The 72,089-nt window shown below is 45.6% G+C and overlaps 1 protein-coding gene across 2 annotated transcripts; it reads right to left on the bottom strand.

Annotated features, from left to right (window-relative positions):
- Positions 1 to 18,512: 18,512 nt before the first annotated feature.
- On the bottom strand, positions 18,513 to 41,454 carry LOC132577457 (zinc finger protein 330). 2 transcript variants are annotated; one of them, XM_060247246.1, is made up of 10 exons: positions 41,355 to 41,454; positions 35,520 to 35,645; positions 34,302 to 34,321; positions 34,140 to 34,210; positions 33,083 to 33,162; positions 28,501 to 28,627; positions 27,674 to 27,778; positions 22,619 to 22,665; positions 20,511 to 20,628; positions 18,513 to 19,588 (listed from the first exon to the last, which is right to left on the bottom strand). In XM_060247246.1, the coding sequence occupies exons 2-10, from the start codon at positions 35,637 to 35,639 to the stop codon at positions 19,308 to 19,310; spliced, it is 969 nt and encodes a 322-aa protein (XP_060103229.1). In that variant the 5' UTR covers positions 35,640 to 35,645; positions 41,355 to 41,454; the 3' UTR covers positions 18,513 to 19,307. The 2 variants fall into 2 exon arrangements, with proteins under 2 accessions (XP_060103229.1, XP_060103230.1); XM_060247247.1 differs by having other exon boundaries at positions 41,359 to 41,446.
- Positions 41,455 to 72,089: the final 30,635 nt, after the last annotated feature.

The following is a 72,089-nucleotide window of genomic DNA, read 5'->3' as shown; positions in this document are numbered from 1 at the left end:
ATTCAAGGCATTTTAGCTTCACAGTGGAAAAGGGACAAGGGTGTGGAAATTGACATGAATCGTTTGATGTCAACAGACGGTTCAGGATTATCAGATGACTCTTAGGAACCAAAGGAGGTTGAGGACCTTTGCTAGATCATCAGGGCCAGTGCTTTTCCTGGCAGAAAGACAGAATGACAAACACATCTCAGCGACTTAAAGCTTTGAGAGTGACCGAAGATCAAGAACCGGTTACAGTGATCCAGGAAGCTCTAAAGCTCCTCTCTACGTACTACGGCTCGTTCTCTGTCAGAGAACACCGACAGTTTGAAGACTACTTGTCTCAACTCTAAGGAGTGAAACTGAGCTGGAGCCAAGAGGAATTGTCAAGTTTATCTGTCCCCGTCACCGAGGAGGAAGTCATTCAGGCGCTCGCTGTTGGTAAACGGTCATCTGTGCCAGGTCCAGATGGGCTGTCTTATGGTTTTTATAGACACTTTAAAGATTTATTAGTTCTTTTATTAATAGATTTATACAATACTATGTGGACACAACAGCTTGTAGGGAAAAGTTTTTTGCAAGGCCTCATGTCACTTATTTATAAAGGAGGTGATGCTACTTTGATTGCCAATTGGAGACCAATCACAGTCACTAATGTAGATTACAGGATTTTAATGAGGGTTTTGAATACTCAATTGAAGGCTGTGGTGCACAAACTGATTGCTCCAGGTCAGACGAGTGGAGTCCAGGGTCGGAAAATTCCCATATTATTTGTGCTTTTAGAGAAGCCTTTGAAATAGTGAGACAGGAAGGCAAGCACCAGCTACTGCTCCAGATAGACCAAAGTAAGGCTTTTGATAGGATTTCCCATCAGTTCCTTCTGGTCCTTCTTCGTTATTGTGGCATACCGGACTCTTTGGTTGGTTTTATTAGTTTGTTATATAAGGGATCGACAGTACAGCCTTATGTGGAGGGTTTTTGGGGCCCCCAATTTCTTATTGGAAGAGGCCTTAGGGCTGTCCCTTGAGTCCTCTGTTGTATATTTTGAGTTTAGAACCCTTGTTACGGTGTATTAGGAATGATACTTTAATCAAGGGTTTAATCTCAAAACGCTTTCCTAATTTTTGTTTGGTGACTTTGGCACATGCAGATGACTCTTATACCTGGATGGAAGACCTATCAGACTTACAAAGGATGAAGCACCATCTATTGGAATACGAAACAGTCTCAGGGGCAAAGATTAATAGGGAGAAGAGTCATATCTACTTTTTAAATGGAAAAAGGGGCTCAATTTCAACCAAGCCATTAAAATTTGAGAGTGAGGACTCGACGGGAGAAGAGGTCATTAGTACTGACTATGTTAAAATACTAGGGATTAAGTTCTTTCTATCTCAAGAAGGGTGGGAAGAAAACTGGACACAGTGGGCAGGAGTGACAGTTTTGTTAGATAGGTGGAAAGGTTGGAAATTATCAACGTTGCAAAAAGTTAAATACTTTAATACTTATTGTGTTCCGGCGGGGAATTATTTAGCGGGTGTTTTTGTTCCGCCAGAAAATACTGTTAAGGTAGTGATGACAAAGCTCTCAAAATGGTTATTTGGCTTTCCCTTGGCTCGCATTGTATCTTATAGGAAGCAAAGAGATGGAGGCCTCGGTCTGTCACAAATTCATTTATGGTTTCTTGCTAATTTTATTTCTGTTAACTGGGGGACATGGAGGGAAATGCATAATGGAGAAGGGGGCAAAACACAAGATATGCGGGTATGGGAAACTTTTACCACCAGAAGGTTGGACACCCGTTGGGGCCAAGAGTGGTGGGAAAGGGAAAAGCAATGTCCTCGGTTAACAGTGACAGTGACTCACCCCTTTCCAAGGTTTTTGTGTGAGGTAATAAGAGCAATTCAGAAATACAAGGTGAAAGCGGTATGGGTAAAGAGTCTCTGTAAGGGACAAAAGGGATAGACTGGCCAACTTTATTGGGAGATCATGAATCACTTGCTCCTCCAGTGATATGATGAAGGGAGAATGTTAAAAATTAATCTCTCTAATTACCTAAGGTTTCAATCCTTCCCCATCCCTACGTTTCAAGATAAGACGATTCCTTTCTATTTTAGAGATCTGCAATGGCGGGCCTTTCACCAGGTTATTAAAGTGGGCTCTACCAATTTTGGGATTTCACAAGAAAAGAAAAACTGTCCTCGGATGTTATGTCAGCATTTTGTCAACACTATTGGCATCAACGTTTCTGTAGGTGATGTGCCATATGACACCTATTGTCAGTTGGCTAAAGTGGAAATGGTAGCTCATGCGGTTTCCCAATTTTGGCGGTGAGGGGCAAATGGGTGGGGGTGGCAAAGATTCTGAAATGGCCCTTTCTGTTATGGCAAACATGGGAAACAGTAGTTTCTGGTTTAGAGTCTGGCAATTGGTTTGGTCAACCGGGTGAGAGATGGTCCCACGAAGGTGGAGGTAAATGCTTTTGGCCTTCGGGAAAGATTTTCCAAAGCTAAAACTCCATGGTCCATCATTAGGTTGATTAATCTATTGATGATCCACACAATTCTCAGGAATAGATTCACAGAGTCTTGCACGAAACGGAGAACCCCCTTGAAAGAAATTATTTCAGCATTCCTTAAATCTCTAGATAGAATCAGAAGGTGGGAATGGAAAAATCTCAAAGAACCCGTTTGGTGGAAACGTTGGAGGTGGTTTCAGGAGGTTAATCCTCCAGTACCATAGCTTTTGATACTCCTTTATGTTTTTCCCTTTAGGCTGGAAGGTGAAGATCTGACCATGTCAAACTGCTTTGTAAATCTTTCTGTATAGCATTTTCTTTGGTTCTTCTTGCTATTGGAGTGGGGGCTTTTATTTCATACATCGTAACTTTTTTTCATCAATTAGGTTAGGATCTGGAACTGTAGGATAGAGAGGGATTAGGAAATAAATCGTAGGTTTAGAAAATATTTGTTAAATATAATGTTAAATATAATTATAATGTGTATTTTGTATTTTATGATGAAAATTTGTAATGTGTATTTTCTAATGTGTATTTTGTATTTTTGTTATGATAATTTTTTTTTTGATATTTTGAAAAGTTCTAAATAATCTCTGTAATATGGTTTGGATGTTGACAGGTTTATTTAAATAAAAATCTATTTTCCTAACCCTAACTCATGTCCTAACCCTAACCCCTTAACCCTAACCCATCAAGGTTGTCCCGTCCCCACTGCTCTTTGCTCTTGCAATTGAACCCCTAACTATTTCCATTAGACAAAACAACTTAACCAAAGGACTGAATATTAGGAACAATAATTTGAAAATGCTGATGATTTATATCTTACTGAACCCTTTGATTCAATCCAACATCTCCAGATTGCTATTGAAAATTTTGTTCAAGTATCTGATCTTTTAACTAATCAATAGAAATTGATCCTTTATCTCATAAAATTATCACTAGAATTAGTCTCTAAATTAGGAACCTCATATTCATTCAAATGGGTCTCATCATCCTGGACATCACAAGCTCTGAAAATTCCTTTGAATTTGGACAATCTTTTGAAATGCAACTTGCTAGAGTTCCAGGAAAATATTGTTCCCTAATAAAACAATGAGGAAAATTTAACTTTTTCATGGGCTGATCAGTATAATTTATTTCCCCAAAATTCCTTTACTACTTCAAGACACTTCCTATTTCAATTCTATTTTAAGGAATGGCAAAATACTGCTAATTCTTTTCTTTGGGCAAGTAAGACACTGTGAAATTCATTTAATATTCTTTGTAGATCATTCATTTATGGTGGTTTAATTATTTTGGCTTGAAATCTTACTATGAAACAGCTCATATCCAATATAATCAAAATGGTTCAATTGAATTCAAAAAGAGTCTGGATTCATAATCTCACATTTCCTGAACTGTTTTTGTAAATTATTTGGAATCAACCATTGGAAAGATCTCCTGATATAAATTTAAGCCGCTTGTTTTATTCCTCTCTTAAAGTTTAAATAAATACAGATTTTTACCTAAAGATTCCTTATTCTTTCCTCAACCTAGATTGGTTCAAACCAAGACAAGATAGGTCTTTTACTCACACTTGGAGGAAAGCTGGTTTAATTAGGCTTTTTGATATTTCCAATAAGAGAGGTTTACTAGTGAAAAGTCAATTGGATGAATCCCTTAACACATTGCCTTAGTTTAACTACTTTCAATGAAATCATCTAGCTATCAGTTTACAACTCCATAAATTACGTAACAGAGCATTTACTCTTTTTTGAACAGATTCTGAAATGAGTTAAGATTAACTGAGGTATTATTTAAAAGGCATACAAACTGCTGATTGACAGTTAAAATAGCCAGTTTCAAGAAACAATGACTGACTGTAATCTGTCTGTTTGTCAGAACTCAATGAACTTCAAACGGATCCCATACTCAGTTGCAAAGCTAGGATTTTATTGAAGAGAACTAGGTGCTGGAAAAGGCAAGATAACAGTAATGGCGAGAGCCAGCATCAGCTTGATTTTATACACGTAAAGCAAACATCTCACAAAGCCACAATTCACATTGTCGGAGCGCCCCATTTTCCCCCCTCTGCATCAATATGGCTCCCACAGCGGCGTCGGAGGCGTCGCATTGGACCACGAAGGGCTTTAGTTCGTCAGGGTGTGCCAGCACGGGTTCGGAGGTGAAGAGGCGTTTTAGCTCAGTGAAAGCTTTTTGGCACTCCGGCGTCCACGTTAGGCGTGCGCCGGGTTTTTTAGCCTCGTCACCTTTTCCCTTGGTTTTGAGGAGTTCTGTAAGGGGGAGCATGACCGTGGCGAACCCCTTTATGAAGTCGCGGTAAAAGTTAGCGAACCCGATAAAACTTTGTAATTGCTTGCGGGTTCGAGGGGGTTCCCAGTCTAACACCGCTTGGACCTTTGCGGGGTCCATGGACAATCCCTCCCCCGACACCCGGAAGCCCAAATAATCAAGCTCGGTCTTGTGGAATTCACATTTCGACAGTTTGGCATACAGTTTGTGTTTACAAAGGGTGCTTAACACTTTTCTGACCAAAGGCACATGAGACTTTAGATCTTGTGAATAGATAATGATGTCATCAAGGTACACCACCACCCCCTTGAACAGGAAGTCCCGCAGCACTTCATTGATAAAGTTCATAAAAACGCCCGGGGCTCCCTGTAGCCCAAACGGCATGACAAGGTATTCAAATTGTCCCAGTGGGGTGTTGAAGGCGGTTTTCCATTCGTCCCCCTCTTTGATGCGAACGCGAAAGTACGCGTCCCGGAGGTCGAGTTTGGTAAATATTTTCCCCCTTGCTACAGTGTTTAACAAGTCCTTTATCAACGGGATCAGGTAGGCGTTGGACATGGAAATCCCGTTTATCGCACGAAAATCTGTGCAAAGTCTAAGCGACCCGTCCTTTTTCTTTCGGAATAGCACGGGGGCGGCATGGGGGGCTGTGGCCGGTCGAATGAAACCACGCTTTAGATTTTTGTCCAAAAACTTTCGGAGTTCCGCCTTCTCCGCCCAACCCATGGAGTACAGTTTCGCTTTGGGAAGCTGCTGCCCGGGGATTAACTCAATGGCGCAGTCTGTAGGGCGGTGGGGCGGTAGCTCATCCGCTTCCTTCTCGCTAAATGCCAGTTTTAAGTCTCGGTACTCCTTGGGGATGGAGGCGACTTCCTCAAGTGTGAGGCACGCCCGCATGTTTTGGGGGGGAGCGTGCGGCCCCCATTCGGGGCGCCAGTGGTGATGCTCGCACCTCCAATCTGGGAACCGGACGATCTGTTCCTCCCACCTTATGTCGGGTTGGTGGCGGGCGAGCCAGGCTGAGCCAACTACCACGTCGAAAGAGCAGGAGGGGGCAATTACGAAAGTCTCAATTCCCCAATGCTCCTCGGTCCCTACCGGGACCGCCTGAGTTTCTAAAACACATGGTTCCCCCCTCATGGGCCCCCCGTCCATTTGCTGGAACTGCATCGGTTGTGGCAGGGGCGAAGTGGCTAATCCCAGCGCCTCAACTAGGCGGGGGGTGATCAAGTCCCTGTTACACCCTGAGTCGATTAGTGCTCGGGCGTGCATGAATCTCTTTAGGTTCGGGTTTAGGAGGGTAACGGCCATAAAAAGTAAACCCCCAGTTGCTCTCACCGTGAGGAGTGCCGGCTGTTGCTGGACCTGCTTTGCGGCACCCATTAAAGCAGGTCGCTGTCGTTTCCCGCCGACTCGGTGTCGTCCGACTCCTCGGTCGATTCTTCGACTGCCGCCAGGCTGGTGGTAAAATCCTCGTCAGTCGCCAAGGAAGTGGCGACGGAGCCCCGACTGGGCTCCTTCGATCGGCTGCTCTTCTTCTTCTTCGGGCCCGGGGTGGTTGGCCGCGCCGTGGGTGGTGTGGATCCCGCTTTCCCAGGGCAGTTAGCAGCAAGATGATTTGGGTCCCCGCATTGGAAGCATTTGCGGGCGGGAGACGGGGTGGAGGTCGTCGGGGCCTTCTTCCCTTCCGATTTAGTTGGGGTGTGTTTGGCTCCCTTCCTCGCTAGTTGCTGTCTCCTCATCCCCACGTGTTGGAGGTTGGTTTCCACCTCCCCGGCCAGTTGGATCCAGCCGACCAGCGTATCGGGCCTCCCCTGACTGTAACAGCGGTCGAGGATGCTTGGATTCAGCCCGTTGATGAACGCGGTGTATTTCATGACCTCGTTCCATCCCCTTGCTGCCGCGCAGTACCCCAGGAATTCGGTGGCGTACTCGCGGGTGGAGCGGTTGCCCTGTTCGATGCGTTGGAGGGCAGCGACCGCCTTCTCTTCCCGTAAAGGATCTCCATACTGGCGGAGCATCGCGTGCAGGAACCCTGCCACGGTGGCTAATTCGGGCTTTCTTCCCATGAAAAGCCCCACGTACCACTTGCGGGCCGCCCCTCTCAGTCGAGACGCGATGTGGTACACTCGGCTGGCCTCGGTAGGGTAGTCGGCACCCCAGTGGGTGAAGAACGTGTCGCACTGAATAGTAAAGTACTCCACGTCCTCCGGGTTCCCATCGAACGTAATCTTCAACTCTCTTCCCCGGCCCTCGGCCCCACCAGGCGCTCGCGGCACCCCAGGCGGCGGCGCGGGGCCCGGTAGGGCCGGCGGGATCGGGACGGCCGGTGCAGGCGGCGCCGGGGCGGCCGGGGCCCCTGGTACAGGTGGCGCCGGTGGTGCCGGGGCGGCTGGAGCCGGCGGAGCCGGAGGTGCCGGGGCTGCTGGGCCCACTGGGGCCGGCGGCGCCGGGGCAGCCGGAGCTTGCGGAGCGGGGGCCGGCGGGGCGACGGGCGGTTGCCCCAGTGGCAGCACTCCATACGGTATCCCCAGGACCGCGGTTTGCAAAGTGCGGAGCTGGTCGTGGATAGCGCCCAGGTTCTGCTGCATCTCCTCGGCCATCGTCACGCGGGAGCGGTGCACATCGCCGTGGATCTCCCGCACCCAGTCGAATAATTCGTTGCGGAGGGTCCGGATCGGGTCTTCCCCCCCTCGGGGCTCCGTACCCTCCGCCTGGCCCTCGTCGTCGTCTCCTGCCCCTCCTTCGCCCAACATGCTTCGGTACCGCTGCTCCGCGGCGTCGATTGCTGCCGTGGACTTCCGTGGGCTCCAGGTTCGCGGGGCCGGGAAAGCGGCGTCGACCGAGAAGGGCGCTGGAACCTTAATTTTGCGTCGGACCCCCGTCACGTTTGGGTCGAGTGGCGGGTCCTCCGATGGGGTGGTGGGCTCTCCGTCGTCTGGTACTTTTGCCGCCATCGGGCCAAGCCTCCAGTACAGATAAGCCACGAACAATGGGATTACTGTTATAATGTCAGAACTCAATGAACTTCAAACGGATCCCATACTCAGTTGCAAAGCTAGGATTTTATTGAAGAGAACTAGGTGCTGGAAAAGGCAAGATAACAGTAATGGCGAGAGCCAGCATCAGCTTGATTTTATACACGTAAAGCAAACATCTCACAAAGCCACAATTCACATTGTAGGGCGCAGCTGTCTTCTCACCATCACTATCAGTAGAGAGGATGCCTCCCTACTTCGAAGGCCATGCTGTTCGGCTTCAAAGGGTCCCAGTGTGAGAATGTGCAGAGACAAGACATAATTCATTCTACAGCCCCAAATATTTTGGATACCAGTGGGGCAAGGTTAATTACTATTCAGGCACTCTGGGTTAGACAGAGGTTACAACATGGAGTCAGTTTGGTTCAGTTATAATATAACTCTAAGACACAGTAAAACTACCATACAGCATTGGTCACATTATAGGGGACCAGCAGCAAAGATACAAGTTCTGACACTGTTTTGGAAGATAACTGGAATGTTATTTTGAGATCCTCCATTTTTACCTCTGCTACTATTAGCACTAGGATTCATTCTTACAAATTTTTAAATGGTGGTATCTTATCCCCCACCCCCGGTCAATTATTCCACATGAAGCAGTTGTCTTCACCACTTTGTTGGAAGCAGTGTGGTGAAGTAGGATCCTTTGATCACTGTTGGTGGTGGTAAGTCAGACATAAGTTTTGGGTTTCAGTATTGGATAACATTTATCAGGTATCAGGTTATGAAATCTCACTTAAACGCAAATTATTATTCTTAAATTTTTGGCAAGATCTTACTGTACTGAAGATTAGAAGAAAACCAATTTCAATCCTATCAGTAGTGGTAAAAGTTGCCATTGCTTCAAAATGAAAAACTAACTCAGCTCCTAAGATATGCCTTTGGTTTGATAAAGTTTGGAATATATATACGATTGATAAGATTACTGATTGTTTATTACAATCTGAGCATTTTCCTAGATCGTCTGATTTCACTGAGAAATGGTTTCCTGTACTAGAGTTTGTCATCTCATGATATTATTCCAGAGAAAATTAAGTCTCTCAACTTAATATTCTAATCTTGTGTTGCCATTTGTTATTAAGAAGCTCTTGTTATTGTAACTATGTTGCTTACAGCCTTTTATCTGATGCTGTTAAATTGTAAGTTGGATATGATTTTTGACATGACTATCACTACCTTCCCTATATCAGTAGCCTACATGTTTTATTAGTGTTTGTTAAATGTTCTAATCATATGTCTCTAATTTTTGTGCTTATTTTGAATCCAACAAACTGTTGTTTAAAAAAAACAATTCAGGGAGTCAGAAAAATGCTGTACATAGTTCAGAACTTAACCTTGAAAAGAAACTTAACCTTGAAAAGAAATTTCATCAATTTCTAGTTATGTTTCAAAGTATTACACCAAGAAGTTAGAAAGGTGATAGTTGGACGTGTTCTGAGGCTATGGTTTATACTGGTCACCTGCTATAGCAGCTGAGATGTATTTACACCCTTTCAAATTCCAAAAAGTGAATTTGATTTATACACATTACTAGGATTTATTTGAACACAGGATTTCTCAGTTCTGAGGGTAAACTGTAAAACCAAGATATACTTGCAGTGCCATCCAAAGCAATTATACCCAAGTTCTTTGACCTCAATATGCTTAGGCAGCTGTAACTCTGTTTCAGTTTGCACTTTATAAGCATCCCCCAGCTTATTGAGCCTGCACATCTAGAATTTTGAGAAAGTGAAGCAGGGCTGAGATAAAATATATTAAATAAGGTAAACTGAAAGCCATTAATTAGGCACAAGGGCGAGGAAACAAAAGGGCAAAGAGATTTTAAAAGTGCTTGCTAGGTGTCTCTGTGAAATAATCCTTCTAGATTGCAAAAGTAGGGGAAAGGACGTTTGTAGAAGCATAAGGCAGCAAAAGAGGAAGTTAATCTTTGACCCACCGCAACTGCCGAAAAGAGGAGCTAGAAGCTTGCTGGAATAAGCATTGAGTAATATACCTTGGAAAATCTTGGGATCAGGTCAAAGGAGCAAATGTGTTTTTATGAAGGAAATTGCTGCAAGAATGTTAGCAACATCAATGCCATGTATGGAAAGACCCTCCCTGTCTCCTCCTTGTTCCTTTAGTAATATGACGCTTGTAATGCTGTATAGGATGTGGGGTTGTCCTTTCCTGTAATTGGGCAAATGTTTACTGGAAGTGATTGTCTGTGACTATAAAACTGTAGACCTTCCTGCAATCGGGGCTCCCAGATGTGTTCAGACATGAGTCTAGTCTGGGGTCTGTGTACACGTTAAATAAACAGCTGTTTCTTCCTGATTTTGCCTGTGGCCTTGCTTCTGCCTGACCACCAGCAGCTAAGGTTGCTGCTACAAAAGGATAGTGGATTCCACCACAAAATGGCTGCCACAAGGACCACTCACAAACTTTAGGAAGTTCTGAGCCCAGTGTCATCCTATGATACCATTTCTGAATGAGCACTCCCTGCAGATGCAAGGGTTATTTCCCTTTGACTCTTTGAAAGCACCACCTGCACTGGGAAAAATGAGGAAAGCCAAGACAGACTCTAATTGGCTTCCAAAGAAAGGGAGGGGTTTGGTTCCTCTATGGCCACAGTGAGAGGTTTCTAAGCCTAGAGCAATACGAAAAAATACTACATCTATGACCAAGCCAAGGGCAAACACCTATGACATGCCTGCCTGCTCAGCACATCACTTATCATCCACCTTCTAAGGCAGGAGTGGGGAACCTATTTTCTGCCAAGGGCCATTTAGATATTTATAACATCATGCGCGGGCCATACAAAATTATCACTTAAAAAACAATGCTCTGCCAAGGGAGAACAATTCAGACCAGCAAAATTAGTGCAGATAATTGTTTTTATTTAAAATCATGTGGGGCGAGGCTAATTTGGCGTATCCCCCGACACACACCTGCTGCCCTAGACAAATGCCTAGGCCCAGGCTTTTTTTGTAGAAAAGTCCAACAGGAGCTCATTACCAGATTAGACCACATCTCCTAATATTAGCATATTAGGTCACACACTCATTAGCATATCAAGCATACCATCTGGGACAATCAAGTGCAAATTGAACTTGTGGTAGCTTGTTGCTTGAATTTTAACTGCCCCATATACTCAACTCTATTGAGACTTAATTTGCTCCCAAGGAACTTAAGCCCTTTCCCCTACTCCCTTCCCCACTAATCTGCTTCTCCTCACATAGAATCCTGAGAAGTCCACTCTCTTTCTCTCTCATACCAGTGCAGGGTGGTTCCACAAATAAAATACCAGTTTGAGTTCCCTGGTAATACAGCATTTAATTAAAAATAAATCCAGACACACCAAGATGTGGTTGAAAGACAATATTCTACAAATGCTTATTTCTAATATTTAAGGATCAGAAATGGGGATTAATTGCACCCAATGCATGGCAGAATTTCTCCCACCTCTTGGCTGCATTGAGAAATGTAATCCCATCATCTTGTGTGTTTAAAAGCACAGGAACACCTGCCACCCCCATTTAAGATGTGAAGGCCTGCACAGGAAAACCAAGCTGCCTGTAAGGCAGTTCATTTTTCTTCTGCTACTCTACTTTTGGAAGTAGAGTCTGCTCAGCTGCTATCTCTTTTTCTACTGTTTATTCATTTTGTTTTCATTGTATATTTGGGCTTTAGCTGTCTGACATTTTACGACGTGAATGCTGCAACGATATATTATCCATTGCTCTAGAAATTCATACTGCAAGGTGATAGAAAAATCTCCTAACTAATTTTAGATATTGAACAGGACATCTTTTTTTAAAATCATACACCCAGTTTTCAATAGGGTACTACAGGGACTCTCTTCTGTAACTTAAAAAGCTGCTTCCTGCCACTATGAAAGACAGCTGAGAGATGTATGGCTTGGCAGCAGAAAGCTCAGGGACCCAAGCTACTCAAAGCTCATTCTGTGCCTGTCGTTTTTCAGTGTCTCGCTCAGTTCAGGAATGTCGCTGATATATGAGAAGTGACAGCTTATAGCATGTGCTGTAGAAGTGAAAGTAGATCTGGAGGTTAGATGATCTAGATGACAGCAGGTGGCTGGGTGCCAGAGGTATTGCATCAGCCAGCAGAGTCAGCATGACACAGCAAGTTGCTGATTGGCTGTCCAATGTATAAATGTACAGAGTAACTATGGTGTGTGTGGGTTAATGGAGTTGGAGTTGCAGCGGAGCTTATTGTCAGTGAGAAGAGTGATTGGAGTTTAAATAAATGTATATAGTGGTTTTACAGCTACTGTGTACAGCCTTCATTCTTGCATCGCTAAGAATCACCCTCTTGGACTCTAAGCGCATCGACAGGGTTATGGGCCCAGCACGCTTCTGCTGCGCCTAGAAGACCTGAGAGAGGTGGTAAAGAAAGGACGCGGAGTTGCTCCAGAAGCTGCCTAGGAGGTGAGACCAGCAGTGGCTGAAAGGAGTCTGAGCAGGATGGCTACAGCAGCAGCTACCGTGCTGGTGGAGAAGCTCACCACTACCAACTACAACACCTGGTCACTGAGGTTAGAGCATTTCCTGAAGAGAGAGGGGCTTTGGGACTGTGTGTCAGCTCCTCCCGCTGATCCCACGCCGGCAGAGGCCGTTCAGGACCAAAAGAACCTACTAGGGGTGGGGCGATCCTGGATTTGGTCCTAAGTAATGCCCAAGACTTGGTGAGAGATGTAAAAGTGATCGCGCCACTTGGGAGCAGTGACCATAATGTTATTGATTTCACCGTTTGTATAAATAGGGAGTTGCCCCAAAAGACCGCCACAACCACGTTTAACTTTAAAAGGGGTAAATTCTCTGAGATGAGGAGGCATGTGAGGAGGAAACTGAAAGGAAAGGTAAATACAGTCAAAACCCTTGGGGAAGCTTGGACACTATTTAAAACTATAATCCAAGAAGCTCAAATAAAATACATACCACAAGTTAGGAAAGGCACAAACAGGTATAAGAAAAGGCCTGCATGGTTAACAAACAAAGTAATGGAAGCTGTAAAAGGTAAGAAAGACTCCTTTAAACGGTGGAAAACCAGTCCAAGTGAGATTAATGAAAGGGAACACAGGCTGTGGCAAATCAAATGCAAGACTGTGATCAGGCAGGCAAAAAGGGACTATGAGGAGCATATTGCAAAAAACATAAAGACCAACAATAAAAATTTCTTCAAATATATTAGAAGTAGGAAACCAGCCAGGGAGGCAGTGGGGCCCTTGAATGACCATGGGGTAAAAGGATTACTGAAGGAGGATAGGGAAATGGCTGAGAAGCTGAATGCATTTTTTGCCTCCGTCTTCACTGTGGAAGATGAGAACTTTTTGCCCACCCCTGAACCACTAATGTTGGAAGGGGTGTTGAAAGACCTGAGTCAGATTGAGGTGACAAAAGAGGAGGTCCTACAACTAATACACAAATTAAAAACTAATAAGTCACCGGGTCCAGATGGCATACATCCGAGAGTTCTGAAAGAACTCAAAGTTGAACTTGTGGATCTTCTAACAAAAATCTGTAATCTTTCATTGAAATCTGCCTCCGTTCCTGAGGACTGGAAGGTAGCAAATGTCACCCCCATCTTTAAAAAGGGTTCCAGAGGAGATCCAGGAAATTACAGGCCAGTCACTCTGACTTCAATACCGGGGAAGGTGGTAGAAACCATTATCAAGGACAGAATGAGTAGGCACATTGATGAACACGAGTTATTGAGGAAGACTCAGCATGGGTTCTGTAGGGGAAGATCATGCCTCACTAACCTGCTACATTTCTTTGAGGAGGTGAACAAACATGTGGACAAAGGAAACCCGATACATGTTGTTTACCTTGACTTCCAGAAAGCTTTTGATAAAGTTCCTCATCAAAGGCTCCCTAGAAAGCTTGAGAGTCATGGGGTAAAAGGACAGGTCCTCTTGTGGATCAAAAACTGGCTGAGTAATAGGAAGCAGAGGGTGAGTATAAATGGGCAGTCTTCGCAGTGGAGGACGGTAAGCAGTGGGGTGCCACAGGGCTCGGTACTGGGTCCCATGCTCTTTAACTTATTCATAAATGATTTAGAGTTGAGAGTGAGCAGTGAAGTGGCCAAGTTTGCGGATGACACAAAATTGTTCAGGGTGGTGAGAACCAGAGAGGATTGTGAGGAACTCCAAAGGGATCTGTTGAGGCTGGGTGAGTGGGCGTCAACATGGCAGATGCGGTTCAATGTGGCCAAGTGCAAAGTAATGCACATTGGGGCCAAGAATCCCAGCTACAAATACAAGTTGATGGGGTGTGAACTGGCAGAGACTGACCATGAGAAAGATCTTGGGGTCGTGGTAGATAATTCACTGAAAATGTCAAGACAGTGTGCGTTTGCAATAAAAAAGGCCAATGCCATGCTGGGAATTATCAGGAAGGGAATTGAAAACAAATCAGCCAGTATCATAATGCCCCTGTATAAATCAATGGTGCGGTCTCATTTAGAGTACTGTGTGCAGTTCTGGTCGCTGCACCTCAAAAAGGATATTATAGCATTGGAGAAAGTCCAGAAAAGGGCAACTAGAATGATTAAAGGGCTGGAACATTTTCCCTATGAAGAAAGGTTGAAATGCTTAGGGCTCTTTAGCTTGGAGAAACGTCGACTGCAGGGTGACATGACAGAGGTTTACAAGATAATGCATGGGATGGAGAAAGTAGAGAAAGAAATACTTTTCTCCCTTTCTCACAATACAAGAACTCGTGGGCATTCGATGAAATTGCTGAGCAGAAAGGTTAAAACGGATAAAAGAAGAAGATGATATTGGATTTATATCCCGCCCTCCACTCCAAAGAGTCTCAGAGCGGCTCACAATCTCCTTTACCTTCCTCCCCCACAACAGACACCCTGTGAGGTGGGTGGGGCTGGAGAGGGCTCTCACAGCAGCTGCTCTTTCAAGGACAACCTCTGCCAGATCTATGGCTGACCCAAGGCCATGCTAGCAGGTGCAAGTGGAGGAGTGGGGAATCAAACCCGGTTCTCCCAGATAAGAGTCCGCACACTTAACCACTACACCAAACTGGCTCTCCAGGAAGTACTTCTTCACCCAAAGGGTGATTAACATGTGGAATTCACTGCCACAGGAGGTGGTGGCGGCCACAAGCATAGCCACCTTCAAGAGGAGGTTAGATAAAAATATGGAGCAGAGGTCCATCAGTGGCTATTAGCCAGTGTGTGTGTGTGTGTGTGTGTGTGTATTTGGCCGCTGTGTGACACAGAATGTTGGACTGGATGGGCCATTGGCCTGATCTAACATGGCTTCTCTTATGTTCTTAAAGGCTCTAGCCACTATCATACTAAGCGTTTCAGACAACCAGCTGGTGCATGTCCATGGGCACCAGACAGCAAAGGAGGCTTGGGAAGCTCTCAAGGCTGTGTATGTACAGAAGTCAGCAGGTTCGCTGATATCCCTGTGTAGGAGGCTCTACAGGAAACGTATGCTGGCCGGGGAGTCGATGAGGGACCACCTCGATGGTATGTCTACCTGTTTCCAAGAGCTAGAAGCAAGGGGTAAAGCGGTGGCTGAGGAAGATAAAGTCTACATAATATTAAGCTCTCTGGACGAGAGATATGATATGCTGGTAATAGCGTTTGAAGTGCAAGATGCCGACAAGCTAACTTTGCCTTACGTGACTGGCAAACTCCTGGCAGAGGAACAAAGGCAGCTGGAAAGCAAGAAAGAGCATACTCACCGCAAAGAAGAAGATAAGCAGAGGTCTGTGGGGGCTGGTTCCAGCTGGCAAGCCAAAGAGGAGGAGAGAGCCTTGCAAGTGCGGAGGAAACGTTGTTATTTGTGCAACCAGCTCGGACATTTGCGAAGGTCTTGTCCACAGCAGCAGAGAAAGAGCCGGCAGCAGTCTTCAAGGACACCTCAGGCAACTCTGGTAAGAACTGGTCCGGGACTACAGAGTGTGCCCTGGGTTGTCGACTCTGGGGCTACGCAGATTTTTTGCTGCCAGGAAGAACAGCTGCAGGACTGCAGACCAGCTGGGCAGAAAACAGTAAGCTTGGCTGACAGGTGACAAGCAGACGTGCTTTGCCAAGGCACGGTCTATTTTCCTGGACTTAATCACACTTTTGATAATGTATTGTGTATGCCAGAGCTAGAGACCAATTTGTTGAGTGTCTCCGTCCTGGCAACAGCTGTGTTCACAGTACTGTTTGATAACAAGGGCTGTGAAATCTCAAAGCAGGGTAAACGACTGGCTAAGGGAATACTAAAAGCTAATGTGTATGAGCTTGTGCAAACAGTGGGGAAGGCACAAACTGTGTGGAATAAACAGCCACACAGCAGGGTGCATTCACCGCTTGCATAGAAGGCTGGGCCACGCCAGCTATAACACAATTAATAAAACCCTGGAGATACTGCAGGGAGTAAAAGTTGATAAATGTAATGCATTCCTAGATTGTAACATTTGTAAGGAAGCCAAGTCAAAGTCATTTCCATCGTCTAGAAGGAGTGAACGTGTGTCTGAGAGACCGCTCCAACTAAAACATGCAGACCTGGTGGGGCCGTATGCACCCAGTGTTTCTAAGAATAGGTTTGCTTTGGTTCTGGTCGATGACCACAGCAGATTTGCGTGGGTGTACGCTATTAAGCATAAAAGCGATGTGTGTGCAACTTTTAAGTACTGGGCTAAAAGAGTACAAAAACAATTAAATGCAAAAATAGCCTCACTTCAAACAGATCAGGGGGGTGAATTTCTAAGCAAAGACTTTGCCAACTATCTGAGGCAAGAGGGCATAAAACACAGAGTTGCCAATGTTTCCTCTCCGTGGAAAAACGGGGTCGTTGAACAGAGAGCAGGGGTACTCCAGAATATCTGCCATGCTTTACTGGAGGATAGTGGTTTAAAGCTGGCATACTGGGGTGAAGCCTTGAAAACGTCCTGTTACAGCTCTAACCATTTGTGGATGGAGGCTCTAAATGACATACCCTACAGGGTCCTATATGGGAGAAAGCCAAGCCTGGATCACCTTAGAATTTTCGGATCTAAGGCATGGGTAAACATTCCTCTAGATAAGAGGAGGAAGGGAGGTGCAAAAAGCAGAAAACTTGTGTTCGTGGGGTATCAGAACGGCATGAAGTCTTATAGATTTGTGGACGGTAATGACATAATAAAACTGAGTAGGTCTGCCTCGTTTTGCGAGCATGAGAATTGGTCCAAAATACATGCCAATGAAATGCCCAAAGAAACTAGGCTGCAACTGTCTCTGGAAAGTGAGGAGGGGCAAAAGCCAGAAAGCAAGCAGGCTCTCTCACTGAAGCAGGAGAAGGACAGTGCAGGCAGCATTAAGCAGCAGGAGACTTCTGAGGCTGTAAAAGATGAGCCGGTTGAAATCAGAGTCTCTGCAAGAGTAAATAAAGGTGTACCGCCCAAAAGATATGGTTATGATACTGACAAATTATCTGGGCAATGGAAATTGTTTGCCTGATGGACAGCCCAGGGGCTGTGTGAGTGCACCGGATTTAAATGTGGATACTTCTTTCACAAAGGAGGAAGGAGGTTATACATATGTGTATGATGATAACCCTAAAACGTATCCTAGTGTGCTGGAACTGCTGTATGGCAAGTCTCCTAGAGAACAGGGAGACACATAAGCAAAAGCCTGGAAAGAGAGGCTTTAAGCAGTAACTAATTAAAAGGGTTCAAATGTGCAAATGAATACATGCTGGAATGTAAAAGAAATGTTGTAACATTACACAAACTTACTGCTTCAAAATGTGTATTAAGCTGTAACTGCAAAATGTGATTGTAAAACTGAAGTGTGAACAATTCCAAACTGTAACTGTTAAGCTAAATGTAAAAACTGAAAGCTGTAAAAATATGTATTGAAAGAGAATGTACGTCTGTACTAAACTATATGATAACTATGCTCAGTCTGGGAGGCAAGCCAAGCAAAGATAAGGGGAGTGCTCAGTCTGGGAAGAGAGCCAACTGAGGAGATATGGTCAGTCTGGGAAATGAGCCAACTGATAAGAATGTACTTGCAGGATAATTAGCAAGTGGAGCGAAATGTGTGTGTGTTAACACAAGAGTTCAGGGAATGAAATGCTGAACTGTAACCAAATGTATATATGGAAAGAAATGTAACTAAATGTAATAATGGTAATATGAACAATATGAATATGGAATATTGTAATGTATGGATTACAGCACAAGCCTATAACCTGAGGAGGGGTGTCGCTGATATATGAGAAGTGACAGCTTATAGCATGTGCTGTAGAAGTGAAAGTAGATCTGGAGGTTAGATGATCTAGATGACAGCAGGTGGCTGGGTGCCAGAGGTATTGCATCAGCCAGCAGAGTCAGCATGACACAGCAAGTTGCTGATTGGCTGTCCAATGTATAAATGTACAGAGTAACTATTGTGTGTGTGGGTTAATGGAGTTGGAGTTGCAGCGGAGCATATTGTCAGTGAGAAGAGTGATTGGAGTGTAAATAAATGTATATAGTGGTTTTACAGCTACTGTGTACAGCCTTCATTCTTGCATCGCTAAGAATCACCCTCTTTGACTCTAAGCGCATCGACAAGGAAGGATGTGCACAGAACTGTTTTGCTGGGTCCTGCACACCCTTTATTTTTACCCCCTTCTGACTGCACAGAAGTCTTATTGACTTCCCACTGCAATAAAAATGCACAGAATGGAGAATGATGAACTATGAAAGGAGGACACAGTGACATTTTTATTGTGATAAATATGAGATCAAAGGTTTGTTTAGGTCACGCTGAAAGTGGTTGTGAACTCTACAATTAATGTATAGCATTCAAAAAAAGGCAGAATCAGATAACGATCCAGAAGTGCACTGCAAAGGAACGTACTGATTGATCTTGCTTACACAAAATGTCAAAGTAACTTTAATTTCGATTTATATTTTGAATACAATAGCTTGCAGCAAGCATTTCCCCAAATGCTCAAGGTGGATCAATATTTATGGGGGAGGGAAATCTAGCTTTTGCAGGAGACTGCTTTTGAGACATAAAAATAATGTCCCTTGCCACCAATATTGATAGTTTATGGAACATGATAACAGCAATATCATCAAAATCATTCAAGAAAACAACTTCATGTCTAATGAATGCAGAGAAACAGAAATGGCCTTATCTGGCTTACGCTGGGGAGGACAGAGCATTAAGTCGAATCCTTACCTCACATTACCTAAAGCAATGCAACCTTGAATTCATTTTACTCACCAATCCTTCCCTTTAGTACCCATACACATTTTGATCTGTAGAATCTCCATTCCCTTTCTTTCCCAATAAGCTTTGCTCCTTGAAAGCCTAGCAAAGTTATTCCAGTGTTCACACTAAAAAAAAAATCACTAATTATACACACAGCTCCTCTCAAATACTAGTGCCACCATAAGTATGGACTTATGACCAGATCCTAAACATGTCTACTCAGATGTCCCACCATGTTAGAGAGGACTTGCTTCCTACTTAGGCTGCTTAGGCTTCCAGCCTTAATCAGTGGATTCCTCATAGTGCGCATACCCGCTAGCGTAGGTTCTTCCTAAATTCAAGTTGCTGAATAAGTCAGCAGCTTCCGTTTCCAGATCCTTCCCTCCTTCCTCATGGTCATCGTCTTCCTCATCATCCTCTGCTTCATATTCATCGTACTCCTCATCATGATCACCAGCATCTCCATCTTTGCCAGTGGAGAGGTTCTTCCAATAGGCATCATAGCCAGAAGCCCCATCGGCATCCTCACCTCCTGCCTGTCGACCAAATCTGAGCGAACGTGCTGTAGAAGCAAATGGCAGAAAGGTTCACAAATTGCCTTTTTGTTTGTTACTATCCACCATGGAGAGTTTGTGGTAAACAGCACTTACAATACTGTGACAAGGCAGTCCTATAACTATTTCCACATAATTAATTTTGTCACTTCCTGAGCCAAGACAAAAATGTTTGAGCCAGAGGCTAAAAAACTGTGAGCACACTAACTCAGCTTAGATGGAACAATGGACCCAAGTATACATTGTAAATTCAAACTAAAATTAAAAACTTGTTTTAACTTTGGTGCCTGCTGGACAAAATAAATTCTCTTCCCTATTGTAAAGGGAGACAAAAGGGGATAAATGACGGGAATACGTTCCTCATCTGTAAAGCGTTCAGAAGAGTGCTCCAGATGCAGTAAGCAGGAGCACGCCAGACCCAATATAACAAATGCACTCCCTCAGGTTTTGATAGGATTTAACTCTCTCTCCAGCCAAACCCTTAAAAAGCTCATTTATCATCATAAGTTCTAAATAACTTGCAATGGGATACTGGAAATCAGAACGTGCTATTAGTTTGGTTGTTTTCAGCCTAAGTCACAGATACCCGCTGCATCTCCAAAGCTTCTAATGTCTCTGACAAACACTCATCACATGGGGAATTATAAAGTACAGCAGCAAGTGCAGAAATCTCCCAGAGTCTTGCTGGGGGAGGAAAGGGAAGCTGTGCAGTCCTTGAGCTTGTTTGATCAGGCCTAGAAGCCTCTATGGCTACTCTTTTGCACCTCAATCATTTATCTCCTTCGGGGCTCAGATGATGGTGAGAGACTTCTAAGTTATTCCCCGAAAATCTCAACATGAAATGCGTACGTGTTATGAAAATGCTTATCATGCTGCAGTACTGAGAGAGATAGACAGGTTTTTTTAATCCCCTTCCGTGTGCAAACTTACTCGACATGCTCAGATCTTTGGTCTGCTGTGTTTCATGGCCACACTTTGGGCAGGGAGGCTCACGTCCCTTTTCTTGTTTGAAAACCTTGCTCCGGGTGTGATCATCACAGAAACAAGCCTGCAGGGAATAGAGAGTGGGGAAAAGAAAACACAAGAATGTGTAATCAGAAGAAAATAAGCTGCTGCAAGACCCACACACACCCCTCAAAGGGGGAGGGGAAATCAGAAGTCAACAGACTGCCAAAGATGAGAGGAATAGTGATGAGATAAGAACATAATCTACTTTAGGGGTTCCTAACATGGCACCCATGGTTGCCACAGTGTCTCTTGTGTTTTTGATGTTTATGGTATAATGCAGACAGTGCTATGCAAACAGCAGAATAATATTCTAATAACACAGTGGGATTTGTTTCTGATCTAGCTGGAACTTCTGTTGAAATCATCATATCTTCCCAGGTTGAATATAGTTTGATAATTCAGGCATAAAGTAATAATATCACTACATCAAATTTTGCTCACTTCTCAAAATCTGGCCATCAAAATCTCTCCTCTTATTGAATACATGTGCCAGGAGCTCCCACCAGCCCTTCAGCACTGTCATGGCTACACATGCTGGTAGGAGAAGGGCTTGTGCTTTAAAGGGGACAGTCAGAAGAGGGAGCATTTTCCCTTTGTTTTGCATAAGTGAATTAGAGGTCTGCAAAATGAAGACAAATAATGCTAGATGAGGATTTCTTTGCTAGTTCAATATGTATACTTATTGTGTAGACAAGAAAATATTTTAAACATATTCATTCTTAAAAGTCATCATGTTAAGCAAAGCATCTGCCCAGAAAGTTGGATCTATTATCAGACTCCCTCCCTGACATTTCGTGGTTGGCTCCGCCTCTTGTGGCAGTCATTCCACGGCTGTGCCCATCAATCACCCTGTGTCAGAACTGCAAGGTACCCACAAGCTGAAAAAACTTTAGGGCCACTTGATCTACCTAGGAAGTTCACTTACACCACCATGACATCTCTGGAATAATGGGAAAGAGGGAAGCAATAAGCACTTGAACTAAGACATTTCAAAGGGACACAGATTAACAGTGCAATCTTATGCCAAGTTACTCTAGTCTAATTCCTTTTATTTCAAGTGCCTGAACTGAAGTGACTCCACGCAGCATCACATTGTAAGACACTCCCAGAGGAAGGGATGTGTGTTTATATTTATTATGCAAGATGCTCAGGGCAATAATCCAACTGGCCTCTAGATATAAGCTACTGCCAGATGAAGCAGAATTCCTTGATGACATCAATTTCATATCAGAGAAGATCTGTACAGGGTAGAATGGAAGGGAGAGAGTTCTACCCTCATCCTCCTCTTACTCATTGCAACTGACTCTGAACTTAGCAATGTGATGTGATATATCAGACTAAAAAAAGGAATAGAAAATTCACAGGACATAATGAACAGAAGCTAACTTTCTTAAGAGTCACCTCATACTATTTGTTGCGGTCTGTACCTCTATGTACTGTTATCCTTAAATGAAAAATTGTTGGGAGAAACCTGTGATGGTACATACATCCCCCTCTGTGGCTATTTAAAATACAACAGCAGTTTGGTTTTTTTATTGCCGCTATCATGAGAGGCATCTCACAACACAAAGGACTTATTTTGATGGCATAAAATGAGCCTTCTGATGGTTAGGATTGGAACATCTCTTTTTTGACTGAGAGTGCCCCAAGATATTCTGCTATCAGAACAGGGCTCAGAACCTTGCACCTGTAAAGTCACCAAAAACACAACAGCACATAATAATGACCTGTTATCCCACTCATAAAGGCACAAGCAGACTGGTGGAGAAGCAGCCCGGGAGAGATGAAACATTTCAGGCTTTGAATACAAGGAAAGCAGTTTCAGGGATGTCCAAAGAACCCAGCAGGGAAGGTACATTGATCAAAGCATGCGAGGAACAGGACACAGACAGCTTTTCTTTTCCTTTTTGGGGGAAAACCCCAACATTTTTGATGTATTGTAAAGAAAGATATGACAAAAACTGCCAGCACCTTTAAAGTATAAGAACAGGGAACCCAATACACCTGCTTCAAAATTATTTTACTTTTACCTTACAACGGAGGCATGAGTGTTGCCCAAGTCGATTACAGGAAACACCTATTAAGCAAGACAAAATGTGTGCTTGAATAATGAGATTTTGTGGCTTTGCTCTCTGCTTCTGCTTTCTAAACCAAGGTCGACTATACAGTTTAATGGACAGCCTCAGGCTTTCCAAGGCTGTGCCTCTTCCAAGTACAAGGAAAATGAATGCTTAGCCTAGAAATGAATAAAAAATTGTAATGATATCCCTTCACTGCTTGGACCCAATGTTACACTTTCTTTTTTACACTAAGCTGAAGACACCTTCTTCTCTGTTTGTACAACAAAGGAAAACAGCAAAGCAAGATTTTTTAAAAAAAGAATGAGGATGATAGACAGGCAATACTGGAAATACACAAAGGACATCAGGAAAACACAGTGATCATGTAGCTGGCACTTGTGAAAGAAGCACCTAGAACCACAAAGGGCAGGATCAGTCCACAAAAGCACTACAGCTACAGCATATACAACCCTGACCAATGACACTACCTACAGAGAGAAAACATGCCTCAGAGATGTTTGCTTTGAATGCTGAAGGTCTCCAGGTTCAGCTCATCTTCAATTAAAGGATCAGGGAGTAGTTACTCAGAAAGACCTATCTCTGCTTGAGAACCTTGGGAAACTGCTGCCAGACCAGAACACAACAAACTAGATGGAACAATAAAGCTACTTGATATGATCAAAATGACCAAAATCTACACAGCAAAGTAACATAGCATGAGATAACATCATGGTTTCCCCTCTCAGGTTCCACACCCTAGGAAATGATGAAGACCACAATTGTTCAAGTCGCTTTTAATCCAATTTAGTCAGCTGGGCAAAAACACAAATAATAAATAATAATTTAGACCAGTTGTCAACTCTGACTGACCTCAGCTTTCCAGGGTCTTAGGCAGAGGTTTTCCATGTCACCTATTCCTGGACCCCCCCCCCTTTTTTTTCCTTGGTTAAACTAGATTCCAGAGATTCAGTCTGGGGCCTTCCGCATGCCAAGCAAGGACTCTGACCAACTGAGCCACTGACTCTCCCTTAAACTGCTGTAGTTTGTTGGTTTTAGATTGTTAGGTTTTATATTACTGCAATTTTAATTTTCAGGATTATTGAAAGGTTTGGGCCATCTGATACTGATTTTCTTTTAAAATGTAAACTGCCTTGGATTCAACTGAGAAAATAAATGCATACTGGAGATAGTGGGAGGCAGTAGGCAAGGGTTTAAGAAGTCTCCTAACTTAGCTCAGTTACTTTAGGAAGCAACTGCACTGGACATGTCCAGCAGAAGTCTTGTCTTCCACTGTGACACATTAATCAAAAATGTTAGGAACTCAAATCTGAGAACTGTCAAATAGATAGTGTATGTTCCAGCCAATGAACATTATTGAACAAGAGACCTCTGTTCTAACAACACTGCCTTCCCATGGAATTTCACCTGATCATTTCACTATGTACAACCACAACTTATAAGACTTAAGAATATTTAACTGAAAAATTATAATCAACACCTTAACTATAATGAAACAAACAAGGCATGGGGAGCCAAGCGGGGGCTCCAAAGACAGCCCCAGTTCCTCATCCCCCATCCCATTTCCCTGCCAACACTGCTGTTAGGACAGGGGGGGGGGCTGCTCTGATGTCTCTCAGTCTCTATAGGAGGGCTGCATCTACTTCTTATACACCAATCTTTATGTTTAAAAGATTTTCATTAATAGCATAGATGCCACAATGAAAGTAGGGACTGTGCATATAACTAAAGGGGAAAAGCTGTATCCTCTTCTAACAGCACTGCAAAAACAAACAGGCTCAATTTAAATAATAATACTAATAATAATAATAATACTTTTTATTTGTATCCCGCCCTCCCCACACAAGCAGGCTCAGGGCGGCTCACAACGTATAAATGCAATACAATACAATAAAATCATACATAGCAATAAAATCATCATAAATCAATATACAGTTACATTAAAATTAACATTAAGGTGCTAAATAGGTCTTCATAAATTCAGTGGGAAGAAAAGAAAACATACACAGCGACATTATCTTAGCTCGGTATGGGCGAATGCTATTTTGAAGAGGTATGTCTTACAGGCCCTGTGAAATTGGTCTAAACATCGCAGGGCCCGTACCTCCTCTGGGAGTTGATTCCACAGCAGTGGGGCCGCAATGGAGAAGGCCCGATCCCGGGTGGTCTTTAATCTGGCCTCCCTTGGTCCAGGGATATTCAGCTGGTGCTTACCAGCTGACCTCAGTGCTCTCTGGGGCTCATATGGGGAGAGACGGTCCCTCAGGTAGGCAGGCCCTCGGCCATATAGGGCTTTAAAGGTCATGACCAGCACCTTGTAACGAACTCGGTAGACCACTGGCAGCCAGTGCAGTTCGCGTAGCCCTGGCCGCATGTGCTCCCATCTTGGGAGCCCCAATAGCAGCCTAGCGGCCGTGTTCTGCACCAGCTGCAACCGCCGAGTTCGGCACAAGGGCAGCCCCATGTAGAGGGCGTTGCAGTAATCCAGTCTCAAGGTGACCGTAGCATGAATCACCGTTGCCAGGTCGCGGCGCTCCAGGAAGGGGGCCAACTGCTTTGCCCACCGAAGATGAAAAAACGCGGACTTGGCAGTGGCCGCTATCTGTGCCTCCATTGATAATGAAGGCTCCAGAAGAACCCCCAAGCTCCTGACCCTGTGGGCCGCTTTCAGCGGCACACTGTCAAGAGCTGGCAAGGGAATTTCCCTTCCCGGAGCACCGCGACCCAAGCAAAGGACCTCCGTCTTCGCTGGATTCAACTTCAGCCCACTCAGCCTGAGCCAGCCAGCCACGGCCTGCAATGCAAGGTCCAGGTTTTCTGGGACGCAGTCAGGTCGGCCATCCATTAGTAGATAGAGCTGGGTGTCATCTGCATATTGATGGCACCCAAGCCCGAACCTCCGAGCAATCTGGGCAAGGGGGCGCATGTAGATGTTAAACAACATCGGAGAGAGGACCGCCCCTTGTGGCACTCCACACACTAGTGGGTGCCTCCAGGACAGCTCTCCCCCAATTGCCACCCTTTGTCCCCGACCATCAAGGAAGGAGGAGAGCCACTGTAAGGCCGACCCCCTAATCCCTGCGTCAGCGAGCCAGCGGGTCAGTAACCGATGGTCGACCATGTCAAACGCAGCCGACAGGTCTAACAACATCAGCACCGCCACGCCGCCTCGATCCAGATGCCGCTGGAGGTCATCCACCAAGGCGACCAGCACTGTCTCCGTCCCATGGCCTGGACGAAAGCCGGACTGGCAGGGGTCTAAGGCGGAAGTGTCATCCAAAAAACTCTGTAACTGTAGCGCCACTGCCCTCTCAATAACTTTACCTAAAAATGGTAAGTTCGAGACCGGTCGGTAATTCGCCAATTCGGCCGGGTCTGCTGTACTTTTTTTTAGGAGGGGGCGGACCATAGCCTCTTTCAATGATGTTGGGAATTGCCCTTCCAAGAGGGATCTATTTATGATATCCCGTACAGGATATCTAAGTTCCCTCTGGCAAGATTTAATTAACCAGGAGGGACATGGGTCAAGATCGCAAGTTGTAGGGCGCACAGTAGAGAGAATTCCGTCGACTTCCCCTAGGCTGAGTGTGTCAAAGTGGTCCAAGGTAAGACCAGAGAACAGGCACGGAGCCTCGGGTTCTTGTACTGCATCTAATGTGGCGGGAAAGTCCTGGCGGAGTGACGAGATTTTATCTGCAAAAAATTTCGCAAAAGCCTCACAGCCTATTTCCAATTCCCTCATATTTGGTCTGCCTTGAGGCAGAGTGGTCAAATTCACAACTATCTTAAATAATTGTGCTGGGCACAAATTTGCAGACGCAATCCTAGTCGCAAAGTAGTCTTTCTTTGCAGCTTTGACTGCCATCTCATAAGACTTCATAAACGTTCTGTAGGATGTTCTCGTCGCTTCGTCACGAGTATGCTGCCACCGCCTCTCTAGTCGTCTGAGCCCCTGTTTCAGCTGGCGCAACTCCGAGGTGTACCACGGAGCCAGCCTATTACGGGGGCGCAGAGGACGCCGGGGAGCGATTTTGTTGATGACCTTAGATAGCCTGTCATGCTAGGCCTCTACCAGATCATCAAGGGAATCGCTAGGGGGCCAGGGATCCCGCAGAGCCATTTGGAACCACTCAGGGTCCATCAGGCTCCGCAGGCAAGCCAAAATAGGCTCGCCGCCCATACAGGGTCGGGGCGGCACACCCACACGAGCCTTGAGGGCCAGGTGATCCGACCATGGTACCGCTTCTGCAGCGATATCGTCCACCAGAATCCCGGACGCAAAGATCAGGTCTAATGTGTGGCCGGCCTGATGCGTGGGAGTGGTAACAAATTGGGAGAGTCCCAGTGTTGCCATGGAAGACACTAGGTCCAGCGTCTGATTTGAGGCCATGTCATCCGCATGGACATTGAAGTCACCCAAGACCATAAGCCTTGGGAACTCCAATGCCCACCCTGCCATGGCCCCCATCAGAGCTGGTAAGGCGCTGGCCAGTGAGTTAGGCGGACGGTACACCAGCCAAATCGCCAACCCCTCCCCCACATCCCATGCCAGACCGGCGCATTCCAGACCATCGATCGTTGGGGCTGAAGGAGTAACCCTCCCGTATGAATAGCCAATGTGACACTGGCCAGGCCAAAGCACTTTCCTGTGAATTTTTGGATTTGTATACTGACTCATTTAAACTGAGTTCTGCCACGTATAGCTACTTTGCACCAGTACAAGTCCAGTTTAAGCAAGATGCTCTGTGAGTGCAAAGTCCCTCAGGAAATGATTCTGCCCTGTCAGAATCACATTTAAAATCCAGCCTGATATGAAAACTGCTATTCCCAATTGCGCCCCCAGTTCAGATGCATTCCACAATCCACTGACTTTTGAGTAGCTAATACAGTCTGTGGAATCACTGATTTAGGAAATCACACCACACCAGTCCCGATTTCAAGTGGTATTGTGGAAAGAGTTAAAGATGCATCACCTTTACTAAGAGGAGCTTCAAGAGAACAGCTTACATTTAAAGGTCTCGGCTTCCAGAACCTGGCAGCTGGCCTGATGTTCAAACTGATCATCTTCACAGAGGAAATTATGGCAAAAGGAACAGCTGAATATTCTGCCTCCTAGAAGATTAATAAGAGTAAGAATTTAACACAACTTAAAAAACCAAAACCAGTCTCCTTCCAGTCTGCCACCAAGCAGAGATCAGCCATTCACAGAAAATGCTTTGTGCCTAAAACCTGGCTTTGCTTGCCTGCATTGTAAGATCTGGCAGCACTATGAAGCAGTGCACTGTTTATGTAGAAGTAGAGTGAGCCAGGTGCACAGACTGCAGTTGACAACTGGTTTTGTCCAGCTCTGGACTTCTTTCCCCTTAGTCTGTCTTTGTTTAGAAAATCTGTTGTGTCACCTCCCCAGAACCTGCTTGAGGCAGACCACAACTAAAACAATACAATACCGACAACATAACAAGTCAATAAAAATATGCCCAGGCAACAAAAGCAGTAATCTAACATGAACACAATAAATAGTCCTCAGGCTCAGAGCTGAGCATGAAGTTGCCAAAAACCCCACCAAGCCAGGTGCCAGGCAAGTGTGTCAAAGGGGAGGAAAAACAGAGACCAGCTGTGGCAGGTTTCTGAATATGCTGAAGATCACCTGACCAATGTCGACCTTTCATAAATGTAAACAGAACAGAACATACTGTGAAATCCCTTCTGGTGAACATGAGTTACAATAAGTTACATAATAAATGAATCAGCAAGAGCAAAAAGAAACATACCAGCATAACGTTAGCAAGTAATCAAGTCAAAACATTTGTTTTTCTTTGTTATCATCAACTAACCATGGTCCCAGACTCCTCTCTCACACTCAATGCATTCTGCATCTGCAAGTGGACAGATACAAGCATGTGTGCTGAGGCATTTTCTGCCATGGCAAACCCAGGCTTCACAGAAATCACAAATAGCCCCCTGCAAAATAAGACAGGGGGAAAAATTACTGTGGATCTTGGCTGACCTCTACTGAATAGCATTCTGCTTAATGAGTAACATATACTCATTCCAAATAGCCAGTGACAGGAAACATTTTAAGACAGTTCAGAAATCTCTACAGAACTAAAAACTAGCTTATTATTTTCCACCGTGCTTCATATTCTTATCATTAAGACAGCAAATGTCTAAATATGAAAATTAAATTACACCAATTTCAGCAGAATTTACTTAATTTTTTAAACCCTTGAAATTATAGCCAAAGGGTAATCACTCACATCTGCTATGGTATTTTTATCTCAAAAATAACATGACTTTTTGTGTGTATACACATATACCCAATTTCAGCTATTTATTGAGTTTTAGTCAAGCCAGGTGCTGAATGCTTCCGTAGGACAGCAAAACTAACTACAGGTACATAGGAGAACAAAACTAACTGGATAGTATCCACCATCCCACAGTATTAACATAAATTATTTTGAACCAGACCAAACACCATCTGAAATCGTATTTAAAACTTTTAAATATTTTAATAATGTTTTATTGTACTAATGTAAATCTGTTATCAAATTGTTAACTGTTGTTAGCTGCCCTGTGCCTGATAGGGGAGGGCAGGATATAAATATAATAAAATAAAAAAATAATTAAAAAGGCATGGACATTAAAAAAAAAAATTCCTGACTTAAAAGCTGCATGAAATCAAAGAAAAAATGGCAACATATATAACCTCCAGTCAGGCGACAGACCTAGTGTCTTCCATGGTGACGCTAGGACTCTCAATTTGTTACAACCCCCACCCACCAGGCCAGGCACACGTTAGACCTGATCTTTGCGGCCGGGGTTACGGTGGGCGATATAACCGCTGAAGCAGTGCCATGGTCGGACCACCTCGCCCTCAGGGCCCGTGTAGATATGCCACCCCAAACCTGTTTAGGCGATGAGCTTATTATGGCTTGCCCGCGGAGCCAGATGGACCCGGAACGGTTCCAAATGGCTCTGCGGGATCCCTGGCCCTCTGGCGACTCTCTCAATGGCCTGGTTGAGACCTGGAATAGCCGGCTCTCTAGGGCCATAGAGGAGATCACACCTCGACGCCCTCTACGACCTCGGACTAGGCTGGCCCCGTGGTGCACCCCGGAGTTACGCCAGCTGAAACAAGGTCTCAGACGGCTAGAGAGGCAATGGCGGCGTACCCGCGACGAAGCGACTAGAACATCTTACCGGAAGTTTATGAAGTCCTATGAGACGGCAATCAAGACTGCAAAGAAAACATACTTTGCAGCTAAGATTGCATCTGCAAATTCGCGCCTGGCACAATTGTTTAGAATAATTCGGAATTTCACTACATTGCCACAGGGCAATCTAAACGTTAAGGAATTGGAGATAGGCTGCGAGGCTTTTGCAAAAAATTTTGCAGACAAGATCCAGTCGCTCCGCCGCGACTGCCCTGTCAATTTAGATACAGTAAGTGAACTCGAGGCCCAATGCATGTCTTCTGATTTGATCCTGGACTGCTTCGACCTGCTCAGCTTGGAGGAAGTCGACAGAATCCTTGGCACTGCACGACCAACAACTTGCGATCTGGACCCATGCCCCTCCTGGCTAATTAAGGCCTGCCAGGAGGAGCTAAGATGTCCTATACAGGACATCATAAATAGATCTCTTTCAGAGGGCTCTTTTCCAACACCCCTGAAAGAGGCAGTGGTCCGCCCTCTCCTGAAAAAGGCTACATCAGACCCGGCCGAATTGGCGCATTACCAGCCGGTCTCAAACTTGCCCTTTTGGGGCAAAATTATAGAAAGGGCTGTGGCAGTGCAGTTACAGGATTTTCTGGATGATGCTTCCACCTTAGACCCATGCCAGTCCGGCTTCCACCCGGGCCATGGGACAGAGACAGTCTTGGTCGCCCTCATGGATGACCTCCGGCGACATCTGGATCGAGGCGGCTCGGCGGTACTGCTGCTGATTAACATGTGGAATTCACTGCCACAGGAGGTGGTGGCGGCCACAAGCATGGCCACCTTCAAGAGGGGATTAGATAAAAATATGGAGCAGAGGTCCATCAGTGGCTATTAGCCACAGTGTGTGTGTGTGTGTGTATATTTGGCCGCTGTGTGACACAGAATGTTGGACTGGATGGGCCATTGGCCTGATCTAACATGGCTTCTCTTATGTTCTTATGGTAGACCTATCGGCTGTGTTCGATATGGTCGATCATCGGCTGCTGACCCGCCGTCTTGCCGACGCAGGAATTCGGGGGCTAGCCTTACAGTGGCTCTCCTCCTTCCTTGAAGGTCGGGGACAAAGGGTGGCAGAGCCGGTTTGGTGTAGTGGTTAAGTGTGCGGACTCTTATCTGGGAGAACCGGGTTTGATTCCCCACTCCTCCACTTGCACCTGCTAGCATGGCCTTGGGTCCGCCATAGCTCTGGCAGAGGTTGTCCTTGAAAGGGCAGCTGCTGTGAGAGCCCTCTCCAGCCCCACCCACCTCACAGGGTGACTGTTGTGGGGGAGGAAGGTAAAGGAGATTGTGAGCCGCTCTGAGACTCTTCGGAGTGGAGGGCAGGATATAAATCTAATATCTTCTTCTTCTTCAATTGGTGGAGAACTGTCTCAGAGACACCTACTTAATTGTGGGGTGCCTCAGGGGGCAGTTCTCTCCCCGATGTTGTTTAACATCTATATACGCCCCCTTGCCCAGATTGCCCAGGAGTATGGGCTGGGTTTCACCAGTACGCTGATGACACCCAGCTCTATCTATTGATGGACGGCTGGACTGGCGATGTCCCTATAAATCTGGACCGGGCGTTACAGGCCGTGGCTGGCTGGCTCAAGCTGAGTGGACTGAAGCTGAATCCAGCGAAGACTGAGGTCCTTTGCGTAGGTCGCGGCGGGCCGGGAGGGGAGATCTCCCTACCAGCCTTTGACGGTGCGTCATTGATACCAGTGCGCAGGGTCAAGAGCTTGGGAGTGCTACTGGAGCCTTCCTTGTCAATGGAAGCCCAGATAGCTGCCACTGCTAAATCCGCCTTTTTCCACCTTAGGAGGGCGAGGCGGTTGGCTCCCTTCTTGGAGCGTAGTGACCTGGCAACTGTGATCCACACAACAGTCACCTCGAGGCTGGACTACTGTAATGCCCTCTACATGGGGCTGCCCTTATACCGAACGCGAAAACTGCAGTTAGTGCAGAACGCAGCGGCCAGGCTGTTAGTGGGACTACCTCGGTGGGAACATGTGCAGCCTAGGCTGCGGGAGCTGCACTGGCTGCCAGTTGTGTATCGAGTTCGTTATAAGGTGCTGGTTATTACCTTTAAAGCCCTATATGGCCGAGGACCTGCCTACCTTAGGGACCGCCTCTCCCCATATGTTCCCCAGAGAGCACTGAGATCTAGTTCTCAAAATCTTTTAAAAATCCCTGGACCAAGGGAGGCTAGATTGAAAACAACGAGGGAGCAAGCCTTCTCAACAATGGCCCCCCGATGGTGGAATCAACTCCCAGAGGAGGTGCGAGCCCTGCGGGACCTGAATCAGTTTCGCAGGGCTTGCAAAACCGCCCTCTTCTAAGATGGAACCCGGCTAATTGACTTCTAGCCATCCTATACATGTTTCTGAATTGTAGCACTTTAATTAACAACTCATAATGGCTAACTGTTTTATCTAATTTTTAACTTAATTTATAAATGTAATTCAACTGTATTTTAATCTGTTTTAATGTAATGATTGTATTTTATTGAAATCATGGCTATACCATGTCCTGTGAGCTGCCCTGAGCCTGCCTCTGGCAGGGGAGGGCGGGATATAAAAATAAATTTATTATTATTATTATTAACCCTAAGTCCCACTTCCCAGTTACATATAAGGGTTTGAGTTGAACTGTTGGATTGGGTTACTAAAAGCCTATCCTATTTATTCTTGGTGATCTACCCTTTCATGAGTTCAAGATCAATTCTGTTCCTCATTCACACAATTCAGGACTCAGTTTAAAGGCAACCGAACTTCTCTGCTGGGACTCCACACTCACATGGCATCTCAGCTAAGCTAGGCTGTGCTTAGTTGGACACCAGCAAAACACCTGTGAAGGATCTTTGCATAAGCTGCAGAACTACTTTAAAAGGGTTGCTTGCAGCACAAATTAAAGAGACCCTGAGATTGTGCCACGTCAAAGCCTTACTAGGTTGTGCATTTGAATTGGGCCTAACTATTAACCTATCCAGCAATTAGCATTTTACCACCTGTCTTGAAAAGTGTGGACTGGAAGTCCAAATATCTGGTTTTGCAAAGCTTTGCAAAACTAGAGAGAAGCATTCCCAATCATATCTGGAATGGCCAAATGATTTCCATATTTCACTTTAACACAGACAGAACAAAAATGACATTGCTGTAACAAATTAGTCGACTTGTAATGCATCCTGAAAGTGATTATTCTTTCATGTACATACCACCATCGCAAGGCCAGTGCTGTACACACCAGCATGTTTTATGACACAGTCTGAAGATTTCATCATACATTTTGTTTTCCCTGTTACAAAAGAAAGAAAGCTTATATAAAAACAAACTATTTAGAAACAACATCAACTTATTTAGCCTTCCTCCAAGGACTGCAAGGCGGCACACATCATTCTCTCCTCCTCTTCTTTATGCTTGTAACAACCTGTTAATAGTGCTAGAAGAAATCATACCAAATAATTTCAAACATTCTTAAGTGTCTGGTAAAGAAAAATGTTAAGAATTAAAAATAAAATCTCATCAAAGACTGGTGATATTTCTAAGATAGAAGAGGGCTTTGGGTTATCATGGATCAATTTTAGTTTTATAATATCACATCACAATAATAGAAAGAAAGAAAAATGGGTTGGATTTTATGGTGAGTGAGCAGAAAGCACTTATAAGCATCGATCTTTCCTGCCTCCGCATTTCCCAGAAATATGTGAGACCTCCCAAATCCTGGAGATTGTGAGAGCTGTGTGTACAAAAAGCTTCACCAATGGAGGGGGGGGGGTTGTTCAGTGAAAAGTGGGAGCTCATAGAAATTGCCTCAGTCTCAGTCTTGACCCACAAAATGTCTTACATCACTGGACACACCACAGACAGAAGGAGGAGTAGATGAGATTTCACTCAGTTCCTTCTCTTTGCTGCAGCCTTTCTTTCATGTATCTTTTTGTCCACACAGATTTCACAAGCACTAAGAGAGATGCTATAGGGAGAGAGAAGGCAGGAAAGATCACCACCCACAATTACTGGGAGGGCACAATGTGAAACTGGAAAATAGTTTTAATCCCTTCCTCCACTGTTCCTTAAAACAAAATATATCCAAGCACTGTTAAAACACGTTAGACCCACACGCAGAATTAAAAGACAGCATCCCATAATACCTAAAGAATCAATAAAATCAAACAAATTACTATGATCAGATGACAATGCTAGATGCCAATTCTATGCACAGCAAAAGTACTGTGGGAATAAATAAGAACCAAAAAATGTGAAGTGTACACTTACCACATTGTGCACAGATGGGTAACTTCTGAACTGAGCTACAAAAGTAGCAAAATGCTCTGTTCTTCTGCCGCCTGTCAGAACACAGAGGTTAAACAAATTCTTGAAAATGCATTTTTAAAAAAGTAGCATTTAAGGCAAATAATGAACAAAATGTGTGTTTACCTTTGACATTTATCACATTCCTGTAAGAGAAGTAGATAGATATTTTTACTGAAATGTTTTGTAAGAAATCCCATAAAACCTAGATTTAAACAAATGTCTTAAATCAACTAGCTTTAGTACAACGGCAGATAGAGCTTTGGAAATAAATTCTTGAGCTTGCCATCACAAGCTGAACCAATGGAAGATTTTACTGCTGCTTTCTTGAAAAAGATAACATTATAATTTTACTCTGAAATGTCATATGTCTAAATTGGCAATTTACTGCATCCTGGAGAGAATAGGAAATGTTATGCTTCTATCATATCTGGAATACAGATAGCATAAAAATGTTTGTTGGTTACAATTTAATTGTGCCACTCTGCATTTTTATGAGGCTAGTAAGAGTCTGCCATTTCATGCTCTAAAACAGGGGTCTCCAAAGTGGTATTCAGAGGTGTCGTGGTGCTCACCAACTCCTTTCTTGGCACCTGCTAAGCGTTTTCAGAAAGTGTTTGGGGCTCTTGCCTAGCAGGGCTGTTGACTGGACAGTTTGGGGGGCAGGAAGAAGCAACATAAGCTCAGCATGAGATAACTGCCTCTTTCTCTGCACAGAAAAGGGAATGGGAAGTCTTATGTTGGTGGTGTGGATTATAGTTTAGTGTCTCTATTATCTTTATGAGTATGTAGGCCCCTGAGCATTCTTATGTAAACCTCTTTGTGCATCTACTATGTAGGGAAAAGGTGCTTAAGAAACATTTTAATAACATTTAGCAAAATTATGGATCTTGTGATATAACAGACCAAGTTCTCTGAAGTTCTCAGAGAATTAAATATGAGAGATGTAAAGTCTGCTATGCAGACCAAGTTCCTGATTTGTGGAAGGGTGAGAAAGGTCTCTGGCTGAAACCTTAGAGACACATGGCCCCTAACTGCAGACAATAATGAGCTAGAGGGACCAGCTGTGCAACGAAATAAAGCATCTTTATACATTCACAAAGAGAGAGGGAAACAAAATGATTGTTGCTTCAGAGGAACCTTAATGATCTGACTGTATTCTTTCAGGGGTATGAATTGTTTTAGAAGATTTGATAAAATCCAGTGCTTCTTGCAAGGTCTCAAGCTTGAAAATCTACACTCCTTCCCTCAACATTAAAAATAAAAGATTGAGAAATATTTTAAAACCAGTGCTTCAGATTTAGCACACAAGACTGCAGAAAGAAATGTATGCTGTCAGATTACCATTGAAGCATTGCAGGGATGTTTTGCCAAATCTATGTTGCCTCTTGAAGCTCTTATCTGTTTCTCACGTTCTTTGCGATTCTCAGCCTTCTTACGAGCACCCGTCTTCTTCTTAGGCATCCTTCACTTCTGGAAAAGAAATATAACTTTTGTCAGACTTTAGGAAACACAATTATTTAATTGGAATCCTATTAAAAAGGTCTCTTTCCATTATTTTAACTACAATCTGTTCTCCCTTTCTAGTGTGTTTTAATGCATTGACCCAATGTGTTTAGGTGGGAAACCCCAATGCTAGCCATTCAACTCAACAACCCAAGCAGGAAATAAAAAATAAGATTAATGATATGGCTGGCCCAGGGCTCTCAAACAAGTCACAGGCAGCTTTTAAACATCAGGATGTTACTGTAAAGAGAACATAATGAGAAGGTTCTGAGATGGTCTGAAGAGTATGCAATCAGATCTGGATACAAGTTCTGGAAATAAAAATATCCTCAAAGAAACAGAAGCCCTTATGAATAATGAAGTCAGTCCTGCCTGATGGGTGTGAGTCAAGTGAGTTAAATTCAATGGATCTGTCCTGCTAAGGACAGAAGCTTCCTCTGTAATGAAGAGCCTTCCCCTGACACAGGAGGCCCACAGCAGAGTAGCTTCTTGTGTGGGGAAGACACCTAGCACCAGGCATTAGTAGAAATTATCTCTTGTCTGGTCCCAACCACCACCCAACCATCTACTTGGCTCATGACGGCACACAAAACACTGTTGTATGCATGAAGCAACTCTCAGTTGTCTGCTAAGATCTGTCAACTGAAGCAGAAAATCTTGATGAGGCTATATGGATATTATGTTAAGGCTTAGACTGAGGAGACCAACATTCAAATCTCACTCATTTATGAAGTCTGAAGAAGACAGAAGTTCTCCACCAGCCTGCACCCCAGGAAGATTATCACCCTCCCTGCATCACTGTGGGTGAATCAGTTCTGAAGACAGTCCAGCAGTTCAGCTACCTGGGGTGCATCATCTCCTCAGATGCCAAGATCGACAAGGAGATTGACAACAGGCTGGCAAAGGTAAACCGTGCATTTGGCCGACTGCACAAAAGAGTGTGGAGCAACAAGCATCTGAAAAAAGGCACAAAGATCAATGTTTACAAAGCGGTTGTGATGACAACCCTCATCTACGGCTCCAAATCGTGGGTTTTATACCGTCATCACCTGCGACTCCTTGAGCGCTTTCATCAGCGCTGCCTTCGCACCATCCTCAACATCCACTGGAGTGACTTTGTGACCAACACTGAAGTCCTCAAGCGGGCAGAGGTTACCAGCATCGAGGCACTGCTGTTGAAGACTCAGCTGCGCTGGGCAGGGCATATTTCTAGGATGGGAAACCACCGCCTTCCCAAGATTGCCCTGTATGGCGAACTCTCCACCGGCCATCGAAATAGAGGGGCACCAAAGAAGAGGTACAAGGACTCCTTGAAAAAATCCCTTGGCACCTGTCGCATCAACCATCACCAGTGGTCTGACCTAGCCTCAGATCGCAAAGCATGGAGGCACACCATCCACCAGGCTGTCTCTTCCTTTGAGAACGCACGCATAGCTGGTCTTGAGGACAAAAGGAGATTGAGGAAGAATCGCACTGCTACAGCCCCAACCCCAAATCAGACTTTTCCCTGCAGCCACTGTGGCCGGATCTGCCTGTCCCGCATTGGTCTTGTCAGCCACCAGCGAGCCTGCAGCAGACGTGGACTACTGCACCCTTCTTAAATCTTCGTTCGCGAAGTCAAGCCGAGAGAGAGAGACTGAGGAGACCAACATTCAAATTTCACTCATTTATGAAGTTCATGGGGTAGCTGAAGATTGATCAGACTCTCTCCTCCCCTCCCCTCCTCTCCGCCTAACTTGCCTCACAATTGATACATATACATTGCCCTAAGCACCCCTGGGGAAAAGGCAGTGCAGAAATACGAAAAACAAACAACCATGCACTGAGGTAAATATATTCACTACCTGCCAGCCTCACAAACCGCATACATGCACAGTAAAAATCCTCTACTGGGGGCATTCAACTCATGTAGAGCCAGTTTGGTGTAGTGGTTAAGTGTGCGGACTCTTATCTGGGAGAACCGGGTCTGATTCCCCACTCCTCCACTCGCACCTGCTGGAATGGCCTTGGGTCAGCCATAGCTCTGGCAGAGGTTGTCCTTGAAAGGGCAGCTGTTGTGAGAGCCCTCTCCAGCCCCGCCCACCTCACAGTGCCAGTTGCCAGTGGGGAACCAGCAAGGACTTGCAAAGGGCACACATTTTTGCTATCTCCATTTCCCCACGCTATTTCCTTTTTCCGTCCAACTGACAGCCGCCATATCCTGAACTTTCTCTGCCTCCTTCCCACCCAATCACCAACCTTTTACCTGCCCTCCGTCTTCAGGTATATTTTTATTTACTTCAATTCTACCTTGCCTTTCTCCACAATGGGGTCTCAAAGCATTCTTCCATTTATCCTCAGAACCATATGAGCAAGGGTGGAACGGGCATAAGCAGCCCTGGGAAAAGGCCCCTTCCCCCACCTGCCCTGGCTCTACCTCCAAAGGAGGGAGGAAGATAGGAAGATGCTGTCTCCCAAAGGGGAGATGGAGTGAGGGAGGAAGAGGTAGCCTGCCTAACCAACTGGCCAGGTTCTGCCTTCCTCACTTCACATAGGCCAGGCGCTACTTCCCTCACCCATAAAGGCTTGGCTGAGCTGGGCAGTGCCCTCTGCCCTCTTGCCTTTCACAGAGCTCATCTAGGCACTGCCTGTGCTCACCTCATGCAGGGCTCAGCTGGGTGCTGCCATCTCTAGTTGCAAGAAGCTGCATGGGGACTTGGAACAGAAAAGCAATAGAGGGGAGTTCTCCTTCCCAACATCCTTCACAAAAGAACTCTTCCCACCTCACCAATGGATGTTAGAGGAAAAACAAGATTGGACAACCTGTCTTTTGTTTTTATGAGCACTAACAGCTTCTGAAAGGGAAGTTAAAAATGCCCAGTTCTGCAGAGCCAATCCTCAGTCTGCTTCATGTCACCTTTCCTCTGAACAAAAAGGCCTCAAGCTCTTTAGCCTCTTCCCACAGAGAATATGCTCCTTTACTTTGGTCACCTTTCTTGTACATTTTCCAGCTACAGCTTTTTGAGATAGTGTGACCAGAAATTTATATAGTGTTCCAAAAGCAGTCACACCACAGATATGCACAAAAGCACAAAAGTATTACACAAATGGCTGTTTTGTTTTTAGTCCTGCTGCTAATATCACGTAACAGAACTTGTATTTTTCACTGCTGCTGTGCACTGAACTAACATTTTCATTGAGTTAACTTCTATGACTTCGAGGTCTGTTCTCAGCCACTGACAGTGCAGCACATAAAGGTAGGATTTTTATCCCAGTTTGCATCTGTTCACATTTGTTCACATTAAACCTTATTTGCCATGTTGTTACCCACTCACCCAGATCCTTTTGAAGCTCTTCAAAATCCACTTTGGTTCTCATCACCCTGAATATAAAATGTCCACACACATCTGCATAGTAAGCCTAGGAGTTATACTAGATTCATCACTGTCCTAGGGAAGCACATTAATGTACCTGCAACAAATGCTTTTTTCAAACTCAGTTTAGTCTACAAAATGGTCCCTTGCCTTCACCAGCTAATCTGGCTACCTGCATTCACACCAAGGAAACATCAAGATGAGACTACTGTAATGTACTCAACACTGGTCTCTCATTAAAGTCAACTTGGAAACTCCAGTTCATGAAGAATGCTGCAGCTTAGTTTTGCAAATGGGCAAAATCAACAACTGCCTTACTCATGTATTCTCTCTTGTGGCTCCAACCTTATGGAATGGTCTGCCTGATGAGGTCAGGAAGGCTCCCACTCTCTTGGTTTTCTGCAAACTATGCAAACTGAATGGTAAAGGACTGCACCGTTTACTATCTGTTGCTGTAAATATGTTCCTGCTATGTAATTTCTGTATCATTTAATGGGTCATATTTATACTTTGTTTCAGATTTCTACAATCCAAACAAACCAGGTCAGTTAGCATAATGTCCACCCCAGGCAAATTAGTATAAAGTGAAACTATAATCAAAGATAGAATTATTAGGCACACAGACAAAGTCTGCTTAAGATAAGCTTCTGCAAAGGGAAATTTTGCCTCACCAACATTTTGTGTATGTGTAAGAATAAGACATTATTTTACTACTGAGGATCTGTAGCTACTTTCCATGAATTTGGGAATAGTGGAGAACAATTCTGGGTTTAGAGGCCATCACCAGAAAATGTATACCACAGAAAAAGCAAATGGTAGTATGTGATAGTAAATAGATCACTCAGAACTAATTCCGCACTAGACCTTTAATCCTGGTTCAGCCCTGTCCCAAAACTGATTTTCTACAATAGAATCAAAACTAATAGAGTTGGTTTCTATGATTCCATTATTCAAGTGTAGAATGTCAGTTTGGGGACAGGGCTGAACCAGGATTAAAGGTCTAGTGTGGAATTGTCCGAGAAGACAACCAATACAGACTAACTGCTGCAGGGACACGAGGAAGCTGGATGCTGAGGTGGTAGAATGGACACCACTTCCAAGTACATGAGAAACTCCATGCAAGCAGAAAACTAGCGCAATGTGGTGGCATTCTTCCCACTTGATGAGTCTTTAACATAAGGAATTATTCTAAACAAATCTAAGCATTCACCTAGAGTCCTTTCCTTTCTTTTAATAATATGGCTCTATTGGCCACTGCATTAAGCCTACACCTAAAGTCTAAAGCAGCACCGTTCATTCTATCACCTCATTCCTTTGCATGTATACATCAAGCCTAAAATAAGGTAACATTACAGTTTGCAGAGTAGTAAATAATATCCTAATCAGGCAACATTATTTGCAGATACAGGACAACAGGTCTTTAGAGAAAAGCCATGAGCAGGACTCAGGAGTTACCTGCCTCTTTTTCCATAAGCCTCATTACTGAATTTCACCCTACTAAAAGGGGGGTTGCCTCAGATACATGAAGAGGTAAACCTACACAGGAGTTTCATTTCAGACACAATTGTTTTGGTTTTTATACATAGTGACTATAACAAAAGAAAAAGAACCCCCCCATCAAAAACAAAAAAATCAGCAATACATATAGAAGTGAGGGGAGGGGAGGGGAGGGGAGGGAAGGTAGGACTTATCATACTCAGACATTATCAGATCTCATTTATGATAAAGTGAAAGAGAAAAATAACTATTAATAACATCAGGAACACCAAGTAGATATGTAGGCTGTATCGTGCATTTACAGGAAGAACTGCTAAGTCAGACACCAAGGTGCCTTAAGGAGATATGGTTCAACAGAGTAAGATTTCTTTATAGGCTTTACATTTGTTTTAGGAGCTTATATAAACTGAATCATTGTCAATTTTTTCTAGAATTGGGAACCACTTAGTGTCAATTCTACAGCAGGGTTTTCATTTACTTTAGTAGGACTTAGCCTAACTAAAATAGCCATAAAACTCAAAAGATAACAACTGTGTCAGCTTTGGAGCCTCAAGGCGGGGAGGGGGGAGTTTGGACACCACCTTGTGATAATCTGGCTACAAGCCCCAACAAGCAGCCCAGAACGCTACTGGCTTTCAGCAGCTTGAATGCGAGGTTTGCTGCTACTGCGCCCCCACCCCCATAAATGTATGGGGAGATGCAAATCCCTGCCCTCGTTTCTGAATCTACCTATTGGGGCTCCCCAGCATTCTGCCCCACGCGCCTCCAGTTTGCGCCTTCTGTTTCTAAGGTTGTACCTTCCACCTCCTCCCAACTCTTTCACTCACCTGGCCTTACTTCCCATACACCAAGAACAGGCAAATGTGTGCGGAAACCGGCTTGGAGTGCCAATCGCTCGCTGCTACTGAGCATGCTCAGTACATACCGAGCATGCTCAATAGCAATAAGACCAGAGGTTGCATGCTTTCATTTTGCCCTCAGTTGCTATGAGGCTTGGGAATGTCTCGGGACAAAACTAGAGAAGGCGAGGCAAGAACTGCTTAGCAGAATACAGGGTCAGGCTAAGAAGCACGGCAGAAAAGAACTAAAAACGCTTGTGTATCTTGGAAAACCCAAGAAAAGCGTTCTCAGAGATAAGGAGGTAGCAAGGACTGGGCATGCTCAATTTGACCCACTGTAGCAATTGCCCTTAGTTCCGTTTTGCTTCCTTCTTTCCGATCTGAACGCATTCTGTGGGAAAACACTTGTTTGTGACAAACTAGGCTGCAAATACTTAGGGCTGCCTGCTTTGCTCTAAAATAACAAAACCATCAGGAAGCCTCGATAAAAGCAAAATCAAAAATGGTCCAGATGAAGGATGTTTTAATTGCAGTATAGCATTGCATATTGGGAATAAGCCGATCTGCTCTCATACATGTAGGGTTGCCCTTCTGGAAATCTTCGCAATTGCAGAAGAGAGCGAAAGTGAGAGAGAGAGAGCGACAAATAGAGAAACATAAGAACATAAGAGAAGCCATGTTAGATCAGGCCAATGGCCCATCCAGTCCAACATTCTGTGTCACACAGCGGCCAAATATATATATATATATATATATATATATATATATATATATATATATATATATATATATATATATATATATATATATATATATACACACACACACACACACACACACACACTGTGGCTAATAGCCTCTGCTCCATATTTTTATCTAACCCCTTCTAATAACCTCTAATAACCTCTGCTCCATATTTTTATCTAACCCCTTCTTGAAGGTGGCTATGCTTGTGGACGCCACCACCTCCTGTGGCAGTGAATTCCACATGTTAATCACCCTTTGGGTGAAGAAGTACTTCCTTTTATCCGTTTTAACCTGTCTGCTCAGCAATTTCATCGAATGCCCACGAGTTCTTGTATTGTGAGAAAGGGAGAAAAGTACTTCTTTCTCTACTTTCTCCATCCCATGCATTATCTTGTAAACTTCTATCATGTCACCCCTCAGTCGACGTTTCTCCAAGCTAAAGAGCCCTAAGCGTTTCAACCTTTCTTCATAGGGAAGGTGTTCCAGCCCTTTAATCATTTTAGTTGCTCTTTTCTGAACTTTCTCCAATGCTATAATATCCTTTTTGAGGTGCGGCGACCAGAACTGCACACAGTACTCCAAATGAGACCGCAAGAGAGCAAGAGAGAGAGGGACAGCGTGAGGGAGAGCGAGAAAGCAGCAGCCAGAGACTATAGTACGCCATTTAAGAGCCCCCCCTCCAAGCCCTTCCCTCCTCAGGCTCCAGCTCCACCCCACCCACCAAAATCCAGGTATTTCCCAGTTTGGAGCTGGCAACCCTATCTACCTGTGACCACTCTGGTCATCTTCAGAGGCCCTGGTTCAGGTGACATAATATTGTAAATAACTAGACAGCCACTGTCTAGGGGATATGATAAACTTATGGAGTGAATGTGAATAGGCTTTTTTGCCCAAATATATGAAGCTCCTACGCTTTTTCCGTTTGCATTACCATCATTTGTACAGGGTGAGTTGGCCTTCTTTGTTCTTCTTGTGCATTGTCAAGCCGGGAAGCTGTACCATTGCATAATGCTAGGGCACTATTCTGCATGTAATATCAAGGCATCATTTTTGTATTAGATATTCAGGCAACATTAACCACTTTGCTTTATGATGATTTATGGGAAGTACATCTAATACATATTATTTGGGGACAAAAATGAGAGAGGATAGCTTCTTGCATGCCTTGCTTAAGGTTGTCAGCTACATGAACCAAGAATACTGGTCTAGATGAATCTTTGGTCTAATTCCATAAGTTCTTTCTCATGATCATATACAGAAAAAGCAAGGAACAAGTTTCTCATATTTTCCCTGTGAATATGTGGCAGGTGTTAATTAAGGACGTGATGAGAGGCGAGGCTGACGACAGGAATGACGAGATGGCAGCGGTCCTGGTGGTCCCCGGCGGAAGCGCGCAGCACCAACACCAGCCACTGCACGACGGCAGCAAGCGGCGATGGCAGCGGCAGGGGGAGGACAGCGGCGATGGCTGGGAGACGGTTGGGCCACGGAAGCTGCGGGCGCCCAGCGGCAGCGGCTGGAGCACCGCGAGCTGCACGAGCGACAACACCAGCAGTCACAGCAACGGCCCCACAAGATTCACCAGGAGGCCCAACACCACAGCCCGACGCAGCAGGAGCAGCGGCCGCCCATGTTGCCATCGAGACGAGCGCCCGGCGCGTCGCCACCACCACTGCATGCAGCACTGCTGCAGCGCACACCAACCACACGCAAAGCTCGCGAGACGCGATGACGCTGAGGATGTCACTGCCGCTGCAGCAGGAGGAGCCGACGCCACCACGCCGCACGACAGCCCGCAAACCACCATCGACGGGAGTGGAGAGCCCTCAGCAATCCCGCCCACGGTGGGAGGGAGAACAGAGCGCCGAGGTGGAAGGCGTCCCCGACAATGCCGAGTAGCCCGCTGGGGCCGCAGCCACCAGAGCGGCAGCGGAAACTGTCACAGCTGCACCGCCGACCGCCACCACAACACCATCATAGAGCCGGGGCGGAGAGAGGGCTGCCCCCGAGATGACCGAGGGCTGACCCCACGTGGCGTCCGCGACAACAGCAAGAGAGCCGCTGAGAAAACAAGCCCCCCGCCAACGCCGGCCCGCGAGACGCGGTCATCACCATGGGCAGCTAGGATGTGCAGGGCCTGGGCGCAGGCCCCAGTGCAAAGCGATCTTCGAGGCGGCGGCCCACCTCAGCCATGACGTCCTGTTCATCCAGAACAAGGGGGTGATGACAGAGAGATCACACTTAGCAGCGCAGTGCACCTGGCGCCTCTGGGGCCCCTCATTGTGGTCCCTCGTGCCACCCCGGGGAGACGACAATGGAAACGTCGCACGACGGCTGACAGCCCAGCAACGGCGGCACGGCGGTGCTCCTCCACTGGAACGCCGCATGGTGCATCCGCTCCACCTTCGAGATCTGGCTGGGCCCGGCATCCCCGCAGGCTGGTGCGGTCGTCCTGCCGAGGTGGCCCCATTGGGCCAAGGGGTCTTTTCCCTGCGCTTTGGGCGCTCTGGGGAGGCTTCTTCCTCCTGGCGATGCATCCCTTCAAAGGGCTGCCGCCTGGGATGCTGCCGCCGCTGTTGGGACTGTTCCTGTGCTGCTGTTGGCCCGTCAAGGGCGCTGTTCGGCCGTGGGTTGGGGGGGTCGAGATGGTGAAGCGCTTTCCCCTCCCCTGTCACTGTGGCCCTGGGGGGCCTCCCCGAGGGGGGCCCCGGGGCCAGAGCCGCATTCCCCCCCCCAGCCTCGGTGTGTGGATCTGCGCCAAGCAGGGCCGCAAAGTGACCAGTCGATAGCCACTTGGACCGGCTGCTGGCGGTGGGCTCCTTGTCCGGTGGGCTTAAGCACCTCAAACCATTTCCATCTCTTCCACCAAACAGATTCCTTTGTCTTTTGCCTTTCCCAAGTTTTAACCTTAGAAACAGCTTGTATAATTCTGCCTATTGTGGTTTTTTATAGGGGTACTCTTTTTGGATGCAATTTCCTGCATTCTATTGCCTCTATCTTCACTGTGGAAGATGAGAACTTTTTGCCCGCCCCAGAACCACTAATTTTGGAAGGGGTATTGAAAGACCTGAGTCAGATTGAGGTGACAAAAGAGGAGGTCCTACAACTGATAGACAAATTCAAAACTAATAAGTCACCAGGTCCGGATGGCATACATCCGAGAGTTCTGAAAGAACTCAAAGTTGAACTTTCAGCAAAGTTGAACTGTAATCTTTCACTGAAATCTGCCTCCGTTCCTGAGGACTGGAAGGTAGCAAATGTCACCCCCATCTTTAAAAAGGGCTCCAGAGGAGATCCAGGAAATTACAGGCCAGTCAGTCTGACTTCAATACTGGGAAAGTTGGTAGAAACCATTATCAAGGACAGAATGAGTAGGCACATTGATGAATACGGGTTATTGAGGAAGACTCAGCATGGATTCTGTAAGGAAAGATCTTGCCTCACTAACCTGTTACATTTCTTTGAGGGGGTGAACAAACATGTGGACAAAGTAAACCCAATAGATGTTGTTTACCTTGACTTCCAGAAAGCTTTTGATAAAGTTCCGCATCAAAGGCTCCTTAGAAAGTCATGGGGTAAAAGGACAAGTTCTCTTGTGGATCAAAAACTGGCTGAGTAATAGGAAGCAGAGAGTGAGTATAAATGGGCAGTCTTCGCAGTGGAGGACGGTAAGCAGTGGGGTGCCACAGGGCTCGGTTCTAGGTCCCATGCTCTTTAACTTGTTCATAAATGATTTAGAGTTGGGAGTGAGCAGTGAAGTGGCCAAGTTTGCGGATGACACTAAATTGTTCAGGGTGGTGAGAACCAGAGAGGATTGTGAGGAACTCCAAAGGGATCTGTTGAGGCTGGGTGAGTGGGCGTCAACGTGGCAGATGCGGTTCAATGTGGCCAAGTGCAAAGTAATGCACATTGGGGCCAAGAATCCCAGCTACAAATACAAGTTGATGGGGTGTGAACTGGCAGAGACTGACCATGAGAGAGATCTTGGGGTCGTGGTAGATAACTCACTGAAAATGTCAAGGCAGTGTGCGATTGCAATAAGAAAGTCCAGAAAAGGGCAACTAGAATGATTAAAGGGCTGGAACACTTTCCCTATGAAGAAAGGTTGAAACGCTTGGGGCTCTTTAGCTTGAAGAAACGTCGACTGCGGGGTGACATGATAGAGGTTTACAAGATAATGCACACACACACACACACACACCACTGTCAATTCATGGCTGATTTATGGTGACTCCAGGGGCTTGTTTAGGCCAGAGGTGTGCAGAGGTGGTTTTCACATGGTTATTTGGAAGGGTGACCTTTTCTCTTGCTAGAGTTGTTTGTTATGAGAAGCAGAGAGGAAAGACAAAGAGAGTTTGATTGCCAGCATTTAAAACAGAAAAAAAACATTTATTTAAAAGAGGAAAATATAGGAAAAGAAAAACCCAAAACAAAAACAGTTGCATTTAAAAAGTTAGCACAGCACAGCACCGCACAGCAAAGCCCAGCAAACAGCATAACAAAATAAAGGTGGTTTTTAAACGCATCGTATTGTCCCTGGTCTATACTTGATCTGCCTAAGAGAATGACTTACTTTGTCTTACTGCCTGGAGCCTCCCAGGCAGGAGCCCACAGTTAATCCAGAATCTGTTTCTCATGCACTTTCTCTCTGTCTAGCAGTTTGAAAGAAATGGGGAGTTTTGGCTGAAGTGTTACAATGGCCGTTTTTGCTATATCAATCATGGGAAACAGTAGCGTCCAGCCTAGAGCCTGTACAAGGTTACAGCCATCCAGGCCAATGATGGTGTCCTGGCCATGAAGGTGATTCTACTCCATTAAACTATTTTAAAGGTTGTTTGGTCAAGGTTCCTTGGTCAATGGTTCATTTGGTTAATCTAGTTATGGTTCAAACTATTTTACAGAATAAATCGAAGGAAGCTACAACAAAAAAGAGTATTCCGGTTAGAGTTACTGTACTCAGAGTGTTACAAATCTTAAGTAATATCATATTATATTCTATCACAAACTACGCGTCAGAAGACTTCCTGGACGAGACCCGCGTTTGTGCTTACCTGGAAGCAACATTAGGTGAAGGACACATCATGCCACAGGAGGAGCTTTGTAGCCTTTCCCAACCCTTTACGCAGGAGGAAGTCGACCAAGTGCTTAGAGCCAGGAAACACAGCTCTGCAACAGGGCCCGATGGCCTCCCTTACAGTCTTTACAGGAATCTGAAGGAGTATGTGGTTTCCATCTTAATGGAAGTTTTCAACATGGTGCTGGAGTGCATGGCGGCAGGGCACAGCTTTTTTGAAAGAACCATGACTTTGCTGTATAAGAGCAGAAACCCCACCCTAATCACTAACTGGAGACCTATTACCATGAATAATGTCAATTATAGGATCCTTACCAGAGCCATCAACAACAGGCTGAAACAAGTAGCAGACAGGTGAGTGCAAGTTGGTCAGATGAGCTCAGTACCGGGACGGAGAATGGCACACACCACTTGCCTGTTTCGACAGATATTTGAGTAACTGTACCAGCAAAAACAACATCTGTCTACTGCAGTTGGATCAAAGCTTTTGATCAGGTCGCCCACCACTACTTGTAGTGCATTTTGCAACATCATGGGGTGCCCGAGTCTCTGACCAGCCTGCTACAAGCTCTATATACAGGCACTCATGTGATCCCAAGCACAAGAGGTTCCCTGGCTCTTCCTTTTGCAGTTTTCACTGGAGTTTGGCAGGAGTGACAAAGGGTGATTAACATGTGGAATTCACTGCAACAGGAGGTGGTGGCGGCCACAAGTATAGCCACCTTCAAGAGGGGTTTAGATAAAAATATGGAGCACAGGTCCATCAGTGGCTATTAGCCACAGTGTATGTGTGTATATAAATTTTTTTGCCACTGTGTGACACAGAGTGTTGGACTCAATGGGCCGTTGGCCTGATCCAACATGGCTTCTCTTATGTTCTTATCCCTCTGAGCCCCTTGCTGTACATTCTCACCTTGGACCCTTTGCTCAGGGCTATTCAGAGGGATTCAAACATCAGAGGGATGTCCGTCCCCCCCCCTCCCCCCGATCGTCCATCGTATCGAATCACGAGCTTGGCACATGCGGATGATTGCTACGTTTTGCTTCAAGGACGGCAGGATTTGTCTCACATGAAGAGTCACTTGGATTGTTACGAAGCCATCTCTGGAGCGAAGATCAATCAGTCCAAGAGTAGGATTCACAACCTGTATGGGTCGATCGGCAACATTGAAGTCAGCCCGAATGGTGTCGGAAGAAGAGACTCTTGAAGGAAAGAGTACTTTAGGACAGACACAAGCACAAACAGAAACGCCGATGGACGTCTAAGTAAAAATTCTGGGTGCCTTGTTCACTTTGGAGGCTGATGGCTGGAGAGAAAACTGGGCGTTATGGCAACAAGTTTTGGAGCAATTGGAGAAGTGGAAGGATTGGAGATTGACTACCATCCAGAAAATACAGTATTTCACAACATATTGTATCCCAGCGGGAGATTACCTGGCTATGATTTACCCCCCTGGAATCTTCCCCAGTTGGAGCAGCTGTGACTTCGGGTGCGACAGGAATCGGTGTTCATCCTGACTCTCCTTTTGTAGCTGAACTATCTCCTGTTATACCGGTCCTTCTACCTCAACAGCGACGTGAATCCAGATGACAAGGGAGTTTTGAAGAGAAGGATGGCAGTACACAGTAAGCTTCAGGATAAACATTCGCCAGCTAATCTAACGACACTTTCTCTGTTTTATCAGGTTCATACTCTGGGCCTACAAGTAAATCAATTGTTACCTCCGTAAATGAGGCTCAGTGTTCCATAGCTACTACAACAGCAATTATTGAAACTTCTGTAAATACTGTAGATGTCAAGTCTAAGTTAACTCTTGCTGCTGGTTCCGATAATATTAAGGATGTAGCCCCTTCTGAGGGCTCTATGGATAGCTTGCTGCAAGGGGAGGAATTGATTAATAATACTGATGATACTGGGAAGGGTCTTTTAACCTCTGGTGCTCAAGGGGAAAAGATATCTCAGATTGTAGTACAACGGGTGCCTGAGAATACAAATGCTATGATTACATCAGAAGATAACGAGATTCAGAGTGATTCGGTTCAGAGTAATGAACGGGAGGGTGATAATGAAACAAGTCATGATGAGGAGAGAGACAATACCACTTCCATAACACAGTCTGAGGAGCACAATATGAATGTACCACAAACTGCTTAGAGTGACATACTTGACAATATACTGAAAGACATTGCTGAGGCTACTGAACTTACCATGGCCTTTGTTTCTGCGGATTCTACCTTATGTGGCACGTTCACAAACACGGCAGTTCCTTCTAAACTTGGTACAATAGGTAAGACAGGTACAATAGATGACACAAATATAGCTGATATGACCGATGGGTCTAATCATGCCCAACTGGTAACTAAATTCATGACACTGATCAACCACACTCTCATTTTACCTATTGATTCTGTAAATACCAAAGAGATTTTTCAATCTGGACAGGAAGAGAGGTCAAATGAGAGGTCAAGAGATGAAATCTCATTAAGTTAAAAATAAACCTTTTTCATATACTAGAATATTACAAGATGCAAGTAGGAGGGAGATAGGAAACCTGAAACAGACAATGCTAAACAGGATGGATCGGAATGCTCTAGAGGGCCAAACAAGTCAGATGGGGGACAGGATAATGCTGGACAAGTATCTCTAAGGTGGGTGGTAGATTACAAGTATGAGCAAATATTGGATGATAAAATCTTGGTGGAATTTTTTTTAATGAAAACAAAGATTTTGAGGATTCTTATGACCAGAGGCAGCATTTTGTGACCCGCTTTAGATTTAGGGGGAACAATCCCCATAAGTTATCTGATTCATATATAAAGAACCCATGTTTAGCCTTTTTCATTCCAGCAGTGTTGCCTGAGAAGATGCGACTCTAGCAAACTTCCTGATGCCTTTGAACACTAACAGTAGGAAATCCGGCCAATTGCGAATGACTGAAAAAGTGAGTCATGGAATAGTATTGTCTTTTCCCCACCATTCCCTTCCTACAGAAGAGCACAACCAGTCTTCAGCAAAGTGCCGCACAACTGACCTTCCCACAGTGTTTTCTGATGTTTTGGATTTGCATGTAGAGCTGCCTCTGTTCACTGCCACTGTCCCCAATTCATAGTAAAAAAACTGCATAGTAACCATAAACTCAGATCCAACATGCCCAGCCCGCCACATTTCTGCCTCTGACAGACCACTACTCGAGCTAGGGGGAAGTTACTCTCCCAAATAGCCAAAGGAAAACTCTCTTGGTGACATCCACCACAATGTTCTCAGGAGGAGGAAAAATACTAGCTATAAAGTTCCCGGCAGGAATACAATAGGTAGTGAAATATTGTATTTTATGACTTGCTGATAATCGCCAATTTTCCACTTTTCTATGAGCTGGACTGGTTTTTGATGCCACATAGACCAATTTACCTTCCACCCTCCATCTGACAAATCAAAGAATATCTCTAAGATTTTAATCTTGGAGGGTCCTTCCTCACCATCAGGGTGAGATAGGGAGACACATTGTCCACCTCCTTCTCCTGTACCTACACATAATAATCTTTTAGAAATCGTTTTTGTCACCCCTTTCAAGATGTAACGTGTACTCTTCTGCAGGTTGATCTTTGCCCCAGAAACCTTTTGATACCTGGCCAAAAGCCCCTCAGTTCTGGACAACTCTACTGTCCCACTGAGCCAGACATAGGTGTTGTCCACGTGCGCCAATACTAACACTCACAAAGATGCAAAACTGATGCTATTTAAGCCCCTCAGGGACTATTCGTGCCTAAAAGATTGCAGCATAGGTTCTAGGGTGAGAACATACAACAAGGGATTAAGCGGGCACCCTTGTCTAAGACCCTTCTTCAGATAAAAAGGAGGACCCTTATAACTGTCCACAAAAGGCCGCATAGCGGCATCTGTATACAACACCTTTGATAAAGAAACAAGAGCATCTGGCAAATCACACCACTGCAATACTCCCCAGAGGAATTCATGAGTGACCTTGTCAAAAGCCTTCGATTGGTCTGACTGTAATAACCATTGAGTCTTTTGCTCCTTCCTGATTATTTCAAAGGCCTGTCTAAAGACTGCCATCGTGTATCCCATCTTCCTGCCTGGCACTTTCCTTTATCTGCTTTCACCATGAAGGAAGTGTAACTCTGTAGGCTTATAACCTTATCTGTCAATGTCTCTTGGACGACTATAATATCAAAACTATGACGATAGAAAGCATTGTCAGTTGAAGATGAATGGCAGCAAGACCATCCAGCTATATTCCATGAAAGGATTTCCAAGGAACTATGTCGTCTCTCAGAAAGTCACTTTGAGGTAGTTACTTCAGAGTTATAGGTCTGAGGAGAGCACTCTCCAGATTTGCAACATTTTGTAATGAAAACCAACTGGAGATAAACTACTAAAAAACAAAGATCACAGCTTTTGGAAAGAGACAAAAAAAGAGATTGTGATCCATTAATGGGCAGCAACTTGAGCAAGTTGATAAGTTTTAAATATCTAGGTACAGTTCTTCAGGCCACAGGGTCCACTAGAGCCCACATTAAGTCTACAGCTCCTCAAGGGGAAAGAACTGCAAATGCCAAACTCAAGTTCTTGTACACAAAGGGAGCAAAATTTGTCCCGGCAGTCCTAAAATTGTATCAGGCAAACGTATTACCTCAAATGATTTATGGCTTTTTTCTTGGTCCCTCCCTAGCTTTTGCCCCACTTGAAAGGGTCCAGTCTAAATTTCTAAGAACTGTGTTGCAGGTCCCTAAGTGTGTGCCCAATTCCTTCATTCAGCTGGAAACAGGCATGCTGACGATGGCTGCCAGTATCACCCTGAACTCGGTCAGATACTGGCTTAGGATTAACTTTCATCCACATGGTCTTGTGCATATGGTACTTGCAGACAACTTTCTTAGCAAATTACACCTTCTCGGTTTTTCCACTGAAACCATTCTGGCTCTGAATTGGAACCAGATCGAGGAAAACGTGAAAGGAAGAATTAAGGACATTGAGAGATAGTCCTATCTTGCCAAATATCCAGCCTTTAGATCGCCAGAGCAGACTATAGCGGGTTGAATACTTCAAAAATTCAGATAAGCTTTTACTCTGGTCAGATGTTCAGCGCTTCCCTCAGCAGTTCACAAGGGCAGATACAAAGGGATCCCTCTTGCGCAAAGGCTTTGCCACTGTGGTTTAGGGGAAGTTGAATCCACTACACACACAATTTTTAGGTGCTCCTGGCATAAAGAGGCCCATGCAATATATATATAGAGTCTTAATCTCATGCTTTTGGATGAAAACCAGCTCATCTCTGAAGCTGTTGCCAAGTTCTGCCTGCTATAGAATCCGAAAGACTTTTATTGCTTCTCAGTTTTAAGGTGTTCTGTTTTAACTTGTGTTTTGATGTAACTCTTACACTGAACATATTAAGACAATTGTCGTCCCCAATATAGTATAGATTTACAGTGCTGCTTTTATCTTCTGTGTTGAAGCTTTTAAATTCTTGTTTTTTATTTGGTCTGTGACTATAGATAAACTGAAAAAGAATAAAATGTTTGTTCTTCCGAGGTTTCTTTTTTTATTCAGGACTCTCCCATTGAAACTTTCCAACAAATGTTTACAGACCTGGCAAAATATGTCGTTGGACTTCTTTTGGTCATATAAATCACATATTTGGTCAGAAATCTCTATATAGACATACTAAATGGGGCGGTATGGATTTCTTTGCTCTTCAACAATACTATACTGCTATTATACTATAACACTATATGAGTGTTGTTAAAATGCTAATTCCAGATTCAAAGTCTGACTGGGTACACATGAAGTCTGAACTTTCCAAGCCTTTTGATATAGGGGAGATTGTCTGACAGCAATCTTCTGACCACCCTAAATATATCCAACAAAATGCCCTGTTATCATCTATACTGTATTGCTGGGATAGTAAACAATCTAAACTTGTACCTACAATTTATTTTTTTCAAACTTTTGTGAATCAAAGGTGGGTTCAACCTGGTTGGTTAAATAAAGGGTATGATACCTGGAAACTTCTAACCTTAGAACTCTGTGGGACATTACTGCTGACCAAATCTGAATCGGAGAACAAATTAGGAAAGAAGATTCCTTGGCTGCGATACTGTCATCTCTCTCATCTTTGTTCTCATATTAATATTTCAGCTTTTGAAACAGCCTCTCACTGAATTTGAGTTTTGAAAGCAGCTCATATCTCAACACAACATTTAATATCAACATTATATTCTTTTTTATCAGGACTCCAAAATGACACACCAGCAACTTTGGCATAATATGGCTGTGATCACACACATTATATAATGCACTTTCAATTCACTTTCCAACTGGATTTTTACTGTGACAGAGTGCTGGATTGGATGGGCCATTGGCCTGATCCAACATGGCTTCTCTTATGTTCTTAATGTATTATTTATGAGACGTATTACATGCTGGCCATTGGCCATGCTGGCTGGGGCTGATGGGAGTTGTAGGCAAAAAACATCTGGAGAGCTACCGTTGGCCACCCCTGATATATGACATTCTGGTCTTGTATAATGCTAGGCTACTTGTACATGTTTTAAGTTGATTCCCTTTCCAACTGCTGCTATTTTATACCTTAATTGTTTCTAATTTGTAATTGTATTTGATTTAAAACAATAAAATGTTAATTTATAATAATTTTCCAGGTATAGACATCAAGCTGACACGTCGGTAGTTACCCAGATCCTCTATCCCCTTCTTGAAGATGGGAACATTTGCCCACCTCCTATCTTCCAGCATCTCACCTATTCTCCAAGAATTCTCAAAAATAATGTCGAGGCTCAGAAATTACATCCGCAAGTTCTTTTATTACCCTTGGATGCAGTTCATCTGGCTCTGAGGGCTGTTTCATTTAAAGAAACTAGGTGTTAATGTTCTACCCCTATGCTAATCCTAGGATGCAACTCCATACCCCCATTATATGTTCTGTTGCCGTGGTGAGCACCATTTCCCTCAGAAGAGAATGCTGAGGAAAAGTAGGAACTGAGTTCCGCCCTCTCTTCATCACCTGTTACAAGTACACTTTCCTGTCCCTGCAATTGGTCCAGCATGTCCTTGGCTCTTTTTCTTACTTTGAACATAAGAAAATAATCTTTTATTGTTCCTAAAATCTTTGGCTCGCCTACACTCATAGTGAGCTTTAGCTTTCGTAACTTTCCCTACAAGCACTTGGTTATAAGGCCCAATTTCTAAAGAAGTCTTTTTTATTCCTCGTGTGTAGAGTGCTGTTTCTGGAGCGACCTCGGCTTCTGCCATTGCTTTTTCTCACAGGAATCGTCTGCGATTGTGCTTTCCATATTTCCCTTCTCCTGAAGTATTTCTGGCCATGGAATTCTACCCAGCATAGTTTCCCTTCTAAAGTCCGACCTGTGTGACTATCTGCAGCTTGTCGTTCCTTAAGCCTGCGAATGCCCAAAGCGCGTGGCCCCCCCTGCTGAGGTGCTCTCCTCCGCTCCCTGGGCAGCTGCTCTGCAGAGGCAGGGGGGGGGACGCTCAGAAAGGCCCCCTGAGACAAGGGCCGCTCCTCGGAGGAACCTCGTTCAGCAGCCCCCTACCCCGCCAGGCCCGCCTCCCTCCCCTGCCTGCCGCCGCCGCCGTGTCTGGGGGCTTCTTGTTCCGACCGCTGCTGCCTCTGCTCGCGCCGCCGTTTGCGGCCTTCCCCTCCCCACAGACCCCCCCCCCCGCAGGGCAGGAGGCGACGGCAACAGAAGGGGCAGAGCCGCCGCAGACGCCGAAGCCCCGCCAAGGCCGAGAAGGAGGCGGGAACGCAGCAGCCGCCTCAGCTTCTGGCAGCGGCGGGAAGAGCGTGAGGGAGCGAGCGACCCGCCCCGGCGCCTAAAAATGCCCTGCGCCTGCGCACTGCTGTTTGCGCGGCTGGCAGGCGGGGAGCGGCTGGGGCATGCGCAGAGAGTGCCCTCCTGGTGATGGGCGGGGCGGAGGGAAGAGGGGCGGGGCTGGAGCGCGGCGGAGGGGGCGGGACTCTTCCTGGCTGCGCCGCGCCCTCCCTCTGGCGTGGCGGGGCACCCAGTCAGTCAGTCAGTCAGTCAGCCAGTCAGCCGCCGCCTCCTCTCCCGCCGCCTCAGCCTGGCGCCTCCCAAGGGCGGGGCGGGGCGGGGAGGGCGCTGCTGGTTGGGCCCCTGCCGCCGCCTCCTCCTCAGCCCCGCCTCCGCGCCCAGAGCTTCTCGGCCGGGACGGGGCGCGCCTTCTCTCCCTCAGGGCGGCCCTTTAGAACATAAGAGGAGCCGTGCTGGGTCAGGCCACTGGCCCAGCCAATCCACAGGGGCCAGTCTACACACACACGCTGGCTGATAGACACTGATGGGCCTCGCTCCACAGTTTTGTCCAATCCCCTCTTGAAGGCGGCTATGCCTGTAGCAGCCACCCCCTCCTGTGGCAGTGAATTCCACGCGTTAATCACCCTTTGGGGGAAGAAGGACTTCCTTTTATGCCTTCCTTTTAACCCGACTGCTCAGCAATTTCATCGAATGCCCACGAGTTCTTGTATTGTGAGAAAGGGAGAAAAGGACTTCTTTCTCTACTTTCTTTTTTTTGTGGTTTTAAAACAATTTATTGATAACATGGTTACAGTATCTAATTATATCCTTGATATCTCTAACCCATATGATATTTTCAATCCCCCCTCCCTCCATAACTAGACTCCCACCAAGGTTATATACTTGAGTTCAACTATAAAGGTACCCTTAACCAATCAAAGTTCAATGTCTTTCTTTTCTCACATTCGTTTTAAAAAATTGTCCAATGTCTTTTTACATTCCACTCTTGCTCTATATATCCTCTAAATTTCTTCCACTCTCTTTTAAAAATATTCAAATCATAGTCTCTTAAAGTTCTTGTTAGTTTGTCCATCTCACTCCACGATAAAACTTTCACAATCCAGTCCCATTTCTCTGGTATTTTTTCTTGTTTCCACAGCTGTACATACATGTCCTAGCAGCTGAAAGCAAATACCAAATTAAAGTCCTATCTTCTTTTGGAAATTTTTCCATTTGTAATCCAAGCAGAAAAGTCTCTGCAACTTTCTTAAAATCATATCCCAAAATTTTAGAATTTTTTTGTTGTATCATCTGCCAAAACTTTTTCGCTTTTTCACAAGTCCACCACATATGGTAAAAAGAACCTTCGTGTTTCTTACATTTCCAGCATCTATTCGACATCTTGTTACTCATCTTAGCCAGTTTTTTCGGAGTCATATACCACCTATACATCATCTTAAAACAATTCTCTTTAATATTCTGACATGTTGATATTTTCATCGAGTTCTTCCAAAGATATCCATTTGTATTTCTCTATTCACATTAGTTGCCCATTTAATCATTTGAGATTTTACTACTTCTTCTTCTGTAGACCATTTCAATAGTAGTTTGTATACTTTCGATATTAATTTTTCGTTGTCTCCAAGCAGAACCCTTTCCAATTCTGTTTGCTCCCGTCTAATTCCATCAGATTTAATATCATTTTCCATCAAGCTTTTTATTTGTTGCATTTGAAACCAATCATACTTATTGTTTAATTCTTCTGCAGACTTTAATTCAACTTTATCACCTTGAATCTTTAGCAGTTGATTATATGACATCGCTCTTTCTTCATCAGATTCAGCTGTCATTTTTATTACTTCTGCTGGCACTATCCAGAGCGGCTTTCTCTCATCACCATATTTCTTATATTTTATCCGTGTTTAGTAAGCTATTTCTAATATAGTGGTGAGAAAAAAGACCGTCCATCTTATTTTTCCCATAATACATATAAGCGTGCCAGCCGAATTTATTCCCATGAGCTTCTAAACATAAAAGCTTTTTATCTAACAGCATTATCCAATCTTTAATCCATGTCAGGCATACTGCATCATGATACAATCTTAAATCCAGAAGCTGAAAACCTCCTCTCTCCTTAGCATCTGTTAAGATTTTCATCTTTCTCTACTTTCTCCATCCCATGCATAATCTTGCAAACGTCTATCGTGTCACCTCACAGTCGACGTTTCTCCAAGCTAAGGAGCCCCAAGCGTTTCAACCAAGTGTTCCAACCCTTTAATCATTCTAGTTGTCTTTTTCTGCACTTTTTCCCAATGCTATATCCTTTTTTGAGGTGCAGTGACCAGAATTGCACACAGTACCCCAAATGAGACCGCACCACCCTGAACAATTTAGTGTCATCTGGAAACTTGGCCACTTCACTGCTTACTTCCAACTTCAGATCATTAATGAACAAGCTAAAGAACATGGAACCCTGCAGCACCCCACTGCTTACCGTCCTCCACTGTGAAGACTGCCCATTTGTACTCACTCTCTGCTTCCTATTACTCAGCCAGTTTTTGATCCACAAGAGGACCTGTCCTTTTACTCCATGACTCTCGAGCTTACTAAGGAGCCTTTGATGGGGAACTTTATCAAAAGCTTTCTGGAAGTCAAGGTAAACAACATCTATTGGGTCCCCTTTGTCCACATGTTTGTTCACCCCCTCAAAAAAATGTAACAGGTTAGTGAGGCAAGATCTTCCCTTACAGAAACCATGCTGAGTCTTCCTCAATAACTTGTGTTCATTAATGTGCCTACTCATTCTGTCCTTGATAATGGTTTCTACCAACTTTCCTGGTATTGAAGTCAGACTGACTGGCCTGTAATTTCCCAGATCTCCTCTGGAACCTTTTTTAAAGATGGGGATGACATTTGCTACCTTCCAATCCTCAGGAACGGAGGCAGATTTTAATGAAAGATTACATATTTTTGTCAGGAGATCCACAAGTTCAACTTTTTTCCCTCCCTCAGGGCATCTCTTTCCTCCCTCCCTCCCTCCCTCCCTCAGTGCGTCTCTTTCTTCCCTCCCTCTGTCCCTCAGGGCATCTCTTTCTTCCCTCCCTCCCTCCCTCTCTCCCTCAGTGCTTCTCTTTCTTCCCTCCCTCTCTCTCTCCCTCAGGGTATCTTTCTCTCTCTCCCTCAGGGCATCTCTTTCTTCCCTCCCTCCGTCCCTCAGTGCGTCTCTTTCTTCCCTCCCTCCCTCAGGGCGTCTCTTCCCTCCCTCCCTCTCTCCCTCAGGGCTTCTATTTCTTCCCTCCCTCTCTCTCTCCCCCAGGGTATCTCTCTCTCTCCCTCCCTCAGGGCAACTCTTTCTTCCCTCCCTCCCTCAGGGTGTCTCTTCCCTCCCTCTCTATTTCAGGGCTTCTCTTTCTTCCCTCCCTCCCTCCCTCAGGGCGTCTCTTTCTTCCCTCCCTCTCTATCTCAAGGCTTCTCTTTCTTCCCTCCCTCCCTCAGGGCGTCTCTTCCCTCCCTCTCTATTTCAGGGCTTCTCTTTCTTCCCTCCCTCCCTCCCTCAGGGCGTCTCTTTCTTCCCTCCCTCTCTATCTCAGGGCTTCTCTTTCTTCCCTCCCTCCCTCAGGGCGTCTCTTTCTTCCCTCCCTCTCTATCTCAGGGCTTCTCTTTCTTCCCTCCCTCCCTCAGGGCGTCTCTTTCTTTCTTCCTTCCCTCCCTCCCTCAGCGTCTCTTTCTTCCCTCCCTCCCTCAGGGTGTCTCTTTCTTCCCTTCCTCCCTCAGGGGAGCCTCGCCTCTCCTCCTCCTCAGGTGACGGAAGGGGGGGCTCACAGCCTGGGGGCCGTTCCTCGCCTTGGGAGGCACCTCATTGTAGCCCCCCCCACATCAGGAAGAAGGGCGGCAGCAGCAGGAGAGTCTCCTCCCCTCCGCCGCCCCACAGAGACTCCTGTGGGCTTTCTTTTCTCGCCAAGGAATGTCAGAGAGGCTGCCACCTTCAGTCAAGCCACTGCCTCCCCCAGCACCAAGAAGACAGAGCAGCCCTGCCCACACATCAGAAGATAAGGGAAGCCATGCTGGGTCAGCACCATGGCCCATCCACTCCAGCACTGTGGGTCACACTGGGGCCAAAAAAACAGGCACCGTTACAAGGTCCAACAGCAAGGCCAGAACTCCAGAAGCGCCCCCCCCCCCCGAGCACCAAGAAGACAGAGCAGCTCTGCCCCACACATAAGAAGATAAGAGAAGCCATGCTGGGTCAGCCCCATGGCCCATCCACTCCAGCACTGTGGGTCACACTGGGGCCAAAAAAACAGGCGCCATCACGAGGTCCAACAGCAACTCCAGAAGCCACCCCCCAAGCACCAAGAAGACAGAGCAGCCCTGCCCCACACATCAGAACAGAAAAAGAGGAGTCTCAGAGTAGCTTACAATCCCTTTGCCTCCCACCAACAGACACCCTGTGAGGCAGGTGGGCCTGAGAGCTCCGACAGAAACTGCTCTTGAGCAGGACAGCTTTGAGAGAACTCACCCAAGCTCACATCCGTGGGTGCAGGTGGAGGAGTGGGGAATCAAGCCCAGTTCTCTCAGATAAAGTCCACATAGTGAACCACTACACCAAACTGGCTCTCCAAGAGAAGCCATGTTGGATCAGGCCAGTGGACTCTCCAGTCCCACAGTGTCCAAAACCCAGGGCCCATCAGGAGATCCACCAGTGGGGCCAGAATTCCAGAAGCCTCCCCACTTTCTGCAGTCAGCTTTGTCAGGGATCTGGGATGTGGCTCGATTCTTTGCTTTCCATGGACAAACCCTGAGTCTTTGGTGACCAAGACTGTGTTTCACTGTCTACTCTGGACTCACCAACACTCTTGCATGGACCTTGCTATGTAATTCACACAATGGTCACCTTAAGACTGGACTACAGTAAAGCACTCTAGGTAGGGCTACCTTTGAAAATGCTTTGGAAACCGCAAATGGTCCAGAATGCAGCTGCCCAGTTGCTGACAGGAGCATCCTGTTCCAAGCAAAGGATCGCTGTCCTATGGTGGCTGCACCCGGTGGCTCCCAATTACGTAGTTTCTGGTGTTGGTACTTACCTTTAAAGCCCTAAGCAATGGGGACCCTCATACTTTCAGGACTGCCTCTTCCAGCATGATCCTCCCCATCTTATCCAATCATCTCAGAATTTAGGAAAGGTCCCTGGTCCATGAACTGTCCACCTTCTGCCAACAAGAGCTAGGGCCTTTTCAGTAGTGGCCCCTGCCCTGTGGAACCAGCTACTTGAAGAGGGGCAACCCTCCATGGTGGGGACCTCCATGGTTTTGCAGGGCATGCAAGGCTGCTCTTGTTTGGGTGGCTCCAGCTGTCTCTCTGGAATCCATGTATCCTACCCTGCTTGCTAATTGAAAGAATTTCAGTTGTTTTATATTTTAAAAGTTTATTTGTTGCATTCTATTTATTGTATTTGTGTGTGTGTGTGTGTGAGATTCCCCATATCTAATGGAGCATAAGAATGAAGCTCCAGAATTTACACCCCATGAATGCTGTCTCTGACATAGACATGAATGAATGCAGTCTACAATTGTGATGTCATATAGGGCTTACGCCACACTGTACGCAACTGGAGAACAGTTTGGCCCACAAAGGTCTAGAAAATGTCAGCTGGTGTGTGCCAGAGGATATGACACGCTGTGGCAGGTGATTTCCAGATTTATGTTAAAACTGTGTGTCAAGATTATGGCCAAAACTTAAGGCTGGGAGCATCAGAATGGTAGCAGAGGGCAGTGGGTGCTACAGTTTCCCAACTGCACTGAGGGCCAAAACAGATGGGACAAAGATATCATGGGTTGCCTCCAGCTGTAGAAAGGAAATGAAAAGTGCACACATCTGCGATCCAGGCCAGGGCTGCACAGGAAGGGAAGAGGCAATAGAACCCTTGAATATCTGTTTGGTTTCACCAATTGAAGCCAAGCTCCCTGTGCTGTTCTTTAAGGAGGTGGGGGGAGATGCTTCAAAACCCCTGCATCTGTGCCCCCCAACCCCCAAGAGGAAGGCTGCTTTCAACTTGCTGGAAGGCTGATGTCTCCTCATCCCTGTGCAGCTGTGACCCAAGTCAAGGTTGTCTGTCCACTGTGGGCCACCCCTGGTGACAGCCACGTCTGCTCTGGCCTGAAAGGATGCAGGTTTCACTAACTAGGGCCATGCTTTGGAGGGCTGTACTGCGTGGTTTAAGGGATTCATGGGACCACTTGACCGTCTTCCAGGACAGCCTTTTCCCCGGTGTTGCTTCTTCGCTGTGGGTAATCCACATCTGTCAAATGCCTGTCTGTTTTGAAAATATGACTTGACTTATTTGTTTGTTGAATACATTTATTGATCACACTTCAACCTGAAAAGTGCCATGGCTACATAGCAGAGCCTCTGCTTGGCATTCAGAAGGTTTCGGGTTCGGTAAAATAGGGGATGTGAAAGACCTTCCTCTGCCCGAGACCTTGGAGAGCTTCTGCCAGTCTAAAAGGATAATACTGATCCCGGTGGACCAGTGGCCTGGTTCACTATAAGGCAGTTTCCCACTTTCATGAATTGTACGGGAGGGGCCCTGGTGGCTCAGTGGCAGAGCCTCTGCTTGGCATGCAGAAGATCCGCATTTCAATCCCCAGCAGCATCTCCAGTTAAAAGGCCCAGGCAGGAGGTGACATGGAAGGCCTTTCTCCGCCTGAGACCCTGAAGAGCCATTGCAGTTTTGAGTCGGCAGTACTGACTTTGATGGACAAGGGTCGGATTCAGTATAAGGCGGCTTCATGGGTTCATGTAGAAAAGAGCCAAAGTCCAGGAGCACCTTAAAGGCTAACAAAATGTGTGGCCGCAGGGCAGGAACTTTCATGAGTCACTGCAGTCGCTTCTTCAGACAGTCCATCTGCTACTCCTCTCTATATCACACTCAAGCCTGCTGTTGTCATTTGTCTGCTCTTATTATTCGCACAAACAAATGTGTATTAATGAAACCACACAAAGCAGCACTGTTACAATTAGACTCACAACCTCAGTAGCAGCAATACAATATGATCCACTACACAAATGGTCAATGTAATTCCTTGACAATGCCCAGTTCTTCAAAGACCAATGTGTCAGAAGTCCACAAAATTCTGCTGTTCCACAATCATGGTGCCACCAATTGAATACAAAACAGCAGCTCAGGCTTCTTGGTGGAATTAGGCAGTGACTTCCTGGATCGCAGTTGCATTGGCATGTTTCATGGTCACATAAAGCTCAAGTGTAAAACGATCAAAGCACTAATCACAAAAAGAATGGCTAAGCTTCAGGAATGGATAATCTCCTGGGGATGCTTGATTGCTTACGGGCTTATTCATGCCTGGATTCTGTTCTAGGCTCTGCTTTGTCTTCAAGAGAGTAAGCCGTAAGAGGAACAGAATCGGAACTCATCCCATAAGAGAAGAGGAGCACCATGAAACAAGCCAGTGGCTACGACAGAAAGGCAAAACAGAGGCACAGAAAGAGGAGCTGGATGAAAATGGTAAGGCTTTCTTTACTCATTTTGTTAGAGTAATTATATTTATTTCTTTACTTATTTATTCTATTCATATCCCATCCGCTCAGCAAGCGGGCTCAGGACAGCTCACAAGCCGCATTTTAAAAACACAATATCAAACATTAAGACAAAATATTAAAACAATAGCATATGCTGCCACTCCAGAAATCTGAAGGGCTTGCTCTGAAAGCTGGTCTTGGTTGGCTGCCACCAGGAGATGGGCAGGGGGCAGCACAAAGATAAGCAGGGATGGTGCCATGCAGTTCTGTGACCAATCTCAAAAATGATACAATAATGTTGAGAAGGGTACAGAAAATGGCAACAAAAGCAATCAAGGCATTGCAGCACCTTCCCCAAGAGGAAAGGCGATGGTGTTTGGGGTTTCTGGTTTATTTATTATTATTTCTTTATTGACTTTTAAGCCCTCCTTCCCTGAAAACAGGCCTCAAGGTGGTGTACAACAGTGGTACATTTACAGATCTTACAAAAGAAAATTTAAAAATGTTCAAAGTTAGAAAAATTACATTCAAATACAGTTTACAGCAGCCTCAGCTAGTCTGATGACAACAGTCCCTGGAGGGGAGGGGCAGGGAAAGGAAGAGGAGCTTGATGGAGGACTGTTGCTGTCCTCGACCAAATGCCTGGCAGAACATCCTGCTTTACCTGCCCTGGGAGAAGCAACAAGTCCCACAGGGCATGGATGTTTTTTGGAGCAAATTCCACCAGATAGGGGCCAGGACAGAAAAGACCCTGGCCCTAATTGAGGACAGCCAGATGTCTCTTGGGCTGGGGACCACCAGGAAGTTCTTATCACCTGAGTGTAAATCTCTTTGGGGGGTATACCAGGAGAGGCAGTTGTGAAGGTATGTAGGTCCCAGACTGTTAAGGACTTTAAAGGTTAACACCAGAACCTTGAACCTGGTCTGGTATTCCACTGGAAGCCAGTGTAGCTCACGCAGCACAGGTTGAATATGTGCCACGTGGGGGTCCCAGTAAGGACCTGCACAGCCATGTTCTTGATCAGTTGGAATCAGCCTCAAAGGCCAGCCCTATGTAGAGCGAGTCTCCCCAGATGTGACCATTGCATGGATTACTGTAGCTAGGTCAGAGTGAGACAAGTGAGGGGCCAGTTGCCTGACCTGGCACTGCTGGAGAAATGCCAGCCTGGCAACATTTGTGATCTTGGCCTCCACTAACAAGGAGAAAAAACACAACTAATGAGAGGGGTAGGATTGCCAATCCCCAGGTCCCAGCAGGGGTTCTCCCTCTCGCTTTTGCAGGCTGGCGGGGGGTAAGTCCCACCTCAACAGCCTCCATGTGCCTTCAAACCTCAGAAGGCTTAAGAAGACACTGGGAATCTTTGCTTCTAGTAACATGTGTGTGTGCCTTTAAGAGTCAGGCTGAATGGGGCAGGGTGAGCCTGCAGAATAAGGAGCCAAAGGGAAGGGGAAGGAGCCCAGAAGCTACATTTGCTTTCCAGTCCCTTAAGCCGTTTGCACACCAAAACAGTAACCTCTGGCGAACTGGATTGAGTATAGAGCAGTAGACAACTCCCATGGTGAGTAACTTGCTCCAGTGAGACCACGAAGTGTATGCTTCCAAACTGTGCTTATTTTGGCTGCTGTGTGAGTCTCTGTGTGTGAGAGAGAGACAGAGTGGAAGTGGTTTAATGGTTTAATAGTTTATTGAATTTATATCCCACCTTCCCTGCCAAAGCAAGCTCAGGGCGGCTAACAACCAGCAAAATCACAGTAACATTCCAACAAATAGTACATCATAATTAGAATTAAACATTAAAACAGTCAGGCGCTAATATCGTTTGATGTCATTTCATTTCCGATGGCATTCAGTATTTATTAGATGTCATTCCTTACTTACTATATTGGTATTTCAGAATCAATTTAAGGCTCACCGGAAGTGCTGGGGAATGAGGAAATGAAGACTATATTCAGAGGAACTGCACTGCTGTATTTTTAATTATTTATTTTAGGGAATGGGAAAGTCTCCTGGCCTCACCCCCAAAGTCCCCAGGTATTTTCTGATTTAGACTTGGCAACGCTAGGGAGGGGGGATGGGATGCCATGATACAGGTTTATGGAATCATGCATGATATAGAGAAGGCGGACAGAGAGAACTTGTTCTCTCTCTTCCAGAATAAGTATACAAGCTCTATAGGACATGCCCATCTAGTCTGACATACTGTTCAAGGTAGTCTACTTCCATATCGCAGCATGCTTTGAGTACTGGAAAAACTGGCAAAACGTGTAAATTCCTTTTGAGTGACTTGGAGATCGCCCACACTAAAGATGCCTGAACTTGCTGCCCAGGTCAAGTGTCAGAGATGCTGTCACTCTGCCCAGCTTCGAGCGAGGGGAGGAGAGAGGCAAGTTTGAGGTCCGTAATCGCACTTACCTGTCCATATGCATGCACCATTGAGTGGTAAGCCTCTGGAGGTCAGGTACCCGTTGGGACTTGGCAACAGGAGAGGTTAGCCACAGAGGAGAGACTTTGCCCTCCTCCTTGCAAGTCAAAGAGCTCGCTCTGTATTATCTAAGTGCCCTCGCTGTGCAGCCTCCGCCACCAAAGTGCCCTGGCCCTCACTCTAAGTCCAAACGGCAGGGAGCTCCCCACCTAAGGAAGTGTGTGGGGCCAGAGTGGAAGTTTTTCTAGGAGGTGGGGAGTGGTGATTGGGGGAAGGGGGCTCGCCCACCCTCAGGCACGAGGGGATTGGTGACGTAATTGAACGGCTCCCTGAGGGGTTTGTGAGTTCATGCAGTGGCAGCAGCAACCTTTGTTTTCTGCTTCAATGAGTGTCTATAGGATACGCCAGCATTTTCCTTGTTGTAACTTTACGCCTCTCGTGAGTGGCGTTCCCAGGCTGAAAAGTCTTAGGGAGCCAACTAATGCTGGCCATGCCCCTGGGGCTGCCCCCTCGTATGCAGCATAGCTTCCTATGCCCCAGTTGCGCCACAGACTGGGCGTGGCATTGCTCCACCGGCAGCCATGGGCGGGCACACACTGAGGCACCCCTAAATGGGTGCAACTCCCATTTACGCTGGCGGGGAGGGCATTAGAATGGCTCAGCTCGCACTTCCTCCGACATAGCAGTTAGTTTGCTTCCCAAAGCACTCCCCCCCCCCATTAGGATTGTGCTGTAAAACCAGTAACAAAGAAATGTAGCTGGAGATGGCACAAGAGAAGCTAATAATGCCACTATCTCATCACGGGGGCGGTGTCAGGATTGACCCTGGCACTGGGATTCATAAGTTTACTTCCTCTGGACGTGAAGGTTCCCTTTAGTCACCATGACTAATAGCCACAGATAGACCCCTCCTCCTTGAATCTGTCTAACCCCTGTTTAAAGCCATCTGTACCTGTGGCCATCACTACATCCTCTGGCAGTGAATTCTGCAAAAGGATCGCTCTCTGTGTAAAGAAGTATTTATTTTTGTCTGTGCTGAATCTGCTGCCCACCAGCTTTCTTGGATGCCCTCAAGTTCAAGTATTTTGGGAGAGGGAGAAAAAGTTATCACTCTCCACTTTGTCCACCCCGTACATAATTTTATAAACGTCTATCATATCCCCCACTTCATCATCTCCTTTCTAAACTGAAAGTCCCAAAGACTTCAGCCTTTCCTTACAGACAATGTGCTCCAAATATTTATTCATCTTGTTTGGCGGGGGAGGGCGGGATATAAAAATAAAGTTGTTATTATTATTATTATTATTATTATTGATGTCTCCTGTGCTTTTTCCAGCTCTGGCCATCATTGCATCCACTGGCAGTTTCCTTGTTGAGTAAAGAAGTATTTCCTTTTGTCTGCCTGAATGTATTTCCAGCAATTTAATTGGGTGCCTCCAAAGTCTAATATTATGGAAGAGGGAAGAACGCCCCCCCCAGTCTTCTATTTCTAGCCAGTGCATAAACATCTGGCCATTATTTTTGATAATTCTTGCAAAAGAGGTGAGGTGCCAGAAGATTGAAGGAGGGCAAATGTCCCCATCTTCAAGAAGGGGGGAAAGGAGGAACCAGGTAACTACTGACATGTCAACTTGATATCTATACCTGGAAAAGTTTTAGAGCAAATCATGAGGCAGTCCTTGAGCATTTAGGAAGGACAGCTGTGATTACTAAGAGCCAGCATAGGTTTCTCAAGAACAAGTTACGTCAGACTAACATCTCATTTTTTGAGAAAGTTACCAGCTTGCTGGATCAAGGGGATGATGTAGACATCATTTATCTTGATTTCAGTAAGGCTTTTGGTAAGGTTCCACATAATATTCTTACTGTTGGGTGGATCTGTAACTGGTTGACAGATTGCACCCAAAAAGTACATGTGAATGGTTCCACATCCTCTTGGGAGAGGAGTGACAAATGGAGTGCCTCAAGGATCTGTCCTTGGACCCGTTTTGTTCAACATCTTTATAAATTATCTGGATGAAGGAATAGAGAGAATGCTTATTAAATTGCCAGATGATACTCAATTGGGAGGGGTTGCAAAAACAGTAGAAGACCGAGTCAGGATACAAGATGATTTTTTTTGAATAAACAATTTTTATTAGTAACATATGGTAGCAAAACTATATCTACAACTTATAAAAACTTAAAGAAAAAGAAAAATATTTTCTACCCCATATCTTACTTTTCCCCCACCCCTCCCCCCGTTACTTGACCCCCCACCAGTGTTATTTACTTAAAGGAAACAAATATTAAAGGTACCCTTAACTATTAAAAAAAACCCCAAAAGTTATATTCTTATTTTATCAAAGATTGTCCAATGTCCTTTTATTTTCCACTCTTTTTCTACGTATCTTCTGAACTTCTTCCACCCCAACTTAAAAAGTTCCAAATCATAGTCTCTTAATTTTCTTGTTAGTTTGTCCATTTCACTCCATGACATAACTTTTGTAATCCAATCCCATTTCTCTGGTATTTTTTCTTGCTTCCACAGCTGCTCATACAATGTCCTAGCAGCTGAGAGCAAGTACCATATTAAAGTTCTGTCTTCTTTTGGAAATTTTTCCATTTGTAATCCCAGCAGAAAAGTCTCTGCCACTTTATTGAATTCATATCCCAAAATCTTAGAAATCTCTTGCTGAATCATTTACCAAAACATTTTAGCCCTTTCACAAATCCACCACATTGTCACGGCTGGGGCCGGGTCAGGCAAAGTCCAGGGGCAGTCCGAGGTCTGTAGCCAGTAAGCAGGAGGGTCCGAGGCGCCAAATCTGAATCACTGTACAAGTATCGCAGGTCTGAGGTCCAGAAGCCGAGGTCAGGGAGTCCAGAAGTCACAAGCCAAAGTCAGGGAGTCCAGAAACCAAAGTCAAGCCGGAGTGGGTGCTAGAACGTCAGGGAGATGACTAGTTGCTTCCACAAAGCCTCCTCCCAAAACCTACAGCTATATAGTCCTCTGCTGGCTGTTGCCCATTTGGGCTAATTGCTGGCTCAGAGAGGCAGCCAGGATCCTGTTGCAACTCAAGCATCCTTGCTCTTAGAAGGGCCAGAATCCTCTCAAAACTCAGGGCTCAGGGCGCGTCTTGCTTGTGAGCGTGCCGCCCTCTTCCGATCCCTGAGGTCCTGACGGAGGCGGTCACGCACACGCGCCACCTGAGAGGGCAAGGCAGGGGGGCTGGGATCTTCTCCAGCAGGAGGCAGGGGCACTGGTGCAGATGGCAGGGGCACAGTTTCTTCTGCAGGCTCAACTTCCTCTGCAGGGTCCCCAGCACCCATGACACACATATGGTAGAAAGAACCTTCGTGCTTTTTACATTTCCAACACCTATCTGGCATCTTGTTGTTCATCTTTGCTAATTTTTTTGGAGTCATATACCATCTATACATCATCTTAAAACAGTTTTCTTTAATACTTTGACATATTGCGAGTTTCATAGAATTCTTCCACAAATATTCCCAAGATTCCATCTTTATTTCTTTATTTACATTAATTGCCCATTTTATCATTTGAGATTTCACTACTTCATCTTCTGTAGACCATTGTAAAAGTAATTGGTATACTTTTGAAATTAATTTCTCATTATCTCCAAGCAGAACTCTTTCCATTTCTGTTTGCTCTTTCCTTATTCATTCAGTTTTGATATCATTCTCCACCAAACTTTTTATTTGCTGCATTGAAACCAATCATATTTGTAACTCAGTTCTTCTGCAGTTTTCAGTTCTATTTTTCCACTTTGTATTTTTAGTAACTGGTTGTATGATAGCCGTTTTTCTTTGGCTGTTTTAGCCGTTATCTTTATCACTTCAGCTGGCACTATCCACAAAGGTCTCCTCTCATCACCATATTTCTTATACCTTATAATAATAATAAATTTTATTTCTACCCCGCCCTCCCCGCAAAGCGGCTCAGGGCAGCTAACAGTAAGTAATATATTAACATAAATAGTAAAACATTAGATTAGCAATTAAAATTACACATATAAAAACCCGTTAATTCAGTTAAAATACTTAATTTTACATTACATTATATATATATCTGGCAGTAATAGCTGTTCTGGCGCTGAATCTGCCAGTTTAAATGGTGTTAGAGATGGCGGTTCTTCGTTCATTGCAACTCAGCAGTCCGTATCATTATAGGCGTGTCTAAAAAGGGCAGTCTTGCAGGCCCTGCGGAACTGGTCGAGGTTCCGCAGGGCCCGCACCTCCTCCGGGAGCTGGTTCCACAGTGCAGGTGCCGCAACTTAAAAGGCTCGTACTCTGGTGTTTTGGAGTTTGGCCTCTCTCGGCCCAGGGATGGTCATTTTGTTTTTACTTGCTGACCTCAGTGCCCTCTGGGGTTCATACGGGGAGAGACGGTCCCTTAGGTAGGCAGGTCCTCGGCCATATAGGGCTTTAAAGGTAATAACCAACACTTTGTACTGGACTCGGTAGATAACTGGCAGCCAGTGCAGTCCGCGCAGCCCCGGCTGTATGTGCTCCCATTTCGGGAGCCCCAGTAACAGCCTGGCCGCCGCATTCTGCACTAGCTGCAGCTTCCGAGTCCGGCACAGAGGTAGCCCCAAGTAGAGGGCATTACAGTAGTCCAATCTTGAGGTGACCGTTGCATGGATCACTGTTGCGAGGTCGCGGCGTTCCAGGAAGGGGGCCGACTGCCTTGCCCGCTTCAGATGAAAGAATGCTGACTTGGCAGTGGCTGCTATCTGGGCCTCCATTGATAATGAAGGCTCCAGTAAAACACCCAAACTCTTTACCTGGCGCACTGGTTCCAATGGTGCGCCGTCGAAGGTTGGGAGAGCTATTTCCCCTCCCTGGGCGCCGCGACCCACGCAAAGGACCTCTGTCTTCGCTGGGTTCAACTTCAACCCACTCAATCTAAGCCACGCCGCTACAGCCTGCAAGGCCCGATCCAGGTTCCCTGGGGCGGAGCCAGGCCGGCCGTCCATTAGTAGATAGAGCTGGGTGTCATCTGCATATTGATGGCAACCCAGCCCAAACCTCCGGACAATCTGGGCAAGGGGGCGCATATAAATGTTAAACAGCATTGGGGAGAGAACTGCTCCCTGAGGCACCCCACAATCAAGTGTGTGCCTCTGGGATCGCTCGCCCCCAATGGCCACCCTTTGTCCCCGATCAGAGAGGAAGGAGGAAAGCCACTGTAAGGCCAGCCCCCTAACCCCTATGTCGGCAAGGCGGCGCTTTAGTAACTGATGGTCGACTGTATCAAATGCCGCCGACAGGTCCAATAACATCAGTACACAGAGCCGCCCCGATCCAGATGCCGCTGGAGGTCATCCACCAAGGCGACCAGCACTGTCTCCGTCCCGTGGCCCGGTCGGAACCCAGACTGGCACGGGTCAAGGACGGAAGCGTCATCTAGGAACCTCTGTAGCTGCAACGCCACTGCCCTCTCAATAATTTTGCCTAGGAATGGTAGATTAGACACCGGACGGTAATTCGCCAATTCGTCCGGGTCTGCTGTACATTTTTTTTAAGAGAGGGCGAACCAACGCCTCTTTCAGAGGCGTTGGGAAGTGCCCCTCTACGAGGGATCTATTTATGATGTCCCGTAGAGGACTTCTGAGCTCCCTCTGGCAAGATTTAATCAGCCAAGAGGGGCAAGGATCCAAATCACATGTTGTTGGGCGAGCAGCGGAGAGGATCCCATCGACTTCCTCCAGGTCGAGCGGGTCGAAGCGATCCAGGACCAACCCCGAAGACAGGCACGGAGCCTCAATTTCACTCGCTGTTTCCAAGGTGGTAGGCAGGTCTTGGCGGAGCAATGAGATTTTATCCGCAAAATATTTCGCAAATGCCTCACAGCCAATCTCCAATTCTCTAATGTTTGGTTTGCCTTGTGGCAAAGTTATAAGGTCCCCAATTATTCTAAACAGTTGTGCTGGGCGCGAATCTGCGGATGCAATCTTGGCTGCAAAGTAATTTTTCTTTGCGGCCTTGACTGCCATCTCATACGACTTCATAAGCGTTCTGTAGGATGTTCTCATTGCTTCGTCCCGAGTATGTCTCCACTGCCTCTCTAGTTGTCTGAGCCCTTGTTTGAGTTGGCGCAATTCCAAGGTGTACCATGGGGCCAACCTCCTACGAGGGCGCAGAGGGCGCCGGGGTGCTATTTCGTCAATGGCCCTGGTTAGTCGGTCTTGCCAGGTTTCCACAAGGCCATCGAGGGAATTGCTAGTGGGCCAGGGTTCCCTCAGGGCCGTTTGGAACCGTTCCGGGTCCATCAGGCTCTGAGGGCGAGCCAAAATAGGCTCTCCGCCCATACAGGGTTGGGGTGGCGTCCCCACACGAGCCTTAAGGGCTAGGTGATCCGACCATGGTACCGCTTCCAGCGCGATATCGCTCACCGAAATCCCGGACGCAAAGATCAGGTCTAGTGTGTGTCCGGCTTGATGCGTGGGAGTCGTAACAAATTGAGAGAGCCCCAGTGTCGCCATGGAAGACACTAGGTCCATCGCCTGAGTGGAGGCCGTGTCGTCGGCATGGACGTTGAAGTCACCCAAGACCATAAGCCTCGGGAACCTCAACGCCCAGCCCGCCACTGCCTCCAATAGTGATGGTAAGGCGCCGGTTGGTGCGTTAGGCGGACGGTACACCAACCAGACTGCCAACCCCTCTCCGGCATCCCACGCCAAACCGGCACATTCAATACCATCGATCCTTGGGTCCGGGAGGGCCCGAAAGGAGTAATCCTCCCGTATGAGTAACGCCACTCCTCCCCCCCGCCCGCTGGTCCGCGATTGGTGAAAGACCGAGTATCCCGGGGGGAAATACCTTATCCATGTATTTAGTAGATTACTTCTTATATAATGGTGAGAGAAAAGACCATCTATCTTCTTTTTTCCATAATATAAGTATGCATGCCAGCCAAATTTTTTTCCATGGCCTTCCAACACTAAAAGTTTTTTATTTAACAACGTTATCCATTCTTTCATCCATACTAAACAAACTGCTTCATGATACAATTTCAAATCTGGTAATTGGAATCCACCTCTCTCTCTTGCATCTGTCAAGATTTTCATTTTAATCCTTGGTTTCTTCCCAGCCCACACAAATTCTGAAATTTTCCTTCGCCATTTATT

Source organism: Heteronotia binoei, chromosome 9 (assembly GCF_032191835.1).
Source record: "Heteronotia binoei isolate CCM8104 ecotype False Entrance Well chromosome 9, APGP_CSIRO_Hbin_v1, whole genome shotgun sequence".
Taxonomy (NCBI): Eukaryota; Metazoa; Chordata; class Lepidosauria; order Squamata; family Gekkonidae; genus Heteronotia; species Heteronotia binoei.
Note: the sequence above shows the minus strand (reverse complement) of the source record. Positions and strands in the feature narration are given on the sequence as shown.

Coding starts and splice junctions, on each gene's coding strand:
- LOC132577457 (XM_060247246.1), bottom strand. CDS start 35,639: ATGCCTAAGAAGAAGACGGGTGCTCGTAAGAAGGCTGAGAATCGCAAA. Junction 34,211..34,301: donor GAATGTGATAAATGTCAAAG/GTAAACACACAT, acceptor GTGTTCTGACAG/GCGGCAGAAGAACAGAGCAT. Junction 19,589..20,510: donor CAAAGATCTGAGCATGTCGA/GTAAGTTTGCAC, acceptor TTGCTTCTACAG/CACGTTCGCTCAGATTTGGT.